At 43.5% G+C, this 72,089-nt stretch overlaps 1 protein-coding gene and 1 pseudogene across 1 annotated transcript; both read right to left on the bottom strand.

Moving 5' to 3' along the window:
- Nucleotides 1-1,530: 1,530 nt before the first annotated feature.
- LOC129352714 (caveolae-associated protein 4a-like) lies at nt 1,531-11,150 on the bottom strand. Its single transcript, XM_055021826.1, has 2 exons — nt 10,602-11,150; nt 1,531-2,992 (listed from the first exon to the last, which is right to left on the bottom strand). The coding sequence occupies exons 1-2, from the start codon at nt 11,007-11,009 to the stop codon at nt 2,447-2,449; spliced, it is 954 nt and encodes a 317-aa protein (XP_054877801.1). The 5' UTR covers nt 11,010-11,150; the 3' UTR covers nt 1,531-2,446.
- Nucleotides 11,151-16,600: 5,450 nt separating this feature from the next.
- On the bottom strand, nt 16,601-54,206 carry LOC129352706 (tomoregulin-1-like; annotated as a pseudogene).
- Nucleotides 54,207-72,089: the final 17,883 nt, after the last annotated feature.

Here is a 72,089-nt window from a genome sequence, read left to right on the forward strand (position 1 = left end):
TCCTCCAGCTCTTGTTGCAGGTTTGCGTCTCTTTGTGGAGCAGAAATGGGTTTTTATATTTCTGTATCTGTCAGAGGAGACAAAGCAGCAACGTTTTACTTTATGAAAAGCTTCTGCTCCGGCTTTACCTGTGAACAAATTCAATCTCAGACAGACTCCTCGAGTGTTTGTGACACAGAAGGAGTGTTCACACTGAGAGAGGGAAAATGAAAACGTCTTAATGGAGCTCCGCTCTCCTGTCTTCACCCAAGGCTGTTCAGCAGATTGCTTCAAGAGTTCAATTGTGCTCGGCTAATGCATAACAAACAGATGAAGCAGAAGCAATCAGTCCGCCGCTGCATCCCCCACTCTTTCTCTCTGAAGTGCTGAAATAAATCAGAATTATGTTTTTTTGGTGGATTTGGCTCTGAGGAGGAATTCATTACAGACGTTTCTTCTGCCGCTTTGATGTCTGTCAAGCTGCAACAGGTGAAACATGGTAATATCTGCTTATAAAGGCAAAACTGGAGCTGGAATTAGAGCTGCAGAGCAGATCGCATGTAAAGCAGCGACTGCAGCACATTTACATGCACAAAGCTTCAGACCAGGGCCGGAGCTACAGGGGGCCGTCGGGGGGGTTAATACCAAACAATGACGTCAGACAGAAAAAGGTAGAAAGTTATGAGTAAATTCTGGTTTTAAAGATGAAAATCTGAAAATAAAATAAATTACAATGACAAAAGACATTTACACCTAAGCTAACATTTCTCCCAAGAGAAAACAGACAAGTTTAATGTTTTGTTGGCTTTTAATGGTCTCTGTTTGGTGTTTCATTCCTGCAGACGCGGCGCAGCGCCGACCAGCAGACTCACTCAGACAGACGGCGAGATGAAGACATGAACCAGCCTGATTCATGTCTTCATCTCTCCACTGCTCTGGACTGAATCTCTGCTGCTGGAAAACAGATTTTACTGACAAATCCTCAAATCTGGAGAAAAAACTTTGAGTCAGGAAGACAGAAAATGTTTTTTCACAGATAAAATCTATTTCCTTTAATTGTGAATAAATAAAAACTGAACAGAATGAGCTGAAGAGGACAAAGCAGAAAGAACAATGAATAAATGCTTTAATGGATAAAAATCAAACGTCAGACACAGAGATGAGTTTGAATGGAACCAGTCAAACCAGTTAACCACCTGAAGAAGCTCCTAACTAACTAACCAAACCCTACCGACCAATCAAAACAAATAAATCAAATTAAATAACCCATGAAAACAATCAATCACTACATGAATAAATCCATAACCAACTATCCTCTGGTATCGGGCAGCAAGGCAAAACACTAATTAACCAATTAAAGAACCTTATCAACCAATTAACTTGTTAAAAAACAACATAAACCCAACTAAATAACCAAATCAAAAATTATGAAAACATGTAACAGGAAGCCAACCAATTACCAGCTTCCTTTACCAGGTGAAGCTGAACGCAGACCAATTATCATTATTTTAATTTTCATTGTCCAAATAAATGATGACAGTAAAAATGAAACTGTTTCCGTAACAAATGTTTTATTGTTCGATTCAGGTTTTGTTACACAAACATTGAGAGAAACTGACAGTTTGGTTTTTATTCCTGTTTCAGCATTTAGGATTTTCTGAGTAACTGTAAAAAAAATGGATTTCAGACCCAAAATAAACCTAAATAACTTTCTCTACTGCAGTAAATGAAGAGCAGCAATACAAAAATAATAAAACAATATGACACAGAAAGATGCACTCCTAAACAAACTAATGAATTTCCTTTAAAAGCCAAATTTCTACTGGATTAATTCAGAGCCTCTGATGGTTGAAGAGCAGAAAGTTAAAAGTCCAATCAAAGCAGCGACTTCAGAAATGCTCTCAGGTGAATCAGGAAAAGCAGCAAAGGTTTGAAATCATGTTGGAGAGATTTCATCCTGCTGCAGCTCTTCAGTCGCTGTTTATAAAAACTCTCCATGAAACGGCAGATTTCTCCGTTTCTCAGGCCAAACGGGCAGAAATGTTGATTTTGTTGTTTTAAAACAGTTTGGTGTCAGAATGCTGAACTTTTCTAGAGTTAAATAAAAGTAACCTGTGTGGCGTTCAGGTGTGAGGGCGGCGTTCAGCGTCCAGCCACATGTTGTCTCTGAGCTCAGACAGAAACCAGTCTGACCCGCTGGAGGCAGTTTCACCTCCTCAAACTGGACGTTTGTACGGGATTATATGTACATTTAGTGTCAACATTCAGAATCCTTCCTGTCATCCTCCATCGGCTCTCCGACCCGCCTGGACTCACATGTTCTACAACCTGATCACGTCTCACCCTTCACATCGATACCTTTCATTTCACAGATTTTATCAATAATTGTCTAGATTTATTAATTGAGACAATCCTCTCACATCTCAGACCTGGTTCCTCCAGTGTCCACTTCCTGGTTCTCAGGACGTTATTCTGCCACCCGGGTGGCGCCGGCCTCCTCCACTGGCCCCTCCCTCTTGGTTTCTGCGGCGCTCTCCGGTTTCTCCTCCTTGGCCGGCTCGCCCTCCCCCTCCGCGCCCTCCTGGCCCTCGGCGACGGCCCGCTCTTTCTTCAGCTTGATGCGGAAGGTCTCTTTGGTGGGAGCTTTCTTGGCGATGTTCTCCTTCAGCCGCTCGCCGGACTGCTTCAGCCGTTCCCCCGCCTGCTGCATCTTCTCCCTCCTCTCCGGCGGCATCACCTTCTCCCCCAGGCTGTGGAACTTGGTGCCCAGGTTGTCTTTGGTTTTGCTCATGTTCTCCTTGGAGAAGGCCGCCTTCAGGGTCTCCGTGCTCTTCACCATGGACTTCTTGAGTCGAGCGGCTCGAGACGGGTCCGGCTCCTCGTCTCTCAGGTACTCTTCGTCGGAGGAGAGGTCCGCGGGGATGTCGTAGGCATCGGGCTCGATATCCAGGCCTTCCAGTCCAAGTCCTTTGGGAGATTTGGTGACAGCCACGGATGGGACCTCCGTCTCACCCTGAAGGACGCAGAGAAACCTGAGATTAACTGAGAAACCCGAGATTAACTGAGAAACCTGAGATTAACTGAGAAACCTGAGATTAACTGAGATTAACTGAGAAACCCGAGATTAACAGAGACCCGAGATTAACTCAGAAACCTGAGATTGACTGAGAAACCTCAGATTAACTGAGATTAATTGAGAAACCTGAGATTAACTGAGAAACCTGAGATTAACTGAGAAACCCGAGATTAACTGAGAAACCTGAGATTAATTGAGATTACCTGAGATTAATTGAGAGATGTGAAACTGGTCTCACAACAACTTAAAAACAACATTATTTTAAAGTTACATTTTTGTAATGACATTCTTGAGTAATTCTTTCAGTGGTGGAAAAGTGCTGTGAATTTTTCTCAAGGATTGTGTCAAATATGCATCTACAGGCTGAATGAAACTATAATAAAATGAAACTGTGTTTTCTCACCTGATATTCCAGTGAAATCAGTTTAATTTGGGATCAAACCTCCATCATCTGCTCCTCCTCCAGCTGCTGTGGCTGAGTCAAACCAGCCTGTTCCCCTCCTGACCTGTGGGGGCGCTGCACCAACAATCATTGAAGGAAACGACACACAAACCTCTGAAGACACTGAGAGCAACTTCCTGCTTCACCAGATGGAAACAAGATGGAGGCGTCAGAGTTTAGTGCTGCAGGATTTCTGTTTAGTCTTTGGCTGAAGACCAGGAGCTAGCGCTAGGCTAGCATGTTAGCTTTGGTCGTATTTACCCAGAATGCCTTGCGCTGAAGACGCGTTCACACCGCCCCAAAGGAACCGGACTTTCCAGGCAAACGGACTGCAGCTGGATGAACTGAACAGAGCTGGTGTGAATGCACCTTAACAAACATCAACTGCTGAAATACAACATTTCCAAAAGAATTAGTTTCTGATTAAAAATGTAACAAGCATTTGTCAAAAGGTAATAAAATACATTTTTTAATTATTATTAGTTTAGTTTTCATTTGATTGGGGGTGTAAATACTTTTGGACACAACAATAAATGGATAAAGAATCTTTGAAATAAATGTCAGAATTTTTAAGTTTTAGTGTCTGATTAATAATAATAAAACATTTTCCACCTGAACGTGTGTCTATTTAATCAAACAGTTTTTAGTGTTAGGAAGGGTTACCCTGAAGAAAGTGGCATTTTTTGGTGCTGTTGGCAGAGATTTCAACCTGTGTTAGAAATATTATAATTAACTGGATTAGCAGAAATAACCAGCTGAGGTCATTTCAATGAGATGGTTTATTTTACAGCTTCATGCTGCAAAGGAATTAAATTAAAGTCAAAACCTGGAGTTCATAGTAACTTCAAACATCTCCATTAGCTGATTAAGATGAATTTCTCTGAAATATTCCTGTTTCTTGACTCCTTCCCGTTTAGCGCAGATCCATCTCGGCGGACGGCTCAGTTGTCCAAGAGCAGATGAAACCGATCTGTTCTCTCCATTATGGATACATTTATTAAACCGAAGCAGCTCAGATAGAAACATTATATTCCTCAGAGACGCTGTCAGGCCTGCAGCCCCTTGTTTCTGTCTGATAACACAGCCGTCATCATGAGATCACGTTTCCCTATTTTTACAGAAGGTCACAGAGAGAAGGTCAAAAAGTGTAATAACAACCTCCCATCTGCTGCTCCTCTCAGGATTAATGGCTCAGGTATTTATAATTCCCTCAGAAATAATCTGACTGCAGAGACGCGCTAACAGTGCACATTAACCTCAGCAGGTATTCATCCTTTCATTTAAACATCATGTTTTCCTGGGCGAACAGAAAATTCCCCCGCTGCGCCTTTAGCTGTGGGAGCGAGTTAATCAGGCTGAAGCTGCGGCCACCTGCAATGATCACACTCATTAATCACAGAGGCGTTGTCAGAACGAGCTGAAAACGACACAATAATTACACCGGCTGGGAATGTGGGTTAGAGAATGTATTAATAACCCGAGAGGTGATGAAGGAAAGAGAGGAAGTTCAGAGGAGGCGATTATCTGAGCACAGAGAGCTGCTGGACAAAAACACGACGTTACAGGGCAAATTTACAGAGAGACGTTACAGAGAGACGTTACAGAGACTTTACAGAGAGACGTTACACAGACGTTACAGAGAGACGTTACACAGACGTTACAGAGACGTTACAGAGAGACGTTACACAGACTTTACAGAGAGACGTTACACAGACGTTACAGAGAGACGTTACAGAGCAACGTTACAGAGAGACGTTACAGAGCAACGTTACAGAGAGACGTTACAGAGCGACGTTACAGAGAGACGTTACAGAGAGACGTTACAGAGACGTTACAGAGAGACGTTACACAGACTTTACAGAGAGACGTTACACAGACGTTACAGAGAGACGTTACAGAGAGACGTTACACAGACGTTACACAGACGTTACAGAGAGACGTTACAGAGCAACGTTACAGAGAGACGTTACAGAGCAACGTTACAGAGAGACGTTACAGAGAGACGTTACAGAGAGACGTTACACAGACGTTACAGAGAGACATTACAGAGCAACGTTACAGAGAGACATTACAGAGCAACGTTACAGAGAGACGTTACAGAGAGACGTTACACAGACGTTACAGAGAGACGTTACACAGACGTTACAGAGAGACGTTACACAGACGTTACAGAGAGACGTTACACAGACGTTACAGAGAGACCTTACACAGACATTACAGAGAGACGTTACACAGACGTTACAGAGAGACGTTACACAGATGTTACAGAGAGACGTTACAGAGAGATGTTACAGAGACGTTACAGAGAGACGTTACACAGATGTTACAGAGAGACGTTACAGAGAGATGTTACAGAGACGTTACAGAGAGACGTTAGAGAGAGATGTTACAAAGAGACGTTAGAGAGACGTCACAGAGAGACGTTACACAGACGTTACAGAGACATTACAGAGAGACATTACAGAGACGTTACAGAGACATTACAGAGAGACTTTACAGAGACGTTACAGAGCAACGTTACAAGGCGAATATTGAGCATTTTGTTAGGTTTTGCTTTAGTATCAATTTTACAAATGAAGAAATATTTAGTCTGTTATAGCATCAAAATCTAATTATTATCTGTAGGACTTAAGATAAATGAAACTATTCAGAATGAATCAGATTCAGTTTCTGATCTGGTCACATATTGATAAATCAATCCAAGCTTTTCTCTCATAAAACAACTTTGTCTCATAATTTTACAACTTTATTTTGATCATTCTTAACTTTATTCTAGTAATTAAGAATTCTCTTATTCTGGCCCTAATATTCATCCAGAAATTAAAGCAAATAAATAAACTCTACTACTGAAGGTTTAAAAAGTCACAAAATGAGAATTAATATTTTCTACTCAATTATAACTCAGAGGAGTGTGGTGTTCTTTTGAATTTGACTAGGCCATTCAAACACATGAAAAGGTTTCGATCCAGTTTCTCTGGATGGATGTTTACAAATGCACACCACACTTTTCAGATTCAAATTGTTAAAAACTTTTGAAAAAACATCATTAGAGTTGGTCTGTTTTATAAAATCCCAATAAAATACCATTACAAGGTTCTCTATTTTAAAAGTGCTGCCAAAAACTGACAATGAAAAGATCTGCAAAGAGCAAAACAACATGAAAATTTAAGGGCTTAAAGATCAGAAGGACTCCTTAAAACACCAGCGATGTGCAGAGACTCACCGAACTAGAGACAAAACGTCAAACAGGCCTCAAAGAAACACAAACATCTCCAGAAATGATCTGCACTAAATGGTAAATGGACTGAACTTATATTGAGCTTTTCCAGTCATTTTGACCACTCAAAGCGCTTTACACTAGAGTCACATTCACACACACATTCATACATCGATACGCAGACCGGTAGGCAATTTGGGGTTAAGTGCCTTGCCCAGAGTCACATTGACATATGGCAGGAGGAAGCTGGAATCGAACCTACAACCTTCCGATTGCAAGACGACAACTCTGCCACACAACCACTAAAACCTCATTTCCAAAAATTATAAAAATATTTTAAAAAAACCCACTAAACCCTCAGATTAGCAGAAACTGGATCATAAATTAAATAAGAGAATCAGTAATTGATGAGATTAATATTTTACCCAGCATGCAGCAGGACCTCAGTCTAAACCATAACCTCTGAAATGAAACATTTTAGCAACGCGTGGCGAACGGCGGCAGCCATCGATCTCCGCCTGATTACCGGCCGCCGCCATCTTTCTTCCTCCAGTGGCTGCAGGAGGAACAACGCATCAGCTAAACGACAACAGATCCCTCAGGAGGAAACCCAACACCAGGTCGGACCGCCGGACTCAAACCGGCTGGACCGGGACCGGGCCGGACCGGGACCAGGCCGGACCGGGACCAGGCCGGACGGGACCAGGCCGGACCGGGACCAGGCCGGACCGGGACCAGGCCGGACCGGGACCAGGGGCTCAGGCCGTGGAGCCACAGGGAGAAAACGTTTATTCATGCTGATGTTCAGCTGAGGCTGCAGATAAAAACAGATTCATTCCTCAGCTACCAAAAAACGAGAACAAACTGCTGGCTTTAAAAATGTCCTGAAAATGGATTCAAAGGGAAAATAAATGCAGCTTTATGTGCTATGTTGACTTCAACTGTTATAAAAATACTACATATGTGACAAAAGCAATTTGTCTTTGTAATTTGTCACCTTGAAATTGTGTCTCTGTCTCTTTAAAAACGTCCTGAAGCTCCGCCTCCAGGACGTCGTCCCAACATGGCTCCTCTATTAAACCGTTATCGTTGTTACCAGCGTTCCTACAGTGAGCTCAGCAGCTCCACCAGATGTTTGCTAATTGCTGCTGGCTAGTCTGAAGGAGCAGTCAGCAGCTGTGCACAGTGGATTCACGTACTGCTGATGCAGAACATGAATAAAGCTAAAAATGAAAACTGAACTCAACACCTGAAGATGATTATAGTTAGTTTAGTTTGATGTTTTTGTTTTAATGAAATCCAGACTGCATCCATCATCAAAGTAGGCCACGCTGATGTCACAGCTACCAGTGTTTTATACGCTAAGGACTATTATTTCTCTGCTGCCCCCTGGTGGCCACAGAGCCCTGCAGGTCTTTTCTAAATATTTTCCATGATATAAATCTCCTTCTTGCTGCCCTGTAAAGCTCCAGCTGTCCTGCGTATGGATCCCCGGGTGGCGCTGCGCCCCAGACTGCGGGCGGCAGCAGTTTCTGGCCTGTCCCTCCTGGCAGCGGGAGAATGCTGCCATCCCAGAATAGGCCCCTCTGTCACAGATCCACAGCAGCTGTTCGCTGCACACTGAGCTCCGGTTTCCATTCTGCACACAGCCCAGATTTACTCAGCCTGCGCACAATCAAGATACTCCCAGAAAAAATAGGTTAGAAGATGCTAAATGTGCAAATGAAACGTTTAGTATGAAGAAGAGCTAAAAGAGGCAAAGCAGCCAGACAAGCAACTTGTCAACGATTTTAGGCAACTAAATCTTAAAAACCTGATTTCTTTGCTCTTATTGCTTCTTAATGTGTCCTGATGGTGGCGCTCAGCACAATGACGAGATAAGCTTCAGCTGAATGAAACAGTAGAAGAAGAAATGTTGGCGGCGGAACCTGAGATTTCAGATAAAATATTCAAAAGGATGGATGTTAGCATCACGGCTATTAGCATCACGGCTATTAGCATCACGACTGTTAGCATCACGGCGGTTAGCATCACGACTGTTGGCATCACGGCGGTTAGCATCACGACTGTTGGCATCACGGCGGTTAGCATCACGGCTGTTAGCATCATGGTGGTTAGCATCACAGCGGTTAGCATCACGGCGGTTAGCATCACAGCGGTTAGCCTCTGCGTGTTCAGAGAGGAGCTGCATGTCAGCAGATTTCAATAATTCACTAAGCTGATGAAGCTTCATAATCAGATCATCAATATTCCACCAGCACCAAAAACATAATTGCAGTATTTCCATAAAATAAGAAACAACAAAATCACGTGAATAAGTTTGTTCACACGATAAGTCATCATCCTCCAACCACTTCCTGTCTTCTTCTTCTTGGTGGTTTTCGCCTGGATGATGTATCCTAGTTAATGTTTATATTATTCTGTTTAAACTCACTGGGCTGAAACCCTCAGTAAAAAACGTCCAGGATGAATTTATATTAAAAATGATCTCCAGTGAAACCCCAACCCGACCCCATCCTCTCTGCAGCTCCACCTGCAGCACCGACCAGGAAACCCAGCAACAGGAACCAGCAGCAGCCCTGATTAATCCACTCTGGAAACCAGTTGGAAACCAGTTCATCCTCATGGACGACTGGTTTCCAATAATCCCAGTTCTCCCACAGCTTCCTCCACTGAATGCATAGTTACCTCTTCAGATGCATTCGATCCTCCCTGAGAGAAATTCATTCATTTATAAATGTCAGTTTCAAACGGAATATTTAGTTAGTAAGTTAAATATTTACTAAAAATCTAAATACTCAGAGCGAAATATTTAACTTTATGCTGCCTAAATATGTAGATCAACTCTGCTGTTGGACCGAAGCCGACAGAACCTGATCAGACAGAACCTCAGACAGAACCTGATCAGACAGAACCTGATCAGCAGCCATTATGAAGGTTCCTGCTGATTTGGACTTTTACGGGTCAGAACATGTTCCTGCATGTGGTTCATATCCAAGCTTTCATGCTGGCAGCTCCAACCTGCAGAGTCTCTCCTGCTTTCATCCGACCTGATCAGGGTTTGCTGCCCTCTCTCTGTAATGATGAAGCTTTTCCTATGAATTACCGCGTTAGAGTCGAGGGCTCTTATGAGTCTGAACTTCATTTCACAGCCCTGATGCTGCTGCTGCAGCTGCTCCTGCTGCAGCTGGTGCAGCTGCTCCTGCTGCAGCTGCTACTGCTGCAGCTGGTGCAGCAGTTCATCAGTTATCATCTGGTTCAGTTTTCCTTTATTACTTAATGACTCCATGGTTCCTCTTTTCTTTGCCTTCTTCACTGACTGAACTCAGATTTGAGCTTGAATGTTTTCAGTTTAGATGAGGTGCTGAGATCGATCAGGCTGATTGATTTTAAAATGTCGGCCTGAAGATGGAGAATCCCCTCAGCCACTTCAGTCCACTTTGATCAGTTGGTGTGCAAAAGTCTGAATGCATCAACCAAATTTTGGCCATTTCTTTCTCTGGTTGAAGTGAACCCAGGGAATGGACGAGAGCACAAGGCATTCTGGATAAATTCAACCAAAACAAATGTACCAGACTAAAGATAAATCCTCCAACCGCTAAACTCTGACGCCTCCATTTCTGTTTCCATCTGGTGAAGAAGGAAGCTGCGCTCAGAGTCGTTGTGTCGTTTCCTTCAGTGGTTCTTGGAGCAGCGCCCCCACAGGCCAGGAGGGGAACAGGTTGGTTCACTCAGAACCACAGCAGCTGGAGGTGGAGCAGATGGTGAAGTTCTGGTTCCAGATCAAACCATGCCTGTCGGACCTTCAGGTGGAAAACACCCTGGAACTGAACCCGGCCGTCTGGGTTCAGTCCCGGCGCTGGCAGCTGAACGGCGTCTCGTCTTACCTGGTAGATGACCACTCTGAACTTGTTGCGGGTCAGCAGCTCGTCCTGCGTCGTTTCCACCTTCTTGACTCGGATGTTCTGCTTCTCCACGCGCGTGCGGACCTCCTTGACGTTGGCGCTCACCTTGCGGGTCTTCTGCAGGAGCTTCTCCACGGTGCCGCTGGTGTCGCTGTGGTCTTTGGCCAGCTTCAGGACGTCGCCCTGGATGGTCTTGATGTTGTTCTCCAGCTCCAGCTGACGCTCCTCCATTCGCTGTTGGCAGGACTGGACGTTGTCGATGATGCCGGCCACGCGCTCCAGCAGCGACAGGATGGTGAGGGCGCTGATGGGGTTGCCGGCCTCGTCCTCCACCCCGACGATCTCCAGCTTCTCCTGGACGCCTGCCGAGCGCAGCTTGTGCTGATCCATTGGGGATGTTTTGGACAACGGAGTGAATTTGCAGGTTCGGTCTGAGGAGCGTTGGGGACCAGCAGGAGACCAGAGAGAGGCAACACCCAACCGCTGTGACCCAAACTCAGGTCTGGGCGCAAGAGAGACGGGAAACTCCACCTACCCCCCTTTAAAAATAGGTGTGAGGACACCGAAGGATCCTGATTCAGATCTCCATGGGACGTGGGCCAGGCACTAAACTCTGAGCCTGCAGAACCAAGCTAAAAATATGAGCTCCCTGTAAGGCGACACGTTGACATTTCAGGCGATGCAAGCAGCCCTCTGAGTCCTGCGCCGCTTTGTTACCCGCCATGTGCAGTGATTCATAATTTCCAATAATTTCCACTTCTGTTCCTGTAAGCAGCTGTGAAACATGTACATCATCAGCAGGAGTCATCCTGGGTTTCTGAGCGACAGTTGCAGCCATTCCTGCTCTGATGGCTCAGAGCAGCTCTGGCCTTTAGGCAGCAGAGTCCAAACATTGAGATCTGAAGCCGTTTATAGAGCTGAAGGCTCCAGAGTTCAGCTCTACAAGCAAATCGCCTCGTTTTCATTTATTTCAATGAAAATGTGCTGTGAAGCATTCAAATTAAGATCTGCTCCAATGCTAGAAATGACACTAAAGTGCTTTTATAGATCAGAATTAATTTTTAAAGTTGATCAGGAATTCTAGGACCCTTTAATTTGAAGTGATCACTTCCTGTTTTCCTGGGGTGCAGATATATCGTTACACAGGCGCCATTTTGATTTTTCTCCAAATGTTCCCGTCTTCTCCCAGATTGGATGTTTATTTCTCAGCTCATCTTATCCCAAGATGCATTGCTGGCTGAACGGGTGATTATTGTTCTTGAGAAGTTTTTAATGTTGATTCATTAATTAATTAGGTAACTTGTTCCATTTCTTCCTTTTGTTTATATAAAAAGCTCCAAATGGAACCTTTGTATTTGCATGTTTCTGGTACATCTGTATATCTGATGCACAAGCTACATCCGCTAACAGCAGCAATGGAAACTGATGAAATTGTCAACATTTAGCAATGCAGTTAGTTTCAATTTAATGCAAAAATACTTTATTTATTCAAGGTTCGGTCCAGGGAAGCAGAAGCCAAAATATTCAACATGTTGCACAAAACCTGCAGAAAGTTTGTGACCTGCAGAGAAGATCACAGAGAGTGGAGATGAAACAGTTCAGCCAAACAGCTAAAGCTGGCATGTGATAAAAACACACTAATCTTAAGAATTTAATGTAACTGGATCTTAATCTTGAGTGTTGGAGGGTCTTCAGGTCCCATGTGGCCCCGGAGCCGCCGGTTCCAGACCAACATGGCGTCCAAACGTTTCGTCACTGCGCTCAGCAATAACATGCTAAAAACTGTTTATAGTGATTTTCTTAGTTTCACCTGGTTGATCAGTGAAATTTTACGAAACCTATAAATCCTTAAAGATGGAGAACATGAAAATAATTTTGACCTGCTGTCTTGTTAAAAAAACACACAATTGAAACGTTTTTGGGATAAACTGTTGATTTCTGGTTTATTGGTCAAATTTTTTATCGTTCTTGATTTGCAGTCAGGGGGCCGATCAAAGTCGTTTCAAGGGCCACAAATGGCCCCCAGGCCAGACTTTGGACACCCTGATCTAGAGGAAAACGGTCAAAGATTCGTCTCAGACTGACGCCTGTAGGGTTCGTCCATCATGGTGACCATTTATCTGGTGATGTTGGATGTTTTCATCAAATCTTTGGGAGAGGAAACGCCGTCCTGCTGCCTGAGGTTTGGTGGAGAACCAGAGGCAAAAATTCCTGAACAATGGAGTCATGAGAAGCTGCTGAATGCAGCGGAGAGAACCGAGCAGCTGCTGCTGCCCCAACACACACACACACACACACACACACACACACAACCACACACACACACAACCTCACACACACGCACACACACAACCACACACACACACACACACACACAACCACACACACACACATGCACGCACGCACACACACACACGCACACACACACACACACACAACCACACACACACACACACACAACCACACACACACACACAACCACATACACACACACAACCACACACACACACACAACACACACACACACACACGCACACACACACACATACATACACACACACACCACACACACACACAACCACACACACACACACAACCACACACACACACAACCACATACACACACACATGCAAGCACGCACACACACACACACACACAACCCCACACACGCGCACACACACACACGCACACACACACACACAACCACACACACGCGCACACACACACACGCACACACACACAACCACACACACACACACACACAACCGCGCACACGCACACACACACACAACCACAACCACACACGCACACACACAACCACACACGCACACACACACACACGCACACACACACACAACCACACACACGCGCACACACACACACACACACACACACAGCCTTTAGCCTTTAAATATACATTTACAGGGTCTCAGACCCCCCTATTTGCCTCTAACCCCCCATTTGCCTCCATTCCCTCCCCTTTTGCCCTGTTTGCCTCTCGCTGCTGTGGTTTATTCGGCTTGTTCACATAAGCAGTTTTTAATTAGACAGTTAATGATGTTCTGGCTCGGCTGGCAGGTGGGTGGAGATTTATAATAATGGCCGAAGGCCATAAACAACCTCATCTGTCCCCTGTTTCCATCCACAAAACCCAGAGTTTCTGTAATTGGCTGATATGAGCCTGATGCTCCGGACCGAACCGTCTGCTTGTTACAGCAGCAGAATCACTGCAGGACGTTAATCAGAGCTCAGGTTGAGGCTCAGCACCAAACATCATGACATCTGGTCCAATAAACTGAAGGTCACCAGCAATATAAGATAACATGCAAACCAGAGTTTATTTTTCTGTGTGCTTCTCCATAACTGATTCAATAATGAGGTAAACATGACCGGCTACTTCCAAATCTAAAACATGTCAATTCAAACTTTTCACCTGTTGTTCTAACGATCAGTTTAATTAAAAACAGCAACAGATTTTTTCTTGCATTGAACAAACTGACCATCATGAAACTGTTTGTCAATTTGTGGATCCATTTGGTTTTAAAACTGATTATTGGACAAAACTTAAGAAAAAAACAAGGGTTTGAAATTAAGTTAGCGCATTAGCGTTAGCTTCCGCTACACAACATGTCTGCACAGCACTTTAGCGTTAGCGCAGCTAGCGTTGTGGTTAGTGGTGAAATGTGGCTGTTTGACATAAAAAATTAATTTACTGCTCATGTTTCAGGAGTCAGATGGTTCAGAAGGATAATCAGTGAAGGGAGAAATTTTAATATTTCTCTCTGTTGTTCTTTTAAAATGATTTAACTACAGAGAGAAATAATAACATGTAGAAAATGGAAAACAATCAGGATAAAACAAGTCAACCGAGCCGGAGCCTTTATAACAGCCTGACAAACTTTAATAATAATGATTTACGTCTCGCTCATTTAATGACCTATAAAAACTGGAATAAAACATAAAGAACAGACTAACAATGAAACCAGGGGAGCAATTATGTCTTTGTGGCGCTTTAATAACTCGAGCCGATTAAACTGCCAGGAAAATTGTGGCTCAAAGACTTTTTAAAGCAGCTCTGTTATTGTTTTCCAGGTATATGGAGGGGCTGAAATGAACAATAATATGAATATTATGCACAAAAAAACTGACAAGTCAAACACAAGATCACAGAGAAGCTATAAATCATCAACACAGCAGCAGTTTGATGTGAATAAAAACTGGTTTTATTTTAAAACAGCCTCTCAGGGTCTCCATGCACAACGACAACATGTCAAACACGCTTTATTCACAATGAGAGAAACGGTGGAAGAACCTGGAGACGCCCAGAAAACCCGACTCAAACAGAACAGAACCTCTGGAGAAACGATCCGGACCGCGGCACAAAAATCCAGTTTTAACGTCTGAATTCTTCACAAACAGAACCTTCAGTTCAAAGACACAAAAACCGATGAAGACCACATGCTGAGTCCTGATCAGTTTGGGTTTTTGGATGTTTTTCTCTGGTTTTATGTTAATTAGTGTAATAAATATGCAAATGAGCGTCTGTAAAGCTGAATAAATAAAGAAGAGTCGTGGACCAGGTTCCAGCCAACATGTCCTGCTGTCTGTCTGGGTTTCACACAGGAAGCCAAACAGATCACAAGTTAAAGTACTGAAATAAATCATTCAGCTGCTATAAATGTTCCTGAATGTCAGTTTTGTTTCCACTTGGAAGGTTTTTTTGTCAGATTTTTCATATTTAAATGATCTCAGTCACTCTGCTAGTTTTCACAGTAAGTGGTTCATATTCATGACTGGAGCTGCTAAAACTGAGCAGGTGTTTACAGACAGGGAACAGCGCCACCAGGTGTCGCTACAACCAGAACAATAATGTGTAATAATATGAAAACCTGGATTTCAGTTTCTCTGACCAGATTACATGAAGCCGTTCTGGTCAGACAAACCGCATTCAAAATAAAAAAGCTGAAAGCAGAAACATCAAAGAGGTTAAAATCATTTTATTAAAACTGCTTTTTTCCCTCCAGTCCCTGAGGAGAAATGTTAGACGTTTCATCCTGGGGATTTGTTTCATACAGGAAGATTATTGGTGACGCGCCACCTCCATGTTGTATTTATGGAGCAAATAATCGTTAAATCTTTGCTATTAATGGTCCAATATGATAACATTTAAATGTTAATATAACAATGTTTGCTGCTGTTTAATCACTTGGCTGTTTTTTGAACAGGATTTGCTTTAATGGTAGTTTATGGTAGTTTAATGGTGAAAGGCGTTTCGTTTGACATGGTTATTATACGTTTGGTCCAGAAAATGAGATAATTTAAAATGACTAATTTAAATTTTCCAATTGTAGGAACATTTTTGCTAAACCGCAAATGTGAGGCTAATGTTTCAAATGGTTAGCATACTTAGCTTCCCCTGAATTTTTCCATCTAACTTCTAAAATGTTAATTTATTTGCCTGTTTTTTTTAAGTGAATAAAGTTTGACATCTGTGTTGATGTTTATTGACTCTTAAACTGTTAAATATTTTCTTTTATGTCTTTTTTCATCATTTTATTCTGCTGATCGTAGCTTTTAATCGACTGGTCCTGCTAGCGATGGATGTTGTGAATTAGCTGCTGCTATAAACTCTGAGGCTCATCAGATCGTCTTCATCTGTTTCTTGTTTCTGTCAAATAAGCAAACAAATAAAAAAATACCGTGTTGATGTAGCAGTTTAAGGTTAGCTGAGCTAATGGTTATGATTAGTGCTTTAGTTTTAGCGCTAATCATAAACACAAGTTAGCGCTGCTCACCGCTGGGATCTACTGTGATGATTCCACATTGAATGAAATGTTTTCAGTTTTGCATGTTGAGAATCACTTGTATAAACGCATTATTATTATTCATAAACCACCAACATTTAATCACAAAGAAAAGCTGCAGACGTTGTTTCTGTATTTACATGATGATCTCTGCTGGAGAAAACATGACGATGATCTGACATGTCTGACTTTATTGGGAACAACATGAAAAAGGACAATGATTTACATCAGACTGACCCGTTTGGGTCGTTACATACATACCGACACAGAACCAAGAACTGGGCTCAAGACTTCAAAACGTTAATACGACAAAACAATGTAATTAAATTAAAAATTAAAAGGCAGTAATTACCTGCACACCACTAACACCTTAAAGACACGTTTCTATTCCTGTTTGTAGGAAACGGCAGAGCGGGCTTCACACATTCCCAAAGGGAATTTCTCAGTGGGTTTCCATGTGCTTGGAATGTGTCACAGAGAAGAAAATGCAAAATGAAAATAATATAAAACCTTTACACAACATTCAAAGACCCCAGACTTCCTCCATGTCAAAAAGTCCTTTGTTATGATCTTCAACTCCCTGTTAATACGAACAAGATGCAGAAAACATTCCAGCCTCTGAGCCGATCAGGAAACGTCCTCCAGAGGTCCTCGCCTTCCCACAAACCCACATTCATCGTTTCAACACCGGCGGGTCGGAGCGACCCAGACGGGTCCAAACATTTCCTGGTAAAAAGTTTCAACTACACCACAGTACACAGTTTTCACAAGTCATGCTAATTTACATGAACTACAAGTCAGAACCAAAACCAACGTAAAAACTATCGGCATTCCCGCCTTATTTAAAAAGATTGTAGGCTAAACAAAAACAATCCTTATAAATTATTAGCTTATTTAAACTGAAGCCTAAAAAAGAAAATTTCAAACCAAACAAAAAGAGCAAAAGAATCTATTGGAGCCTCAAAACCCAACTACGTTTGGTGATCAGCTGGACGTTATTAGTAAGGAGCAGAACAGGCGGGAAAGATTTCATGGATAAAAATCAATAGATATCACATTCCAGAGGGGCAGACGCTGCTTCGTGAGCCAGCTGACCGAAAGGATTTCAACAAAATGCCGGCGCTTGTGTCAATTCAGCTGCTTGGAAAAGAAAAATGAAAATCCACCAGGAAAGATAAGGCCTCTTAAATAAATATTTTGATTTTTCTTTTATTGTTTTTTTTTCCCCAGGAGAAAAAAAAATGTCCCGCTTACTGTTTAAAAAATCGGCATTCCTGCCTTATAAGAAAAATACTTATCAAAGAGAAGCGTCCGGAAACGAGGCTATACCATCCGGGAGTTCGTGTCCGAGGAAAAGTGGCCGAGGTTTTGTTTCTGCCGCCGGCCGCGGTTGTTTTTCGGACATTTCCTGGAAACAAATGGAGAAAAAAAAAACAACGTTTCTTATGTTTATCGTCACAAAAATTCAGTAAATAAGATTTTAATGCATCTTTATTTAAAAAGATTGCAGGCTAAGAATTTCTTATTTTTTAGTTTGAGGATAAAGTCATTATTACTATGGAGGAAATCTCATTTCATGTGATTTTAAATAAAACATTAAATGAGTTTTACAAATAAAGAAATACTTCAACTCTTTTGACTGCATCAAACCTTTGCTCTCATTAAAACATGTTTCCTTTTGTCAAACAGACAGTCCTGATGATGTGCTGTAATCTGATGATAAACCGGCGTTTCGGTGAAATCAGCCGCTCACCTGGTGATGCACATCACCACAGCAACGATGATGGCGATCTGCACGGCTCCGATGATGGCGGCGATCAGGACGTAGTGCAGCTTCTGTCCACTGGGGACCACGTACAGGATGTTGAAGTCCTGCGGCTCGTCGCACTGCGTGCCTTTGTACCCGGCGTCACACCTGCACCCGGAAACACGCTACGTTAGCAACATGCTAACAGGCCAGCAGCAAAAAGCAGCAAATTACTGCAGCAAAGCAGCAACAAAATCAGGAAATGCAGAAAAACATGTGCAAATTATTCCCATCGTTTTGTGACAGATAATTAATTACTGAGCAAACGAGCTGAAACATGACGAAACAATCCCAAAAACTCACAGCTTCAGTGCACAAAGCAACACGTTTGGTCCAGATTGGAGCTAAAAGCTGCGTTTTCATGTTACATCAGCTGTAACTCAGGCTGACCTGCAGGTGGCCATGTTGTACTTGATCTCACATTTCCCATGGACGCAGAATCCGGCATAGCTGTCGGCGCAGGGGATCGGCATGCCGGCGTAGAAACCCTCGCCCTGGTCCAGACCCGTGGTTTCTGCAGGACGGAGGAGCAAATACACCAGCATGATTTTCACCATCACAGTTATGGGAATGAGGAAGGCAAGAAGTTAGAAAGCTAGTTAGCATAGCCTGTTAGCATCAGAAAAAATGTCCAGAATAAAATGACATCACATCTTTGTGTTTGTTTCCAGTTCACACATTTGAATATTTTACATGTTTGTGTTAAATATAATCATTTTTACTTATTTTTCAAAAAGACAGAATACAGTTTTCTTTTTTTATCTGCACCTTCAAGTGGGAGGAAACATGAAACTAAATCCAGAACTTCCAGGATTTTTGGTGTTTAACTTGCAGAGGATTTTATAAAAGCTGAGTTGTTTGTCAGGAGACTCCACTCTTCACCCTGAGGGTCTAAAACACTTTCAAATAAAACACTGGTTACGGTTAGACAGTCAGTGAAGGTCAGTGAAGGTCAGCAGAGAAGGTCACTCTTCTCTGCAGTGAGCGTTAGAGATGTTTTATTTCGTCTGTTTAATGATTTTCTGACTGTAGACGTGGACACTGAGAAAATGTTTGCTGTTTTTTCCCATTTCAGGAGAAACTAAAACTACGTTCGGACCTGATGCTCAGCTCAGGTTTTCGTCTCGCTTCCTACAAATTAAATGTGACTGAATCAGACCTCAGTGTGAAGGTTTACGACCCCAAAGCGACGTAAACCACAGAAGAAGAAGGCAGCAGCTTCTGACCCGGTTTTGTGTGGCTGTGAAGTCGGACCAGGAGTTTATTTATTTAATCTGAACTGTTTGGATTAGAGGTTTATTTCCACAGAGGTTTGTGTTTGTTCGGTCCAACGGTCCTGAACAGAACCGAGCGGGCGGCTGACGGGAACCTGCAGCGGTCCAGGTCAGTGCGGCGTGGCGGCCTCACCCAACACGTTGACTTTGAAGGGGTTGCTGTCGTCCTTCTTCCCAGCTTTTCTTTATCTGCTGTGGGAAACAGAGAGAATCACATCAGACACAAACGCTTCGCAAACATCCAGCGCCGTTACATCACGCTCAGGCTCTTCCAGGCGGATCCTGCTGTCATCGTCTGACCGCGCGACTTCCTGTCTAAGAATCTGTGTGTGTGTGTGTGTGTGTGTGTGTGTCAGAGAGTGATGGGTGAAAACAAAGCTGCTGCAGCTGCTGCTGCCAGCGGGTGTAATGCTCTCTCGCCGCCTGCAGGAGGAGCTGTTCTGATTCTTAACCAGCCTCCATGTTGCTTCTGCTGTTTCTCTGTCAGCTTTGACAGGAAGTTGAAGCCTAAACACACACATGAAAGTCTGGGATCATTTCTTGGAACCTGATCAGATCTGGAACTGAAACTTCAAGGCCTTTGGATAAAATCTGGATTTACAGATTTTTTTGTACTTTGGATGTTTCTGCTGCAGCTGGTTTCTGGGTTTTCAACCTAAACTGGGTTAAAACCAGTTTTGCTCATTTTCTGAGGACATAATTACATTTATTTGATGAATATTTCTCTGTTTGTGATTTCTAATCTAAAATGTCAAACATTCAGTAAAATGAATTTATTTATGTTGCAGATTTCAGCAACCAGGCAGTAAAAACACAAAAATAAAAAGTTATACATCTGGTTTTTACTCTGCATCATTGTTTGTCATCAAGCCAAACCTGAAACTGCTGCTGCGCAAGTTACAAGGCAGGTTGTTGCTAGGTAACCAGAGTTACCTAGCGGTGAGAGAGTTAATAGTTTCCACTTCTATTGCCTCTCATAGCTAGCTTGCTAACTAGCAACCGAGCTTGTTAAGCTAGCTATGAGAGGCTTAGCTGCTAATGTCTTTCCTCTGCCTACATCTCCCAGAATGCTGCGCGTTTCTGGATCAGAATTCATTTTATTGCAGATTCTATCCAATGGATTTTCTACTGAAACTGATCACATATTTTTTGCAATAAATATTATTGATTGGACGCGTCTAAAGATGCTGAAACTTCCTTTAAATCAAACCTGAACACGACCCGTTTGGATGGACCTCTGATTAAAATAACTTTGATCAACGTCTCTGATGTGAGATTTGATTTGTTGCTCGTTTCATGGCTGGATCCTCAGATGTTTTTATGGAGTGAAACACGCTGATCCGCCTTGCTGCTGAAATGTGCGACACTAATAAACACTGTGTGTGTGTGTGTGTGTGTGTGTGTGTGTGTGTGTGTGTGTCTTTGGTGGATTCGAAGCTCGTTTAAACGCTCGACTCCGATCTGCATTAAAAATACATGAGCGGCAGAAACTGGTGAAACTCAATGAGATCCGCCGCACTTTTCAGGAATCCCAGCTCTGCCGCCTCACACTTCAGTTTTCTCAGTGCAACACCAACCCAGAAACACTCGGCTTCTGTTAGCGGTTCTGTTTTCTGCTTGCTTTAGAGGTGAGAGGGTGAAAGAAAAGACGAGTGACACGATGGGAGGTCGGTGAGGATGAAGGGATGAAGGAGGAGACACAAAGCAGGCTGAGATATTGTCAATATTTCCTCCTGATCGATGCAGCATTAAAAATGGATGAGTGGGTTTGGTTTCACTCTGCAGCTCTGGAAAGAGTCGATCTGCAAACCAAGGAGAAAATCTGGTTTTGTTTCTCCCAGTTAAACCGGGACGTCGTCTGGTTTTATTTCTGTTTAGGTAGGTGTTGCACCTACAGAGCAACACATTCACAGCAAGCAGACATGTTGGTTTCTACATGAATGGATGAATATTGAAGCTGCAGCGTTTCAGGATAAACTACCTGAAGCTGCTCTTCCGTTATTAATGTGAACAAAACTGTTGATATTCCACTAATGAGGAAAAAAACACAATTTCATTAAACAAGAAACAACATTAAAGTCACACGTGAACAATCAGTTTGGTCACATGACAAGTCATTAAAAAACATGGCTGCCCCGTCATCCTCCACCACTTCCTGTTGTCTCTTTTCTCTTTGTCGTTTCCAGCAGTAGCAACATCCTGTTGTTGATCATGTGACTCGGGATGCAAAAACTGTTCCCATTGCAGTTTTGCTGAAAACCACAAGCAGCAAAACTTCCCATCAAAAACGTGAAAGTTGTTTTTTTCCTGTGAGCAAATTTAGTTTTGTAATTCCAGTTTGCACAAATTGAAGGTCGATGGAAACGCTGCTGTTTGGTGTTTTTATTCTTAATATCTGATGTTTTAATTGTCTTTCTTTTTGAATTTTCCGCGTCTGAAAGGTAAATAGACTTGAAAGTAACCTGTAACCACGGTAACCAGGGTTCGCTGCTCTGAATTTTGCTTTATAAGAAAATAAATTAGTTTGCTAATTTATTTTTTGGTCAGACGTGACCCAAAGTGGCTCCTGCAGCTCTGGATCAGATCTATAAATGTCTCTATTATTTCTCCATTATCTGTTTCCTGTGTTTAGGAAGTGACAGCCGATCAGAGGGAGGGGGGGGGGCAGGTTCATCACCTCAGGGCGTCACACACCCACACAGCCCCCCTCCCCTCCAACTGGCACCGTCCAATCAGGCTCCTGCTCACGGCCGCCTTAAAGCCACAAACGCTGACAGGAAATCCATAAATCTCTGCGTTTTGCGATTCGCCGCCAGCAGCTCGGAGGGACGGCGCGGCGGCCCACACTTTGGGATTCAAGGTGAGTCTAAAGCATAAATCTGATGTGAGCTGCGGCGGGCCGGAGCGATGCTGGGCGTTGGCTCCGGCTTTGAACAACATCAGACATCAAGCTGCGACTGCAAATCAGGTTTGTATGCAACACTCAGAGCATCAAAGCCGCTCTGACTCATTCTTCTGCATATTTTAAAACCTGACATCAGAGAGCGGCTGGAAGTGTAAAAACTGCTGAAGTAACTGCAGATTTAATCCACCGGAGTCGTTTCTCTTGTTAATGGTGAGGTTAATGAAAAAGCCAAAGGGTATCTCTGTTCCACAGCGATTCAACAGACACTCAATCCGTCTTAAAGCCTCTAAATATTCCTGCACTCTAAAAACCTGACACTCAGGAAGACCTGTAATCCCTCCATCGTGTCTGGGATCACAGCCACTTCATTCATCCTTCTGTCAGCAGAAGGACTGAGACAGACAGAAAGGAAGGAAGGAAGGCCGGGTTTGCATTCATGTCATAATGTTCATTGACTCTCAGTTTGCTCGTTTTATCCCTCAGATTGAGAGCAGTCGTCCTCTACAGGAAACTCATTTCATATCTGCAGTTTCTCAGGTCGTTAGTCGCCGTTAACGACCTGAAGTGGAAACATTGGCATGAATGTAAAATCCTTTAAACCTTTATTGTTTTGTTTTTTAATTATCTTTTTGATATGCAACATTATCATGCATTTTCAGCTGAGGTTTAGCTTGGAAAGCACTTTGTGCCGCATGAGTTATTAGAAACAGAATAAATGAAGTAGACCTTCATTTAAACAAACTGGACTGAAATGGACCAAACATTCAGGAGGATTCAGGGTTTGGTTCCGTTAATCCACTAATAACGAGATAATATGTTATTTAGCGCTTTAGCTAACTATGCGAACACTTAGCACACTAGCTTCGGTCAAATAAAAGCTAATTCATTTGGCCATAAACATTCATGGTGGTTTCTGCAGCTGCATTTAATTTGACCATAAAACTGCAGAAATTAGAATTACAAAAATCTATTTGCTTAATAGCAACATTAAATACATAAAAGTGTCAACATCTGTTGGCATTTTTAACAAACACCAAAGTTTTTCTCCTCATTATGGAAAAGCTTCTGCACACATTTGAAATGGAAACAGTTAATGGTGGTTAGCAGCATGTTGTTTAGCGCTTTAGCTTTAGCAAAACTATGTTTATGATTAGCACTTTAGCTTTAGCACAGCTAGCCTTTTAGCTAGCAGTTCCCACCACTGAGTTTGACCATATGGTCAAAATTAAAATGAGAATTTTTTGACTCTAAGGTGAAATTTTAGAAGTTTGACTTAAAAAAACCTCCAAACATCTAAACAATGGCTCACTCTGTCCTTTTGTCTTTTCTCCAGTTTTTTTGTCCATACATCTTTGTTTGCATTTATCTTCATCATTTCATGCAGAGCGGTTAGCGACCTGCTCATTTTGGACGACAGTCTGCAGCTCTTAACGCTGCAGTCACAGCTTTACAGTACAGCAGCTCATCAGCTTCACCACTTTTATTTGGCAGAAGCTGGAAAAGCAGATAAATGGGAGCAAATGTTGGAGCTAATTATGTGGACATCCTGCTGCAAGTGAACAATTAAGTTCCTCTTTATCTGCTGGATCAGAAAATAAACATTTTTGTTTGCACCAACATGGAAATATGCAAATGTTTCCTTTCCAAGTTGTTCAAATAAATCCTGCATTTCTCAGCAAACCAAAGTGCCTGAATGTCAGACAAGATGTTAACGCTGCAGTCGGTTTTCCAGAACCTTCTGTCCGTATCACGTCGACAAGGTTTGCATTAATAACTCCGTATTACAGCCTGCATGCTCCGTTCGCTTCCTAATTGAAAACGTCGGCAATCAGACGCATTAATTTGACTGACATGGTTTCAGTAACGAGGCTGATTTATTAAACCGTCACGGTTCTGCAGCCAGCAGTGATCAGCAGGAGAGGAGCGCCATCCGTCCTGCATCTGTGAATCTGTGTGAAGTTAGAAAACATCTCAGCGAGAAGATGAAGGAATCTGGAAAATGATGAAATCCTGTTTGAAACGCAGCTCCTCTGTCCACAAACAAGCTTTAGCTCCTTCTTCAGGCTACAAAGCTTCCCCAGCCCAAACGCTCGTTAGCACAAACAGCAATCAGCCAATCACAACGCAGCAGCTCAACGGATTGAGACATCTGGACCTGAAGACGACAGCCTGTTCAGTTTGAAAATGGGCTTCAGGAGGCAGAATAAAGCAGATTTAAGGGACTTTGAATGTGGTTCGGTTGTTGGTGCCAGACTGTCTGATCTGATGGAATTTTCACCAACAACCAACAAACTTCTCAGGATGATAGATACAGATCCAAAGAAGAGAAAACATCCAGTGATCAGCAGATTTTTGATTCCTGATGATAAAAGGCATAAAAAGCTCAAAAACCACATTAGATGTGAGGCTGGAAACTGAGGCTGGAATAAACGACAACCCGCCTTTAATCAACACTTCAGGGCGGTGGAGGTGGCGTCATGCTGTGGGAGAATCGTTTTCTGGCACGTTTTGGTTCATTTATTACCAAATAAACATTGTTTCAACATAAAAGCCTCCTGTAAGATTGTTGCTCATCATCTGTGTCAAAGAGGCGACATCACAACTCGGCTGATCCAATAACAGAAACTATTGCGATAAATTATAATATTGTCATTTCAGACCAATCAAAAGATTGCTACAATATACTAATGTCAGTACGCCCTCTGAAAAATCAAAACAACATTCAACACTGAATCTTTGGCTATTGTAGTCGTCATGGAAATAATCAGTTTTACTTTAATTGATCATGCAGTTAATTGATTTATTGCTTATTGGGACATGTTTCACACAGATCAGATAAACTCAGCCTGATGTCACTGAAGTCCTTTCAGTCCCTGAAAGATTTGTCTCCTCTGGTTTTAAAATGTGTTTGGAGCCGTTAACGGCCTTGGACTAGACCACATGAGGTCAGAGATGGAGATAAACTCTGAGCAGAAGAGGTTTGGTGTTGAATCTGTGCCTGACATTAACCGCTTTTCACAAACGCTCATTTTCAGACGTGTTTTTGTGCCATACTTTACCGAGGCAGCGTCCCAGGTGTTTGACGTCGATCTGCTCCTGCTTCATGCACGAAGCCTCGCGGACCAGGCACGGGTTGTTGTACGAGTTTCCGTCTGTAGCGCAGACCGGGTTCTCATTGTGGCCGCTGCAGTCAATGTTGCATATGCACCTGAGGGCAAAGGTCATCCATCAGAACAATACCCCAGAAATGAAACTGAACCCATTTCTGACACACAGCTCCAAACATTCAGATTATTTTAACTTAACTCAACATTTCAGGGCAGATTTCATGTTTCTCTGCAGCTTAATGCAAAATTTTGATCCATTTTCTTTCTTCAAACATTAAGCTAACTCTCGAATATCGTAATATGTTTCATCTGCTCATTAATAGTTACCTGAATATGATTTTAGTGGTAGTAAACAGCAGAGACACTTGCTCATATCTGGTTTAGTGTTTTAGTTGACATGAAAATGTTTAGTGAACTTAATTTTCCCTGTTAAATTATTTAGGCTGCTTTAACTTTCATCTGAATAAAGTTCAACATCTGTGTTGAAGTTTTTGGTTTTAAACTTAAAATGCTTTAATCCTTTTACACACATGCTTTTATTTTGAAGGCTGTTTAAGCAGGAGTTCCATTTCCTCTCTTCATGTTCTTGTTGTTTCTCCAATAACTTTATTTAAAACAAAGACATTACAAAGTAAAAACATGGACAGCAAGAAATAAACACGAATACAATATCTAAGAGAAATATAAAATATAAACGTCAAAAATAAATTTGACTCTTTCAAGAGCAGATGTAATTTGAACTGAAGTTAGCGGCTTAGCATTAGCTTTGGCTAAATACCCATGTAGCATTTTAGCATTAGCAGAGCTAATGTTTATGATTAGCTTAACACCGCTAACCTGTTAGCCAGCAGTGGTGACATCACGCATCTGTGAACCAATGAAAGCTTTTTACTCGTTAGCTTCTGCTCACCAGACATCTTCGGAGTCTTCGTCACATTCGGCTCCATATTTACACGTGCTGCACTTGGTGAACTTCTTCCCGCCGTCGGAGGCTGAGCCCTCATCGTCTGTCGACGGGCAGAGAGGGAAAAACGCTTCAGCAACAGCAAACACTGAACTTCATCCTGAGCCTTGCAGAAATATCCACCCGTTTCTGTCACACCAAGCCTCAGGCTGTGTGTCTGTGTTCAGTCCAGACCCGTTTATCCTCTGGACTGGACCCGGTTCATCCCTCTAATCCCAAACTTAGACTGGCTGGTGACCTCTGGCATGGGGAGCATCCTTCACTGGGCTGTTCTGACCAGGAAGGCCCAGTCTGTGGAACCAGTTTTCTTCTTGCTGAGGACGATGTGATGAATCCAGCTGGTCGTTCAGGAAGTTGGGTCTCCAATGACTTCCTGTCCAGGAGTCCAAACCATCAGTTTTCAGAGGGAAGCTGATTATGGAGGTCGTTTCTCCACCAGCATGTCTACCAGAATGACTCGATGTTCACTGTGTTCATCACTCAATGTTTGGTTTATTAAACTCTGGATCTTTAAACCCTGATGCTCCATAAAAGCACCAGAGGAAAAACTTTCAGAAGTTTCATCTGTTTTCCTCAAAGTCAAACTAAAGCTGAAGGAAATCCATCATCATTCACCTGCGACTGTTTCTGTTAACTGCTGTTAATTTCTCCGCCTGTCGGATTCTGCTCCGCCTGTCGGATTCTGCTCCGCCTGCGCAGCTCTTCATGTTTTCAGATCTTCATCGCTGAACGTAATAATCAGTTTTTTATTTGTTCTGCCTCTTTTCCAGAAGAGTGGCTTCATTTCATTTTGAAAACAAGCTGCAGCTGGCGGCGGATTTGGTTCTGGTGGATTTAGTTCTGGTTAGCGGCGGCGGCGTCTCTTCCCGCCATCGACGGGCCACGGCTCAGGCGCTTCCCATCAGACACAGCTGAGCGTGTGGAGGCCGCTCAGGCTTATGAGCCAAATAAACCGAGGCGCCACATCATCATCTGATATTGTTATCATCATTACAGCGTTTAATGCCGCCTCGCATGGAGACGTCCATTCTCCAGCAGCGAAGCGCTAACAGTGCCAAAGAGCCGCAGGGATTATTCAGGGCTGCCTTTCATCAGCAGAGCCATTTTCATGATTCATCAGGTGCAATTTTGTTGTAAAACAGAAGAAAAGCTGAATCCTGCAGAGAGAAGGAAACTAATCCACAGCAAGATGGAGGAACCACAGAGGGAACCACAGAGGGAACCGAGGTTCAGAGGTTCGGACGGAAACCTGATGGAGGACTGAGATGTTTCAGGTCTCCTGGCTTCTAATTTCATTCATTCATTCATTTAAAAGTTTCAGCAGGAACTTTGTGTTTCTGGTGCAGATAATGATGAAAAACACAGTCACTGTTTTCAGGTTGTCCTGAAAGATGTTAGCAACTTAATGCTAACATGTTGCTAATGCTAATGTCAGCGTCCAGTTTCTAAAGAAGCTGCAGGAAAAACCAGGACTTCATAAAACAGATGAACTTTGCTCCAAACTGATGGTTGAAAAGATTAAAAATCTTTGTTTCTATTTTGTAGATTAAAATTTTTCCAGAAAAAAGGCTTTTTGAATTGAAAACGATGCTCATTTTGTTGACATATATTTCCAATAAAATCAGATTAATTACTTACTGACCCTAAATTAACTGCATAACATCTGAAGCGTGTTTTCCATCCACATTCTGGTAACAGAAAAGAATCAATTCCTGGAAATATGCAGCAGAAACTAACATTTAGTTCCTGAAGGTTGTGAAATCGTTCAGCGTTTTTTCCATTTAAATCCTGGATGAAACGTTTCAGTTACTGCATCTGAGAAATTAAAGCAAAACAAAATCAACACAAATCGATGCAGCTAAACTGCAGAGGCGTACGCATGGCTTTCTGCTGCTTTAAGAGCAGCAGCGAGAAGAAACTGTGTGTGTGTGTGTGTGTGTGTGTGTGTGTGTGTGTGTGTGTGTGGGGGTGTGTGTGTGTGTGTGTGTGTGTCTGACAGATTGGCCTGCTGTGTGTGTAGCTATTGAACATGGAGGGCTCAGTCGGCGCTCCATCGATTGACGTGGATCTGCAGCCGAGTGGCGTCTTTGTTTCTGCTGACAGCAGGACGCCGCTGCTTCCTCTCTGACTCCTGTTGTTGTTGTTTTCCTCTTTGCTCTCGCTGATATTTGCCTCACGGCTGAAAAAGGTTCCTCTGTTCAAGTGTTAAATCCCGGCCAAACACAGATTCTGCAGCCTGAAACAGATGCAGCCTGTTATCACCGCCGTTTGGGTCAGCAGCTCACAGACTTTCTGCAGCGAATGGAAATCAGCGGCATGAGGCTCTCGACCTAAACAACATTTTTTATTAATATCCAGCTCAGAAAACGGTTAACAGACTCAAACTGACGTTTACTTTATGCAAAGTATTCCTCTGACACAACTGGGAACCGCTGCTGCGCACAAATTTCAATAATTTAATAAATATCAGGAGATAAAAATAACCTGGGATGTTTAATGTGAGCCGCAGGAGCAGCAGGAAGTTCTGCTTTCTGCTACAAAGCAGAACCAAGTCAAACCGAGGAGAAAACGCTCTGATGGAGCTACAGACCTGCAGCCACGACTGAAAAAGATAAAAGTGTCACAAAAACAACAGAAAAGCTTCCATCACATTCACAGTGAAGCACGACGGAGGCAGCATGGTGATCTGGGGTCAGCTTTCTTTAGAAAGCTGAAGATGAATTTCAGTTTTTAGAAGATGTGACCAATGATTAGGCCAAATCGAGAAAAGATTAGAGGTTTGAACGTCCTAATCAAAGTCTAGAACTAAATCTGAGAGGATCTTATCATAACCTGACAGATTTATAAAAGTCATCCAGTCGGGAGAAACGATTTGCATATTTTTTAATCTGCTCTTCAAACATCCAGTTGGTGCAAAGTTTGTCTTTCCAGAGTTCCAGGAAGTCCTGATCCTTCATGGATCTTCTTTAGAAATGTGAACCGTAGACGCTAACATTAGCATTATTAGCTACATGTTTAGCACTGAGATGCTAATTTAGGTTAGCATTGATAGGCCATGGATAGGCTGACGCCGTATAGCACACCAATAACCTTTCCCAGCAACCAATGTTGCTTATTTTTCTAATGAACATGCAGTGGAAGCATTTCTGTCGTCCATCTTTGTTCATTTAAAATATTGCTTGTGCATCTTGAGTGCACCAGAAACAAGAATCCGCCTGGAACAATTATTTGTCCTGCATGCGGTTTGTGCAGCGCTGCTTTGAACTTTATGAAGGATGTAAAATATGTTTTCATTCCATGACCAGGCGCCACTGAGTTCCCGTTCTGGTTTTGAGCCGTTTATCCGCTGATTCTCCAGCAGCAGAGTTGGAGGCTGCTTCAGTAATTAGTCTCAGAGGTTTGACTGTTTCCTCGCAGCGGCTCGTCAACCCGCCGTGCAGATGGAGGAGGCGGGTTGAAACCAGCCAAATGAAACACCAAACCATGTGGCCGTCCTCACAGGTGGCTGCAAAATGTCTCTGTTGCCAAATTTGGCATCGACGTTTCTTCCATCTTGGCCCCCGCAGAACGGAGAGATTGGGCCTGCTCCTCTGGGACGACTTAGCGGCTCCTCGCAGGATTCACTGCTGCAGTTAATATGCATCGGAGGAGGAACACTCAGCAATCCCTCCTCAGAGCGGCAGCAGCTACTGTGTGCAGAGCTGATGAAGCTGGAATTGATTTCTGTTTGACTTTCAGTCACAGCAGAAGTGAAGCAGGAAATGAAATCTTTAAATAGCCCAAAGCAAAAACAACAACAGAGACTCACCGTCTCCGTCTCCAGAACCAGAACCGGGATCTGTGGGACAGAAGAGAGAGGGCAGAGGTCAGAGGTCAGACTGAAGCGCTGACAGGATAGCTCATTTTAGCTTAGCATTTCTGGTAACTTTTAGGATATTTAGCGAGTTTAGCTCCCTTCAATGTTTCTGCTTCAAACAATCAGACGATGAGCAAAATGTGACGTCATTTGTAAAAATACAGTCAATAAAATTACAGCAATAACTTTGATATTTAGTTGACAACAAAAAAATCCCCTAAGACTTCATTTTAAAAGTCATATTTTCATCATAATTGATCAGTAAACTATAAATGTCAGTTTCAAGCTAAATATTTAGTTTGAAACCAGATATTTAGTTTGCTAACAGCAAATCACAGATTTATTGTTTTAGCATTAGCTTCTGCTGAATAGCATGTGGGTGTGCAGCTCAGATTCTTCCAACGTCAACTCAAATCAGCAGGAAGACGGTTAAACCACAGCGAGGCGTCCCGAATGGACCAGAACCGGTTCTGGATGTCTGTCGTCTGGTTGGCTCAGACCTGCAGCTCCATCAGGAAATGGAGCGCCGGCTCCACACTTGGCTCTGATGCACTGAATTAAAGAAATGCAGGTCTGGGAGTTTCTGGCGCGGCGCTGTCGCATTAAGAAATGGACTCCAGCTGCTTCCTTCCATTAAGCTTCACCTTTTTCCTCACAGAGGCAACAGGAAGCTGCTTTTCATCCGAGAAGGACAGAACCAGCGCTCGCATCACTTTGCCAAATTATTGATCAAATGTGAAAATTTGGATTAAAACTTGCAGGTGAAACTCGGCTCCAGCCTTTAGAAAGTTAAATATCCAAGAGTGAAAAATGTCTGAGCTGTTATTGATTCCCTGCAGGATTTACTGATGAAGCAGCAAAAGCAGCGACTGCAGAGTCTGGAGGGAAAAACACGGAGAAGACCGCAGAAAAACTGAATGAAACTAACAAGTCTATATGTATTTGAAATAGAGGAGGCTGACATCCTGCAGCTTCAGTTCACATTAATCGGTTTCCACTTCAGGACTGAACTGAAAGAGCTGCAGAATAAAAACTGAAAACAGTGAATGTTGAGACAATCAGCTGTTTCACTCAGACAGTCAATAAAACAGATGGAAACATCTGAGCAAACATGGTTGTAAAGAATCTGGGTCCAAACTGAACCAATCAGACGACGGATGTGGACTCTGTCAACATGGCAGAATTTCAATTTGAATCAGGTTGTTTTGTAACATCTGCAATGTTCTGGTTTCTAATGTGTGTTTGGCCTGAAACTGGAAACTGAAAAGAAAAAAGACAAATCACTGTGGCATAACAGACATAAAAAGTATTTTTTATTTCGACTTGGACTGGTTTTCCAAATATTCCCAGGGATTTGATGGACAAAGACATTTAATACTTTAGTTTCCTAAAGTATTAAAGTGGATAAATGTGGAACATCTGCAGGTTGAACTCAAACTGCCTGCAGAGGCAACATTAAAAATGTCAAATCAAACTCTGGTGTGTTGTGACCAGAACCGGCAGCGACCCGTTTGGACCGCGGCCGGGTCAGCTTCCTGTTCTCCAGAGAATCGCAGACGGAGGAAAACTGAGACGTTTGTTAGCAGCAGCTGCTGTGGAAATTAATTGATCACATTTGATCAATAAGGAGATCCGTCCTGATCTGGAAACACTCCACAACCTGCCACCCATGACCTTTAACCTTTGCTCTCTGAACCCGGTTGCTGGGAAGATCAGAGCTGCCCAAGGATCCTTACATTCCTCCTTCCTTCCTATTTCCTCTTTTCCTTCCTTCTTCAGTCTATTTCCTTCTTTCCTTCACTCCTTTTCTCCTTCCTTCCTTTCTTAACTCCTCCCTTCTGTCCTTCCTTAGTCTTTCATTTCTCTTCCTGTTTCCTTAGTTTGTTGCTTCCCTTCTTCTTCCTTTCCTTCTTCAACGCCTTCATCCTTCCTTAGTCCTTTCCTTTCCTCCTTCTGGACTAAAGCGTCTCCTTCCTTGCTGTCTTCCTGCCCGGCGTTGTGCTAACGCGAAGCATTGAAGAGTTTTTGAACCGATCTTTTGAGCAGCGCCAACGTCTCTGCTGCAGCCATAACTCTTCCTCCTCCTCCTCTTCCTCCTGCTGCAGCTCTGTAGTTATATTTCATCAGAGAGAAAAATTAAACCTGCTTGTCCTTCAACTCCAGAGTCGATTCTGAAAGCCCAAACCCAAAGAAGTGAAGCGGATGAAGCTTTTCCTGGCCTTTCTGAAGTCCAGAGTTTTTTCTTCACACTTCGGCGCCGACTGGAACTGGATTAAATTCAGGCGGATGGAAACCACACAGCAGCCTCTGCATCCCGTCATGAAACGTCTGATCACAACCTGTTGCATCAGAACCAGCCGCTAAAACGAGGAGCGTTCAGCGTTTTACTGCAAACCAGCCTGAACGCTGCGGAAGCGACGCCTCGGTTCCGGTCCAGACCCGCGTCTGAAACAGTCTGAGGTCGGATCCTACAGACCAACACTTTGTTTTTTCCAGTAAATGTGAGAAACAGGAACCAGCAGGGAGGTGAGGAAGAGGAGGCTGAAGAGCGCCTCCGGGGAAACCAGGCCGCTGGCGGCAGCATCGCCTCTTCCTGTTCGCTGAGGGGAACAGTGACCCGACCTGCAGTCAGCTGACCGTCCACAGCTGATCGTCCACAGCTGACCGTCCACAGTCAGCTGATCGTCCAGTCAGCTGATCGTCCAGTCAGCTGACCGTCCACAGCTGACCGTCCACAGTCAGCTGACCGTCCACAGCTGATCGTCCACAGTCAGCTGATCGTCCACAGTCAGCTGATCGTCCACAGTCAGCTGATCGTCCAGTCAGCTGATCGTCCAGTCAGCTGATCGTCCACAGTCAGCTGATCGTCCAGTCAGCTGACCGTCCAGTCAGCTGATCGTCCAGTCAGCTGATCGTCCACAGTCAGCTGATCGTCCAGTCAGCTGATCGTCCAGTCAGCTGACCGTCCACAGCTGACCGTCCACAGTCAGCTGACCGTCCAGTCAGCTGACCGTCCACAGCTGATCGTCCACAGTCAGCTGATCGTCCAGTCAGCTGACCGTCCACAGCTGATCGTCCACAGTCAGCTGACCGTCCAGTCAGCTGATCGTCCAGAAACATTCAGGACATTTAAAAACTGTTACATTAGTGAGTTTTATGGTTATTATCAGCAGAAACAAACAGCAGCACAGCAGTGGTGGTTTTTATGCTGATGCTAACGCCAGTTAGCATGCTAACATAAGTTAGCATTAGCATCTGAACGCTGTCTCTGCTTTAGGCAAGTTGATCAACTTTGTTGTTTAACATTAACTGCTTTTAGAAACTACTCAAATGTTAAATCTATAAACTGATAATAATGTTACTTAATTTATGCAGACGCTCCATCTGCACTGACGAAGATTCTTTGTTAGTTGTTGGGATTTCAGCTCCAGGTCTGTTTGCTGCGTCCTTTAAGGTTTGATCCGTTTTGTTGCATCGTCAACAAACAATCAATAAAACGACTTATTTTATTCAACTCCCCTCAGCGCTGCAGTGACTCTTTTCTCATGCTTAGAATGTTCTCATACTTAGAATGTTCTCATGCTTAGAATGTTCTCATGCTTGGAATGTTCTCATGCTTGGAATGAGAAACAGATTCAAAACTGGAACAAAACTTTGGTACGAATAAGAATCAGCTCAACTCCAAAGTTTCTAGAGCCGGTCCAGCATAGCAACGTTCTGCATGAACAAATAAAACATAAAACCGCTGAGCGGATTCCAGTTCAGAGGCTCTGAGCTTCAGGAGCTTTTAATGACTTTCATCAGAAGCTCCTAATTAAAATTGATCAGCTGATTAACCGACTCGTCCTCAGAAATCAATGAGTCTGATGATGATCTGCTCAGTTCAGAGCAACAAGCGGTCTGCTAAAACACAACAACGGCAGCACACTTTAAAACTAAATGTTTAGCTCGAAGCTTCAGTTTAAACAAAATATTAGTTTACCAACTAAATGTTTTTACTGAAATATCTAAATATTTAGTACTGAATTAAATATTTGGATATTTAATATTTAGCTTCAAACCAAAGCTAAACTTTTAGCTTATTTGGAAACTAAATATTAAGCCTACTAAATATTTAGTTAAGTCAAATATTTATCTTCACACTTAACATTGAGTCAACAACATTTATATTTAGTTTGAAACTGCAACAATTATTAAAGAATTGATAAAAAAGTAACCATAAATCATTTTAACCCAAATTATTGGTGTTAATTTCTGACCATATGAATTCATAAATCGAGGCTTTGAGATTTCACATTTATTTTACGTTGATTGTTGACTGAATGAGTCAAAGTCCATTAAATCCTGACGATGTGGATTTATGGAGCAGCAGCTAAAACCTTGAAGCGCCTCCTAGTGTTCATGGTTAAAACTGCTGCTAGCCATGATTTCATCACTATCTGTCCAGGACTACACTGGGCTCGGTGTATTTGCTGGACTCAGTGTCTGTCCTGGGCTCGGTGTATTTGCTGGACTCAGTGTCTGTCCTGGGCTCGGTGTATTTGCTGGACTCAGTGTCTGTCCTGGGCTCGGTGTATTTGCTGGACTCAGTGTCTGTCCTGGGCTCGGTGTATTTGCTGGACTCAATGTTTCCTGGGCTCGGTGTATTTGCTGGACTCAGTGTCTGTCCTGGGCTCGGTGTATTTACTGGACTCAGTGTCTGTCCTGGGCTCGGTGTATTTGCTGGACTCAGTGTCTGTCCTGGGCTCGGTGTATTTGCTGGACTCACCAGCAGAGCACGGCCCGTCATGGACTGGAGATGGATCTCTGCTGCTTGCAGGACGCCAGCCGTCGGTAGCACTCGTTCTGGTAGGTGTCTCCATTAGAGCCGCACACCGGGATGTAGTTTTTGTTGCACTGCGGATCAAAGGTTAAACTGGTCAGAAAGACTCAACAATCCAGCTGAGGTTCTGATTAAAGAGAGGAAAACAGGGCAGAAAATAACAGTGGACAATAAAAGGTAAATAACTGCTGAGCTCTTTGAATTTCATGTCATTAGAAAATAATCTGATCAGATTCTGTTGCCCAACATGGCAACGTCGCCCAGCCTTAATGAAACATGTCAGGATGTTTGGATCTGCGGATCCATATCCAATCAGAACCGGACGGCCTGCAGGCCTGAACGATGAGTTCTGATCGGTCTGGAGGTCCAGAGTGTTTGGGTTTGTTACCAGCTGAAACTAAAACTCATTGGAAGACGACAGGATGAAGCAGAAAAAGTTTCCTTCAAGGAAATCACTGAAATCACATTTGGAAAATAAATTCTTAATAATTTGAACCAAATGAGGAACCGTCTGCAAAGTTATATAAAAATTATCAGCACTTCTTTGGGTTGTTTATTCTGTCATGAGAAACAAAGAGGCTTCATCTTTTAAAGTTTCATCATGAAACTAAATAGTTAGTATTTTTAACTTCAAATTAAATATTTAGTTTGCAGCAGCAACATTCATCAATGTGACATAATAAGTAACATGATAAAATTTGACTGAATAAAAATTCATTTTTTCTCTTTTTAAAAACTAAATTAACCAAATTATTGCTGTTATTTTTTATGCTCCTTCTTTACAAACAAATTCCTCTGAGTGGAGACAGAATCAGGTAAAAGGTTTTCGTTCTTCTACCTGGTGCTGGCAGACGCATTTGAGCTGCCCGCCGTCGTCTTTGCATTCGCCGCCGTATCGGCAGGTGGAGACGTCGCAGACTCGCAGGTCGCTCTTCTTCTCTGACAGATCTGCAGCAGAGGAGGGAAATCACTGAAATCATTCAAACTTGATGAAAACATCGAGATTTTACTCATTTAAAGAATCCAAGTGGTTTAACGGAGCTTACACAAAATATACATTCAATATATAATGACTTCAATAAGATCTAGTGGGAAAGGATGATGCGGTCATCAAGCCTGATACTCAGAGCGTCGCTAACGAGGAACATTTCCCAAAATGTCAGCGTGTTTGAGGTCGCAGCCAAACGCAGAGAAGTTTCTGCTGCTTATCCTGAATCAGTTCTGCCCTTTACAGCTTTTTATGAGCAATCAGTTAATAAAATGTCACAACGTGACTCGATGGTCGCTTCCTTATCTGGCAGAGCTGAAGAGCAGATTAACCCACATACACACACACACACACACACACACACACACACACACACACACACACACACACACCCCCACACACACACACACACACACACACACACACACACACACAGGATCTGATAATAACAGGCCTCCATGTGTCAGAAAGCAGAGCCTCGCTCAGATCTCAGCCTGCAGCAGGACTGGCTCTCAACAGTCATGTAATGGTTCATAATTACACTGAGCAGCTCCTAAAATGGCCGCCGAAGAGGAAAACGCCGAAGAGGAAAACGCCGTGCGGACGAACAGATTCCTCCAGAAAACGTCACACAGAAACTGTTCATATGTTTAATGTCCAGAAATATTTACCTGCCAGAGTTTGAAGTAAAATCAGGATCAGAATCCAGTTTAAACCAGAAAACCTCCTTATTAAAACAAGATATAAAATACTGACTGATAACAAGTTAAAGACGTCGAGCGTTTCGTTGATTCTTCTCTCCTGTTTCTTGTAGACAAAGTTTTCCTGATTTAATTCTAAATCTCATAACAACATATAAAAATTGTTATCTTGCTATGATAAGAAAGTTTCTCATTGTGAGTTTTGAATAAAGAGGAATCGATTCATTAAAACTGGATCAGTTCTTCTGTTTGTTTTTGTCTCATACTGAGCCAGGTTCTGGTTCTGGTTCTGGTTCTGCTGGAGGTTTCTTCCTGTTGAAGGGGAGTTTTTCCTCCCACTGTCGCCTCATGCATGCCCAGTATGAGGGTTGCAGTAAAGCTTCGTTCACCTCAACGACTCCATCTGCTGGTTTCCAGCAGATTTTGAACTTTTTAAAAGGTTTAATTTTTTAAACTAATCTAAATAAACTGAACTTTAATAAACTGAACTGAAAGCCAGGATCATCTGGATGTGATTGATATTTTTAAAGAGCCTCAAACGACGTTTGAGTTTCTGGAAATAAACTGAATTAAATTGAATTTTCCTTTCAGTTTTAATCTGTTGAACTTTATTTTAATTTACGTCCCTAAACGTGTTTCATCTTGGACCTGGTTCTGCTGATTCTGTTGGTTCTGTTGGATCTGCTGGTTCTGTTGGTTCTGTTGGTTCTGTTGGTTCTGTTGGTTCTGCTGGTTCTGTTGGTTCTGCTGGTTCTGTTGGTTCTGTTGGTTCTGCTGGTTCTGTTGGTTCTGTTGGTTCTGCTGGTTCTGTTGGTTCTGCTGGTTCTGCTGGTTCTGTTGTCTCCACACAGGAAAACATTTTCACAGCTTCGTTTAAACACAACGTTGACATTTTGGTGGACAAGAAGAAACAAAAACGTGTTTCTGAAGTGCTGAAGTCTTTACATGCAGCTCCCATGAAAACCTTTAATGGTTTAAAACCAGTTTAGGCCAAAGCTGTGAGACTGGGAGCTTTTCTCTCTGCTGTTAACAGCAACAGCAGGCCTGGAGCTGCAGCTCTGCAGGCGTTCGCAGCTAATTAAGTCCATGCAGCGGCTGCATCCATCAGCACCTAAACACACACACACACACACACCACACACACACACACACACACACACACACACACACACACACACACACACACACACACACACACACACACACACACGCTTGGAGCCAGCTGTGTGTGAGGAGAGCTGGGAGGCAGAACGGTTTCCTGTTTCCAGGTTCTTCACACTGAAACAATCAACCAGCAGCAGTTGGTTAAAGGTCCAACTGGAGCCAAACTGGACCAGAGAGAAACTCCCAGTCAGGCTGCAGCAGCTGCTGCTGCAGGAGCTGCTGCAGCTCCTCTGAGGTTCTTCACTCTCATGCATTTTACAGCAGAAGATCAGAAATGCACATTTCTAATCTGCTTCATGCCTTCACATGACATTTTATCAGTAAAGAGGCATTTTTCTGGTACTTATTAATTTTTGCCTCTTATTTTCTCATTAATCAAAATAAAAAATATTAATTCTGATATTTGTATTTATTGAAGATGTTTTTGTTTGATTTTTGTTCAAATTGTTGAACATTTACCTGGTTATTGACTGAATGTTTCTTCATTTTATAATTTTTTTCTTGCATTTATTTTAATTTTTTTGTCTATAAAATAATTTTCCTGAATTTATTGAAGGATTTTCTGTCTTTGGTTTGTTTCTGTTTGCAGACGTCAGGAATCAGAAACTAAAGAAAACTGATTATATTCAGTATATTCAGTTTTCCTCATCCCAGTCTTTGTTCTTTAATCTATTATATAGATAAACAAATGTTTAGTCTATCTATCGTATATTTCACATGAACGTTATGGAAACATTTAATCTTTTCTTTGGTCCAAACCGAAGAACCAAACATCCCATCAAACGTGTCGGATCTTAAACTCGACCTTCATCTGTTGTTTCTGTTTCCATGCAGAAAACCCAGATTTAGTTCTTCCTTCATCCTGAAAGACAAACTTATAGAAAACATTTTCCCGTCATCCTGACTCCCAACGGCTCGTTTCAGAGAAGCCGAATCTTTTCAGTCGGGCATCAAACTAAAAGTAAAAGAACAAAAACAGGTTTTTCTCTCCTGAGTTTCTTTTTTCGTTTCATCACAGAGAAGAGAATCTTCTGAAGGTCTGCCGCTTTATCCTCGGTGGATGTGAAGCATCACTGATGCATGATGGGACGTGAAATCCCGTCACGCTCCTGCAGTCGGAGCGTTGTGAAAGGATTAAAGAAGAAACTGTTCATGACGCTTTAGAGAAACTCATAAATCCTAATCAGACCAACAGCTGAAACCAGATACAGCGCGTCGGGTCCGAGGCCCCCAGGAGCCTCCAGGGAGCCAGCAGGGGCCACCAGGGGGCCAGCAGGGGCCACCAGGGGGCCACCAGGGGCCACCAGGGCCAGCAGGGGCCACCAGGGGTCCCCAGGGGCCGGGGGCCACCAGGGGGCCTCCAGGGGCCACCAGGGGGCCTCCAGGGGGCCTCCAGGGGCCACCAGGGGGCCTCCAGGGGCCACCAGGGGGCCTCCAGGGGGCCACCAGGGGCCTCCAGGGGGCCTCCAGGGGCCACCAGGGGGCCAGCAGGGGGCCTCCAGGGGCCACCAGGGGGCCAGCAGGGGGCCTCCAGGGGCCACCAGGGGGCCAGCAGGGGGACCACCGGGAGGCACCAGAGGCCCCAATACTGATAAATTAAACCACAGTCACTACGCACTGATCAGAAAACAGGAGCTCAATTTGTTTGGAATAAGCAGCAGAAACCACCAGATTTTCATTCAACACTCAGAAACACTGCAGGAAAGAAGCCACTCTGCATGACCTTTGACCTGAACCCAGGCAGTGAAGCCAGATGTTTACAAACGCTGAATAAAAATACAGATATCAGTTTTTCTCCCAGTCTGGTGAGAAATTGGACAAAAAGTTTCCTGATTCAAATCAACATGTAGAATCAGAGTTAGCTTAGCGTTCACAGCTCACCAACCAGACCGGACCGGATCGTACTGGATCGGACCGGACCGGACTCAGTACCAAACATTGATCAGTTTGTTTCCTGACCTCTGTCACGTTTCTCTCCTGAACTGATTCCTGCTTGTTTCAAAATGCTGCCGTTTCTCAGTCGGTGTTTAAGCCTCGGCTCGGGTTCATTAAATGGATTCACTCTAATTCACTTTCATTTAAAACATTTGCCAGAAAGCAGTTAATACGGCGGCGGCGGCCGGGTTTGGAGCGCTGAGGTGGGAAGCGCAGACCGCCGCTGATTGACGGCGCTCTCTGTGTTCCTTGGTTCTCTTAATGGAAAAGCTATTTGCAGACATGAAGCCCTTTCAGCTGTAAATCTAGTCTGGGTTTTATTTGCAGGCAGCGTTCATGTTCTGCATGAATGACGGAGCCATTATGCAGCTTCGCATTACGAGCAGTAAGAGCTCCGACCAAAGAGTCATAAAATTACCAGAATAAACTCATTTCACAAAAAATCCTGATGTTAGAAGAATGACGACGGAGTAATAACAGGAAAAATATATAACAATAAACGCAAAATATTACAGAATACAAATTTGTCAAAGAATAAAAATCTTAATCTGATTTGATTGAAATAATTTTATATAAAAAATTAAAGAGCAGCTGCTTCGCCCTCCTCTTCCTCCTCTTCCTCCCCCAGCGTCTCATTTGCATAAGCTCCGCCCTGTAACTGCGTCGCTTCAGCCTGGTAGCTGCTGGGAGGAGCGGCTCTGGTTTAACTGGTTTCAGACGAATCTGAGCTGAAAACAGCCTGAAGTTCAAACACAAACATGTTTACATCGATCAACGCAGCATAATCAGATTAAAAACCCAAAACACTTTAAATATGAAAATATTTTTATATTTAGAACAAAAGGAGTTAAAGTAGGAAACTGGATCCATGTGTTTCAGCCTCAGAACCAGACGGGCCAATGAAACGGCTCCAAAGGTCCGGTTCTGAAAAACTACAGAACGAAAACTAAAATTATATTGTCATCTTACTATGCATCATTTATGAATGTTAGTTATAAACTAAATATTTAGCTTTCAAATGAAATCTTTCGTTAGCATGCTAGCCTGCTAAATGTTTATACCCAAGGTAAATATTTACTTCTAAACTAAACATGTATTTTACAAACTAAATGTGGAACTTAGAACTAAATATTTAACAGGCTAACAGTATTTAGCAAGTCAGCTAGTTTTATAAATATTTGGCTTAATTGCAAAATATTTAGTTTTCATACTGAGCAATATTTGCTAGGTATGTTTTTAGCTTGCCAACTAGCAACCATGCTAATTATTTAGCAAAAACTAAACTAAATATTTAGTTTACAATCTGAATGTTTACTTGCAAAAGCTGATGCTGCCCTCTGATCTGGTTCTAAACAGAACCAGAACCAAAACAAGGAACTGGATCCAAAAAAGCCCAATACAGTAGAACCTCAGTTCACGTGTTTCTGAACAGAAATGGATGAGAGTTAAACAGATGAGAGTTAATTAGATGAGAGTTAAATAGATGAGACTTAAACAGATGAGAGTTAATTAGATGAGAGTTAAATAGATGAGAGTAAAATAGATGAGAGTTAAATAGATGAGACTTAAACAGATGAGAGTTAATTAGATGAGAGTTAATTAGATGAGTTTTTCTGCAGAACCTTTTAGCTGCAGGTTGATGTGAAACTCAGAGTCTCAGTTTTTCCTCCTGAAGTCAGTTTAGTTTTAGTTTTACTTTAAGTGATGAAATGAGTTTTTGCCCCTGAGGGGTTTTTGTTTCTTGCAGCCTGTTTACGGCACCTCTGCTCCAAACCCGGCCCAAACCCTCCTGGACCCGACCCAGACTCCCGCTGCTCCGCTCCAGCATGAAGGCCCAACAAAGAGGCTTTCAGCCCACAAAACAGTTAAAACCTTGATTATAAAACAGCTTCATTTGAAGTAGCTGTCAGCAGGTCAAAGCGTGTTGACAGGCAAACACAGAGCCACACAGGGCCACACAGAGCCACACAGGGCCACACAGGGCCACACAGGGCCACACAGGGCCACACAGAGCCACACAGGGCCACACAGGGCCACACAGAGCCACACAGAGCCACACAGAGCCACACAGGGCCACAGGGCCACACAGGGCCACACAGGGCCACACAGGGCCACACAGGGCCACACAGAGCCACACAGAGCCACACAGAGCCACACAGAGCCACACAGAGCCACACAGGGCCACACAGAGCCACACAGAGCCACACAGGGCCACACAGGGCCACACAGGGCCACACAGGGCCACACAGAGCCACACAGAGCCACACAGGGCCACACAGGGCCACACAGGGCCACACAGGGCCACACAGGGCCACACAGAGCCACACAGGGCCACACAGGGCCACACAGAGCCACACAGGGCCACACAGGGCCACACAGAGCCACACAGGGCCACACAGGGCCACACAGGGCCACACAGGGCCACACAGGGCCACACAGAGCCACACAGAGCCACACAGAGCCACACAGGGCCACACAGAGCCACACAGAGCCACACAGGGCCACACAAAGCCACACAGGGCCACACAGGGCCACACAGGGCCACACAGGGCCACACAGGGCCACACAGGGCCACACAGGGCCACACAGGGCCACACAGAGCCACACAGAGCCACACAGGGCCACACAGGGCCACACAGGGCCACACAGGGCCACACAGGGCCACACAGGGCCACACAGGGCCACACAGGGCCACACAGAGCCACACAGAGCCACACAGGGCCACACAGGGCCACACAGGGCCACACAGAGCCACACAGGGCCACACAGGGCCACACAGGGCCACACAGGGCCACACAGAGCCACACAGGGCCACACAGGGCCACACAGGGCCACACAGGGCCACACAGGGCCACACAGGGCCGCCTCGCCGCGACGAGGAGAGGAGAGGCGGCGCCATTTGCATTTTAATTTCCAGCCCTGAGCCGGTTTCTGCCCTTTAGCTCCTCTGTCAGGATCCGTCTTCCTCTCTGCCTCGCGATCGTCAACCTCTCACAGCCAACCAATCACATAAATCTCCCCGACGGCGTCCTGACGGCCACCGAGACGGAAAATCTGTCCCCTGGTATTGATTCAGAGGCAGCGTCGCGTCGCAGCCGCGATGGGATTTTAGTTTTCCTTCTCCATCCTGGAGAGGAACAAACCGGTTCCAGGTCAAAAACAAACCGTTTCTCTGAACATTCCTGGAGCGTCGATGATGTCAACATCAGTAAAGATGGCGGACAGAGATTCAGATTAAACCGTTTTCTGGGTCATAAAAAGTTTCTCACCTCCCAGTCGACTAAAAATAATCTGCAGGAACTGAGACGAGTGTTTGTTAAATCAGAGACAACAAAGAGATCATCTTCACATTCATTCTAGAGAAATAACCTGCAGCTGTTTCAGAAACGTCTGGATTATTCCCAGAACGTCTGGATTATTCCTAAAACGTCTGGATTATTCCTAAAACGTCTGGATTATTCCCAAAACGTCTGGATTATTCCTAAAACGTCTGGATTATTCCCAAAACGTCTGGATTATTCCCAAAACGTCTGGATTATTCCCAAAACGTCTGGATTATTCCTAAAACGTCTGGATTATTCCTAAAACGTCTGGATTATTCCCAAAACGTCCAACAGGATTCTGTTTCTGTATGAACCTTTAAATCTTTCTTCTTCTGCTGATTTTAAGGAAGTGATGAACCAGAATCAGAGGACATGAAACCATTTATGTTTTTTAGATTTGTCATGTATAAATATTTATGAGACTCTTTCTGTTAATAAAAAAACGTTTTAATAAAGTTTGGTTCAGTAAGAAATGTTTTCAGTCTTAGGAGCAGATCTTCAGCTGGTTTTGTTTCTGCTGTCATCAGGATGCCGCAGAGTGAGCCAACACACACACACACACACACACACACACACACACACACACACACACACACACACACACACACACACACACACACACACACACACACACACACACACACAGATTTATAGAGGTTCTGCTTCCTGAATGAATCGGCCCAGAGACTCGCTGAGGCGAGACTAATCTGGCCTATTCCAATCCCGGTCCCAGCGGTGGACGCCCGGCCCCCCCAGCAGGTCGCCTGCTGCACTTCATGCATTTTAATTGGGGCAACGTAGAGCTGCGGACATAGATATGCAAGCCGACCAGCAGGCTGGTTTGTTACACGCAGAATAAAAAACAAAAAGATGAATTATGAACGACCCGGTCCCAGAACTGGAACATCTAACTGTGTTTTCTGTATCAACGTACTTTGTTACAGATCTAAATATACGTTTTGCATGAAGATAAAAAAAAGTCTTGAAAAAACCTTAGCTTCAAGTTATGGTTCAAATTCTCTACAACAAAAATCACTTCAGTGTTTAAGGTTATTAACGGGTTAATAAAATCATCAGATCAGCCGTAAACTTTACTTAAAACAAGCAGAATGATTTTCAGCTGCAGAAAATCAAATGTTCACCAGAGAAATGATTTATTCTTACATTTTAGACAAGAAGATTAAATTCTGTCTTTAGAGTAACATCGTTAGCATTGTGTTCGGTAACGAGCTAGCAGCAGCCCTCATGCTAGCATGAACATTTCCATATAAAAGATAAAATAAACATCCTGAACTGAAGAGGTCACTGTTGGTCAACATGCTAATAATTATTCACATGTTTTATTGTATTACAGAAAAAATATTCCAATAAAAAATCTGCATAATCTGTCAATTTTCTATTAAATGAATCGTCTGAATAATCCCAACTGTGAGCCACAAACAGCTCATGTTTGGCTGCACAGAAAACAGTCACTGGATCTCCAACATGAAAAAACCTTCAACCTTTTCTTTTGGAGGGAAATCTGGAAATATGAGTAAATATCTCAGGAAAGTAAAGATCAGGAGGCTGAATGAAGAATTCACACAGAGACGATCATCACCAGTCGGTCACCAGTAGGTCACCAGTCAGTCACCAGTCAGTCACCAGTAGGTCACCAGTCAGTCACCAGTCAGTCACCAGTCAGTCACCAGTCAGTCACCAGTATGTCACCAGTCAGTCACCAGTCAGTCACCAGTAGGTCACCAGTCAGTCACCAGTCAGTCACCAGTCAGTCACCAGTCAGTCACCAGTCAGTCACCAGTCGGTCACCAGTCAGTCACCAGTCGGTCACCAGTAGGTCACCAGTAGGTCACCAGTCAGTCACCAGTAGGTCACCAGTAGGTCACCAGTAGGTCACCAGTAGGTCACCAGTCAGTCACCAGTAGGTCACCAGTAGGTCACCAGTCAGTCACCAGTCAGTCACCAGTCAGTCACCAGTAGGTCACCAGTCAGTCACCAGTAGGTCACCAGTAGGTCACCAGTCAGTCACCAGTCAGTCACCAGTAGGTCACCAGTCAGTCACCAGTAGGTCACCAGTCAGTCACCAGTCAGTCACCAGTAGGTCACCAGTAGGTCACCAGTAGGTCACCAGTCAGTCACCAGTAGGTCACCAGTAGGTCACCAGTCAGTCACCAGTCGGTCACCAGTAGGTCACCAGTAGGTCACCAGTAGGTCACCAGTCAGTCACCAGTCAGTCACCAGTAGGTCACCAGTCAGTCACCAGTAGGTCACCAGTAGGTCACCAGTCAGTCACCAGTCGGTCACCAGTAGGTCACCAGTAGGTCACCAGTCAGTCACCAGTAGGTCACCAGTAGGTCACCAGTTCCCATCTCATTAAACTGGTCCTGCTTTAATTAGAACATTTCAGTTGATCCAGACGTCCAGAAAAGCTCTAAAACTCCCAAATATGTTGAACGTCACTGAGCTGAAAGATAAAATCAAATCTGTGAGTTGAAGTGAGTGACTTCAGGTTTTGTTGAATAATTCAGAGGCTTTGAATCTTCCTGAGTTCAGTAATGGGGATGACAGCAGGAGGACAGAAGTTTGTTGAGACGGCTGATTTATTCCAAAGACATCAGTTTTAATCGTGTCTTCTGGGTTTTCTGCTCAGACTCTTATTGACGTTCACAAGCAGCTTTTAAAGTGTTCCCTGAAAGAAGCGCAGCAGCACCGAGTTTTTCCAAACTCTGAGAGAAACTCGGTCTGGAACATTTACCTCAGGCCAACCTGCAGAGGTTACTGAAACTTTAACAGGACACTTACATCACAAGTCGACTCACAACCAGGCCAGTGAAGTTTGGTGCAACGATCAGAACCTGAGCAACTTCAGGTCAGTCGACACAATCAGGACAAAATGTTGATGTTCACAGCTGAACACAATGAATGTTGGAGGAATGTTTGAAAAACGTACAGCAAGGCGGCCATTTTGGGTCGATTTTTGATATCCACACAGCTTTGATCTTAACAAAACTCCAACGGATCTGAAGCCACCGGCTTCATGTTTGGTCTGTATGCAGTTAAAGGATGGGGGTTAAATGTTATCAAAACATATTCACCAAGCAAACTCTAGAACACTGACAGACAAAGGTCAAAGTGCACTGAGCCTAAAATGAATCTTACACTGATGTATTTTTAACTACTTAGTGGCCTGTCGACTCCATGAGGTCACAGACTGACATCAACCTAACCAGCATCGGGTCAGAGGTCAAGTACTGAGCTGCTGTCATTTCCATTAAAGCAGAAACAGTTTCGCAGTAGGGCGTTGCCATGGCGTTGCCAAACTTTTGGCTGTAAATATTTCAGCCAATCCGAACCGACCTGGATGTGAACGAGTCGCCATGTTTCTGTTTCTCGGTCCAAACCTCGGCTGATGCTCCAACCAGCAGTCTTGTGGTTTTACCTCCACAATAAACTTTATTAATCTGCAAGGATTTCACAGTCAGTTTGACTCTGCAGAGCCAGGAGGAGTCTGACCTCTGACTGCAGCTCTTAGGGTTCATCCGGTTCTGTTTGGTTCGGTTCTGTTTGGTTTGATTCTGTTCGGTTCTGCTCGGTTCTGTCCAGTTCCGTTCGGTTATCCAGGTGACTGACAGCCGGATCGCCTGCCTCAGAACCTCAAACGGTTCTGCTGTGAGTCCATGCAGACACTCCTGACCCGGCCGCTGAATGACTCTGAGTGTTTGGAGTTTAACGTGTTTCCTTCAGTTAAAGACGATCAGTAAAGAAGGAGAAACCAGTGAAGCTCTGCAGGAAGAACCACATCAGGAAACCAAACCATCTGCAGCCTCCATCCCGACTTTAAGGAGTTTCTTTAATTAAACTAAAGTTTGGAAAGTTGATCTCCAGCGGCTGACGAACTGCCCGTTACCTCATGAAAGACCATTAAAAGTGTCTGTCAGCCGTTAACGCTGCAGCTAATTGGTTTGAGCTAAACTAATAAAAGAATTATTTCCAGGCTGCAGGAGATCAATGAGAGGAGGTGAGCTAATTTAACCCGGAAAGCTTTTATTTTGGCGAGCCGGCGGTCCAGTTTGTCTCCAGGAGAAACGAGACAGGAAGTTTTATGAGACCAGGAGGAAGTTAAATAAACCTGAATCATCAGAAACTCTTCAAACAGAAACAACCAGACAGCATCAGTTCAGGAAAGAAAACATTACAGCTGCAGTTAGATTAAAAAATACAAATTATGAAAGAAACTGAAGAACTTGCCATCAATCAGAAATATTAAAAATAATAGGTTTAATAATTTATCATCAAAAATATTTTTGAATTGAAAATGTTGCTATTTTGATGCTATGTATGAAAAGTACAAAACATTTTCATGTGTAATTTGCTCTAAAACACAATAAATGAGTGAATGAAGGTTTTCTAAAGCAGGATGAACCGAGACATGACATCACTGCCTCACTGCTTCCTGATTGGACAGCTTGTTCCGGTCAGAACACGCTGGTGCTGCCGCGGTCTGGAACCAACATGGCTGCTGCAGACGTTGCAACGATAGCAGTGTTTTGTTTCCGTTTGCTGTTCTCTAGAAACTTGATATTTTTGGAGTTAAAATGCAGCCAAGAAGGAAAACAGCCGGAGTACAAAAGGCTGTGAAGAGCAGGACGTGCAAAACGAAGCTCTGAAATCTGCAGGCCTCCCTCTGGACTCGGTTATGTAACGTACACAAAGAGCTTCAAAGTGTGAAAGTAAGCTCACACTTTAAAAAAGAAATAAAAAATTCTCCCAGAAAGCTTCAGGAGTTAAAGTTTCAGATCTGAGACAGGAAACAAACCGTCAATTATTTAAAACCTTGATTAAGATTCAAGACCTGAAGTTATAAATGCAGAGTGAAGATTAAAAGTTTGGTTTTCTTATTTCATGATGTGCAGCTTCTGGACACAAACACAGAAACAGCTGGAGGACAAGAAGGAGAAGAAGAAGAAAACTCAGACGGAAACTCTTTGTAGTTTTCTAATATTCTGTTTATAACTGAACTAAAGTAAAACCAGGAATCATTTTCTAACGCCAACATGGCGTCTGATCACCATCTGGACGTGTTTATGGTTCAAACTGTTTAAAATGTTACGTTTGATGCTGACGGAGAAATAATTACATCTGATATTAACCGACGACGTTCTGATTCTGTCAGAGCTGCAACTAAAGATTTCGTCTCGGAAAACAATCTGCTCTCCGACTGGCTGAAAATAGTTTTCATTTCAGATGAACGAGTGAGAAACGTTATGAAAAATTGTGTCGAGGGAGTTTGTCTGAAATGTTTCAGGTCAATAAAATGTAAAAAACAAAAACTGTTTTTAAATTCTGATTTTATTTAGCAAAGAAAGAAAAGCAGCCTCATGGCCGATCGATGCAAAATGTGACCAATTTTTATTCAATTAATCAATTAAATGATTTTTTTTAATTGCACATTCTGCAGATTTTTATGCAACGTTAGAAATATATCGAAAAGGTAAAAACATAAATAACTAAATAACTTTTAAAATAAACATTTGATGAACTAGAATGAAATGATATTTGGAGGAAACGATGATCTGCTGCTTAAAATCCCAACATTTCCAAACAGTGAAGCAATGAGCAAAGATTTTACTTCTGTCAAAGTGGAGAAATAAATTGTTCTCAGTCAAAATGTCCAACAAAACTAAAATAACCAAAGTTACATTTTTAATTTCTTCAATTAAGGATTAATTAATTTTTCAGAAATCTGCAAACTGAAACTCCAAAAGCAGCAAAGTCCTGAGTAGAACCCGGTCAGAACCTCCCGCTGTTTGTGTGACCAATCAGAGCGATTCGCTGGGAAACCCTGAAACTGAGCCGATATGTGAAGCCGATATGTGAAGCCGACATGTGCAGCCGACGTGTGAAGCCGACATGTGAAGCCGACATGTGAAGCCGAGCGGCTCGCTGCCTCTGCTCAGGATTCATCCACATTCAGGCCGTTTGCAGACAGAAAGCAGCAGGAACCGATTATCCTGTTTGCATCTTTTGAGCAATAAAACGCTCACAAACAGAATCCAGCCATAAAACGTCTGATGCTGAAAACGGTTTGATCCCAGCAGGAAGTGATGAAGGCAGGAAGCAGCTGAGGTTTTAGTTTGATGTGAAGCAGCAGCAGCAACCCAAACAAACACGACATAAACTATGGAAACCGACTGCTGAGTCCACCATGGCATGGAGACCAGATTATAGATCCATGGATTCTGTGAACCAGTCGGGCACCAAACTATCAGCTCCTTCTGGGTCCAAATCACAACAAGTTTCAAATAAACGTAAAAGTTAAAAACATCTTTCATAAAGAACTTGAACAAGAACTTTATGCAGTTTTGAAGATCAAATCCAGATGCATTAAGAATCATCTAATGATGATTTTCAGAATCAAAACTTGGAAAATAAAAATCGGTGCTAAGAGAGCTAACAAATTTAACAGAGCTAACCACTAACCTAGCCAGCAGCGCTAACAGAGCTAACCACTAACCTAGCCAGCAGCGTTAGCAGAGCTAACAGAGTTAACCACTAACCTAGCCAGCAGTGCTAGCAGAGCTAACAGAGCTAACCACTAACCTAGCCAGCAGCGCTAGCAGAGCTAACCACTAACCTAGCCAGCAGCGCTAGCAGAGCTAACAGAGCTAACCACTAACCTAGCCAGCAGCGCTAGCAGAGCTAACAGAGCTAACCACTAACCTAGCCAGCAGCGTTAGCAGAGCTAACAGAGCTAACCACTAACCTAGCCAGCAGCGCTAGCAGAGCTAACAGAGCTAACCACTAACCTAGCCAGCAGCGTTAGCAGAGCTAACAGAGCTAACCACTAACCTAGCCAGCAGTGCTAGCAGAGCTAACTGCTCTCAGCTCCAGAGGCAGAATGATTGTGGTGGAAAAACCTCCTCAACTGGTTTCATTGCAGAGCATCGGGGTTGTTGATGTTCTGACCCCGTGAACAGCAGTGAATATTTTCTCCAGATGAGCGCTCCGGCTAAACGGCGCGGCTGTAAACCGTAAACAACACGGACAGGACATCAATATTCATCCGCGGTCCTGTTAATGTCGGAGCGGCTGCTGAAAATTTAATCAGGCCCGTTTCTCCCGCTGAGTTCATCCGTCATGTCGGCGTCGCCGGACCGAGCCGAGCGATCCGTGAGGCACCGACAGCTTCCCAGGAGGAAGCAGCTTAAAATTACCAGCATGATTTCATTTGTGGTGCAGAGGGAGAACCAAACCCGGCTGGGTCGGGTCGGACCGGGTCAGACCGGGTCGGACCGGGTCAAATCGGCGACAGAAAACAACGCACCGCCGTGACTTTGTAAAGTTTGTAGAGTCAAAAATGAACAGCAATCAGTTGGAATAATGAAATTAATTTACAAACTAAATGTTTATCTTTGGTCTGAATATTAAAACTATATTATTACTTAGTCAACTAAATATTTAAAACCAAACATCCATAAATTCTAACACTGTAGACATGAAGGACCTCCAATCTATCGTATCTTCCAGGATGAATGTATCACAAACTGATTAGTTTGCACAGCATGAAGAACCATCTGGAGATCAATAACTGATAATCAGCTGATCATCTCTGGACTCAGAACATTTGATAACGTTTGTTTCTTAATGCATCATAAAGCTGATAAAGACGTTTCATCAGATGTTTCAGACACAAACGATAAAAAGTTTCATTCTGGACTGAAGCCAAAGCAGAACAACAGCAACGTTTTTTATTTTATTTTATTTTATTTTATTTTATTTTATTTGTTATTCACAAATATTATCTCAGGTTTTCCTGATATTCAGCCCTGATGATCCGGTTTCACCTCCTTAGCAGAAGGAAAGCAGAGATGATGATGATGATGATGATGATGATTATGTCACAGTACAATTAGAAATCCAGGAAGATCAGCAGAAAAACTCAACAGCAAAATAAAGAATCGAAACCAAAACGAAACGTGAATAAAGCGAGCTGCACAGCTCCAGAGGACGGTAAAACTGAATTTTGATATCTGTCGGGAACGGGTGATTCCTGGTGATGGTCTTACTTTTTACTCCCAAAGTTCATTTGGGAGAATTTAAGGCAACAAAGGATCACCTGTGATTATCATTCAGTCCAGGACACACAACCTGCGTCCCGCTGTCTCTCTGTCCTCATCCACTAGGCTGAACTGCTTCAGTCTGATGGACGGAAATCGAAGCTCAAAATTCGATGGTTTCATTGGTGATTAAAGTCATTTTGGAGCATTAAAAACCAGCAGCAGGATGTTTTTAACTCCAGTTCCATGGAAAACAGCAGAAATGTTTCAAACCTATCAAATCATCAAAGGGAATTTTGTTCTCATTGTTTGATTTTTCTGATTTTCATGAACATGTTGGAAAAACTTTGAAGCCAAAGAGTCGACGCTCCGAGTCGAACATCTGGTTCCTGCAGCTGCAGATAATTTAACCCTGGAGGTGTGAGGGAAACCTCTAAAATCTCTAAAACCTCTGACGCTTTGGGTTCATAAAAACCAGCATGAGACGAACCACATCCTCTCACCCTCTCACCCTCTCATCCTCTCATATTCAGGACAGGCTGCAGAGCAGATGTGGCTCCTCAGCGACCAGCAGCCACATGAGAGGAAACCACAAACATCCACGAAGCAGCAGCCAAACAGAACCACATGCCGTGCAGCTGACCCGCTGGCTCTGGATGAACACATGAATTCATGTTTGGATCTGAACCGGATGGAGACACATTTTGCTGCTGCTGTTCACCAACAGGGACGACATTCTGAAAACGCCGTTTGTTCTGGACACAAACAGTTTTTCAGCTGATGAAATGAAAGTTTTTCAGCTGATGAAATGAAAGTTTTTCAGCTGATGAAATGAAAGTTTTTCAGCTGATGAAATGAAACTCCATCGATTCCTCCGGATGAAAGGGTGAGGTTTCCATGGCTACGCCTGCAGAGGCGCTCCTCAGGTTTCTGAGGATGATGATGATGATCTGTGATCAGAAACCCTGAAAGCCAAACTCAGAATCTGCAGGTCAGACGCTGAACCGTCATCCACAGTGGATGCTTGGTGCTTCACCAACGCTGAGTTTTCCCAGCAGACCTTGAACTCAGCACCCAAAAGCCATGTTGACACACTTCCTGTTGGAAACGTCTGGAGACTCATGTGACTCTGAATGCTTCACCTGCAGAAGGTGAGAATCCTCCCATATGAAATATTTACCTGAAATATCTATTAAAACAGGAAGGAGCAGAAACACAGTTGGTGAATATTAAATTGTGATGCTGCAGATTCATATTAACCTCGTCACTTTACATGAAGTTAAAATGCAAAAATCCTTAAAATGAGCTCAGAAGCATCTGCAGTTTGTTTCACATCATTTTAATAAACTGACATTAAATTTATCCTGTTTCTGTTTAAAATGCTGAATGTCTAAAACCACAGAAAATGAATGAAATGGTTTTCTAAGAGTTTTCAGCTTTAACAATCAGTAAAGAGTGAAAAAACCTGCTGATGGTTTCAAATTCAGTCCTAACTTACGGAGGGATTTCTGATTTTTAGAGTCGTTTTATTTTGAAATCTCAGGTTTGCCCAACATGTTTGAGGTGAAAATTAGAAAAATATCCATAAAGAATCAGATGATTTATGGCAGGAAATCCAAATAACTGGATTATAAACCGTATTATTTTCTAAACATCAGACTGAACAGAGTCAGGGATTGATGGATCCATAACGGATCAGCCTGATGAACGGATGAAACTTTGATGTTTGCAGCAACAGCAGCTGCAGCAACAGCAGAAGCAGCTGCAGCAGCAACGGCAGCTGCAGCAACAACAACAGCAGCGGAAACAACAGCTGATGCATCAGCAACAACAGCAGCACCAGCAGCAGCAACAGCAACAGCAGCAGCAACAACAGCAGCAGCAACAGCAGAAGATGCTGCAGCAGCAGCAACAGCGGCAGATGCTGCAGCAGCAGCAACAGCAGAAGATGCTGCAGCAGCAGCAACAGCGGAAGATGCTGCAGCAGCAGCAACAGTAGAAGATGCTGCAGCAGCAGCAACAGCGGAAGATGCTGCAGCAGCAGCAACAGCGGCAGATGCTGCAGCAGCAGCAACAGCGGAAGATGCTGCAGCAGCAGCCCTTTGTGCCTCTGCTGCCTAGTCAAAGCAAACAGATTCATCTCCCATAAAGGCTGAAGAAGCTCTAATGAAAAACATCCCATTACTGAAGCCCAATTCGGTTTAAAGGCTTTAATCCAATAAAAGGCCCTAAAGATGAAGAAGTGACTCTGATCCCTGCAGACGTGGATCAGGAGCATCTGGAGCCGCAGGAACACAGACTGCAGGAGCTGCAACGCAGCACCAGAAAAACTTCAGGACAAGTCCTGCTGTCCCAGGAAGCAGCTGCAGCATCAGGACAGTCGGTCCGTGTTGCTGCAGCAAGAACCCAGACCACCTCACCCGCCCAACCTGGCAACCCGCAGCCTTACCTGAGCACTCCTTGCCTCTGCCTTTGCACTCTCCGCTCTGCGGCTGGTATGAAGCCCGAACCTCCGGTCCGGCCAGCAGCAGCGCCAGCAGCCAGGCGGCCGCCAGGCACCGGGCCGCTCCGCCCGGGTTCCGGCGGCACCTCCCAGGGCCCGTCAGCATCATGGAGGAGACCCGAAGCCCGCAGTCCGCTCGGCTCGGCTCGGTTCGGCTGCCGCACACGCTTCGGTGTAATTCCTGAAAAAACGCGGCTGTCCGGACGGCGCGTCCCGCAAAGAAGGAGCTCCAAATGCGGGAGAGAGGCAGCGGTGCAGGAGCGATGATTCCTGCGGGATTCCTGCGGGATTCCGGGTTCAGGAAGCTTCAGAGGCGGTCCGGTCCGGCAGCAGCATCCTCAGTCGAGCCTCCGCCGCTCAAACTCCGAGTCTCTCACAGCGGATCTGATGTCACCCCCGCACAGAACCCGCAAACCACCGGAGCGCTCCGGCTGCGCGTCCGCCGCGCGGCAAGGAGGCGTGAGGGGCGGGACGCGGCGCGCAGAGCGAAGCGGCAGCTGCGACCACAACAAAGAGACCCGGACTGAGGAAGAGGAGGAGGAGGAAGAGCAGGGGGGGCGGGATGGTCACGTGAGAGGATGCAACACTCCCACACACCTCCACGCCTCTTCACGCACACGCACGCGCGCACACCTTACACACACAGCCAACACGCTGCTGCAACAGAGAAGAAACCGCAGAAGGTCAAAGTTCAACAAGTTCAACATTCATTTACTGGTTTTAGAAATATACAATAAAAAATAAAAATAAACAGGTAAACAGTCAGAACAAGATTCAAATGATTAATTAATTATTTATCAGCCAATTTAGTGAAAACGACTGATGATAAAAATGATTCATTTTTCCTCATTTCTGTTGTTTCTTTTTGGATTTTGACATTTTTTCCTGTAAGAACTCAAATATTTTCCAACTTCAATTTGAGTTTTGTTTTTTTCTTTTGCAGTTTTTATATTTAGTCTGTTGTGACATAATGATGCATCATTTTAACAGAAGTTTTCTTTTCAAAGCAACATGTGAGGAACTTTTTTGACCTCAAAGGGAAATGAAACGAACTCAAAGTCTCTTCAGCAGAAAACGTGAAACGTTCTGAGTTTTCATGATCCTGGAAGCAACCAGGACAAAAAGTTCTGAACGAAACTTCATACAGGAAGATGCTCCAGTTAGGGTTAGGGTTACCCAGTTCAGTCTGACTGGAAACTAAAATGAAGCAACTGGAGAAAATCCCAGTGAAGATCAAACCTCAGTGCAGCAGGGGAAAACGTTTCCAATGGATTTCATTTCCTTTTCACTGCAAAAACACAAAATCCTAGCAAATATTTTTATGTAGTTTCTAGTGAAAATAAAACCAAACTAACTCAAAAGTAGAAAGAGCTTGTTTTAAGTAAATACTTTATTAATATTGATTAAAAAGTTCTTTACATTATTTTACTTCTAACATGGGAAAATGTTTTATAAGTAAAATAATCTCCAAATGAAACTAGAACAAAAAGTTACTGATAAATGATTTTGTCTGGTTTCAGGTGCAGTCAGACGTTTTCACTGGAAACTGGACCATAAATTCTTGGTGTTTTTGGGATCAATAAAGTATTTTTGACATTTTTAACGGAAGGCGATGGAATGAAGGATCCTCGCTGAGCTTCTCCTCTCTTCCTGTCCTAATGAATAATTTGAAGCTGGTTGGTTGCTGCAGTCAGAAGTGGGTCACTGCTCAGACTGCAGGTCCTGCTGGACCCGGCGCTCCCAGGGAACCGCGTCCTGCTGGACCCGGCGCCGCTCTGACTCCTCCGCTCGTTAGCTCACTCATGACTGGAAATCAGAAAAGTTCACGTCTTCAGAAACCTGCAGATTCCTGAGATGTCAAAAAGTCCAGTCTGCATCTTTCTGCAGGGAAAAACCTGAAGTTCTTCATAAATGACATAAATTCACAGAAGGGAAAACAGAGAAAATGCCAAAGTGGCCTCAGAGTAAAGGATGAGTTTAATGTGAACGATCGCTGCAGACAGTGCAGCGTTTAGTGCAACATTTCTCCACACAACCAGGCAGGAAAGAAACAAACAACTGGAAGGCTGTTTGTTGCTGTCAGTAAAAACCAGATGACAGATGAATCCCAGGCAGCCGGAGCCAAACCTTCCTGTTTCTGATCATGTGCTTCATTAAAGGACGTCTTCCCGCCAGATCAATTCCAGGCTGGAATAATCTCTAAAAGTTCTCAGTATTTCTCTCTCAGCTTCTGATCGTCTGTTTTATTCTCCCCGTATGCAGGCGATCAGCTGCACATCATTTCACACCCAGACAAGATTTAACTGCTAACTTTTACTCATCACTGGATTTTATTCAGTTTTTTGACGACTGCTGGAGTAAAAGTAGGTTAAAGCACTGAGGAGCCGTGGTGCAGCAGGTTCTGCAGATTCTGATACCATAAATGCTTCAAACCTCCTAGAAGAGGCTGATCACTGCCTGTTAATGGTCCAAACACTAACTAGACCAAATATCCTTCACTACGCAGTGGAAACATCTCCAGCCTTCAACCAGCAGCTTGTTCACAAGCTTTGCTCCAATAAAACAATTTTTATGCAATAATTTAAACAAAAATCTACAGACAGGTGAAATTTGTGTGAGTTTCCACTATAATGATGTTCTTGAGTTAAATTTTTGTCCTTGACTGAAAATATTTATCTGCACAGATTTTGCTAATTTTCACATCCAGGTTTTAATTCAAACATCATTCAGTCATTAACCGTCTGGTGACTAAATACAGAAATGCAAATAGAGAATGTCTTGATGAAATGATGAAGCTGAGGACTGGAGAAAATCAACATGTTTATTTTAAACATGAAGATCCTGAGACTCAGAGGGAGGCGAGTCTGCAGGAATAAACCAGAACCAGAGGATTTTTATCAGAGCACAACTGAAGCAGAATGTGGCTAAAAACAAAGTGAACCAGATAAAACTGAACAGTTTTATCAGGATGATGGTCAAAACGACAGACAGACAGACAGACAGACAGACAGACAGAGACAGATGGACAGACAGACAGTGGAGGCGCTGGAGCGATGCTCTGCAGAGAGACGAACAAACGCAGCGAGTTTTAAAGTTCAGGTTCTTAAACTAATTTAGTTTCTCTTTCAGGGACAATAAAAACTGTAAACCCTCAGAAACGTTGAGTCTGTCCTCAGCCAGACCCGACCCGACCAGACCAGACCCGGATTGGCCCGACGGTCTGAATTCTGAGGCTCTGGGTGTCTCAGGGTCTGGGGGTTTTGGGGTTTTGGGGCTCTGGGTGTTTCAGGGTTTGTCGTCCTTCACTGCTGAGATTCTTCATCAAGATTAAAGCAGGAAACTCTGCAAACCTCAACGTCTCCTGCTTCTTCTCCTGCTCTAATCAAATGAAACAAATGGCCGAGCCCCTGCTGCCCGTCCTCCCAGCGCTGCAGGAGCTGAATCCTGCCTGGTTCTGGTTCTGGTCGTAGCGTGCAGCCTTTAATTTCCTCCACCATCTGTGGCGGCAGCTCGCCGCTCTGCTGCGGGTTCCAGGATAATCCGACGCGTCCTGCCGGGCCGAGCCGGCCGCCGGGGTTAACGCTGCTAATCGCCACAAAACCATCTGAATGCAGGAATTAGGTTTAATCTGAAGGAAGCGGGTCGGGCTGTCAGAACCTCTGAGGTTTGGGTCAGAACCTGCTTCTTTCCGGTTCCTCTCAGCATCATAGATGTTTCGGTCTGGAACCTCTGAACGTTTGGATCCTCCAGGTTTCCAGTCCAGAACCGGAACACGTTCAGAGGAAACGTTCCTTCGATCCGACCTGAGAATCATGAAGGTTCCTAAACTTTAACAGTTTAACAGAGCGACGTTCTGGTAACATGTCAGCAACAGAGGAATTAGTTTATTTGGAGATCTGGTCCAAAAGATGGAGGGAAACAGAGACGATCAGAGACAGGATCCAGTTTCAGCCTGGTGCCAGGAGGCCGTACTGGTCCAGGAGTACTGGTTCAGGAGTACTGGTTCAGGAGTACTGGTTCAGGAGTACTGGTTCAGGAGTACTGGTTCAGGAGTACTGGTCCAGGAGTACTGGTTCAGGAGTACTGGTTCAGGAGTACTGGTTCAGGAGTACTGGTCCAGGAGTACTGGTCCAGGAGTACTGGTCCAGGAGTACTGGTCCAGGAGTACTGGTTCAGGAGTACTGGTCCAGGAGTACTGGTTCAGGAGTACTGGTCCAGGAGTACTGGTCCAGGAGGTGAAGCGCTGCTTCCTGGTCGGTTGTGTCTTGTTCACACTGGGTGACAAATTGTAATATTTCCTGCATGACGTTTTCTGATGTCAGTAAATGACCTGGACTGGAAGGTTTGCTGCAGCCGGAGGCGAGTCGGTCGGTCAGGAGCTTCACTTTCAAGCTTCTGGATTTTGAGACGATTTCACTGAAGATCTGAAACGAGTCTCTGCGCTCGCTGAGCTCTGCCTGGGAGACGGGAAGCTTCATCCACCGGGACAGCCGGGAGCTGCTCTCCACCAAACCCAACGATGTCTGATCAGATCCTGGATCCGAGCGGGAGGAGAGCGTCCGGGTTTCAGGTCCGGATGATCTGATCCTGACCCGAGGTTCATGATGTCCAGGCCGTCTCTCCTGTCCTCCACCAGCTCCACGTTCATTTTGCATGAAGCTCAGAAAAGCAACAGATTTTCATTTCTCCAACAATCGAGCTTCAGACCATCTCAGTAGTTTAGTTTTGCATAATTAAAGATCGTCATAATGTTTTAATAAGCCGACCCGTCCGCAGTGAAAAGATCATAAACGGAGTCCCTTCATAAAATCTGTCATGAAAAGATAAACGGCGCATAAAGAATCAGTTTTTATGTCGGCTCTGTCAGTCACATCAAGGTGATTTATAAAGGCTGTAAAGATAAAATAAGAGCCGTGACTCTGCAGTCTGGAAAACTTTGACGGTTCCGGTCGGGTCAGCAGAGCGGGTTTGTTGGTGATGCAGAAACGCTGCAGAGTTTCCAGAATATTGGTGTCTGGACTGGTTGCTCAGCCGGCGACCCAGACTGGTTCTGGTCTGGGGTTCAAAGGGCGAGCCGTTCTTTCTCTGGCCAAACGGAGAGGAAACCATCGGGTCTCTAAACGCGTCTGAAGCTTCAGTTTCATTTGCTGGTTTAGTTTAATAAAACGTCTCGAACACAAAAGCCACAAACCGCTGCGTCTGCAGGGAAAATAACTAAAATACCAAAACAGCAGCAAATATAAAGAGCTGAAAACTTTTTCTACTCGAGAATTTATATTAAAATGCTGCTGTTTAATAATACGATGAAAGATACAGCAAACTGTTTGAATTGTGTATTTTAGTCAATCATGTGGAACTGACTGCAGACTCAGATTATTAGCTGATTATGTTTTGAAACATGGATATAAAACCCAGGAGATTTGAATATGTGGGTATTTGTGGAAAAGCTGAGCTGCTTCCATTAGAGAAACTGATCTCAGGATTTCCCAGATTATCCATTTCCTGCCTGGATTCATTCGCCTCCAGCCTGAGGAGGAAATCGCTTCTCCCTCCACCTGCTGCAGAGACGCAGCGCTAATTGAAAACTGGAAGCATGAATCCTTGAAAACATTTCATCTCCATGAAACCTGTCTGATCACAAAACGCTGATAAACTCAATCAGAGCTTCAGCCTGAACTGCTGCTGGCGATGAACGGCTGAGGATGAACACATGAGGCTTCCTGGTACAATCAGCCTCTAATGATGATGATGATGATGATGATGATGATGATGATGATGATGATGATGATGACTGTCAGCTCTGGATGAATTGTGGAAAAGTGAAGGAGATTTTTTGGTTTTCATGAAGCTCCAGGTGTTTGCAGATCAGTTTGACATCCATGCTGATGGTTCTGATGTCGACCAGAGAAAAACTCCTCAGAGTTTCCACTGCGGCTTTCAATACAAAAAGAAAATTAAAACTGCTAGCTTTAGCAGTTTGTCTTATGCAGTAACATGTACACTAACAGGAATCATTTTATGAAGCTACATGCGATGTCAACGTCGTTTTCTATTAACTTCGAATATTTAATTGGAGAAAATGCATCAAACCTGAAAACTAAACTTTATGAGTTTAACAATCTAAATAAATTCCAGTTTTAGGTCCAAACAGACCAGCTGTGGCTGCTGACATCAGTTTCACTGCAGACTGCAGTCTCCTTAAGACTCAGATTCCCGAGGGAGGCAATAACATAATAACACGACTGCAGCACAGAGAGGCTGGAGAGCAGAGAGGCTGCAGCACAGAGAGGCTGCAGCACGGTGATAACAGAAACACAACCAGATGGTTTTATTGACGGCCAGCTGTTGACTGTCTGAACCGAGTCCATTTGGACGAAACGGGCCTGTTCAGAACTTTATCAGAGATTTGTCACTGAATCCCAACAGAAACACGATTCAGACATTAAACTATAAACTGCAGGACAGTTAAAACAGTTTAAACAGGTAAAACAGTTTAAACAGGTAAAACAGTTTAAACAGGTAAAACAGTTTAAACAGTTTAAACAGTTTAAACAGTTTAAACAGGTAAAACAGTTTAAACAGGTAAAACAGTTTAAACAGGTAAAACAGTTTAAACAGGTAAAACAGTTTAAACAGTTTAAACAGGTAAAACAGTTTAAACAGTTTAAACAGTTTAAACAGTTTAAACAGGTAAAACAGGTAAAACAGTTTAAACAGGTAACAAATGTGCAGATTGACTGTTTTGTTGTTGTCATGACGACGTCATAAAGTCCAATAGGGACATAAATTTAGATCAGATGCAAACTGGCCTCAGTCTGCCTTGTATCTGCTGCATTATGTGACCCTTTGACCTTTCATGGTGTCAGAGGTTTTCTGTCGCTGATTGGCTGAATATGATGCCCTGAACAGGAAGTCTGTAAACGTCCCAATAAAAGCTTCACGTTGCTGCAGAAGCTGCAGCCTGGAGTAAAACGTCCAACTGACTGGATTTCAGATCCACATCAGTGAAATGAAATCACAAAACTTCATCCGTTTCCTTTTCACAGCAGTTTAATGATTCTGATTTGAGAAATCTTGATGGAAAAAAAGGAATCTCCATTTTTATTTAATGTGAACTGGTTCTGGTCTGGTAGAACCAGGTGGATTCGACCCAAATCCAGGCAGGAAAACAGCCTAAACTGAGCCAATGAATTCATGTCACTTTACATTAAATCCCATTTCTGTGGCGGCAAAGTGCTGCATAATAAATGTGAGGCTCAGAAGTGTCTCATTAAGGCCGAGTTTGACCCTGATTAAATGAGCGTCTGCTTTAAAAGCTTTCTAAACATCTCAGCCTCTGATGAGAATCTGTTGGGTTGGAGCCGCCTGGGAGTAAGTGATGCTGACAGCTGCAGCATCGACGCCGCAGCATCGCCGCCGCAGCATCGACGCCGCAGCATCGACGCTGCAGCATCGACGCCGCAGCATCGCCGCCGCCGCTCATCAGCTGCCCAAGGACGCGTCTGTCTCTCTGTCTGTCTGTCTGTCTGTCTGATACCAGAACCGAACGGAGGAGCAGAAACTGGAATCACGTCAGAATGAGGCTCTGCAGCCGAAGTTGATTCATTTAGATTCAAGCAAACAAACTTTTGATGTTCAGCTCATAACTTGAAATGATATTACATGTTATTGAGCAGCTGGATTAAGATTAAACATGTGATTTAATCTGATGGTTTAGTGAACCAGGAGTTTCTGTCATTAGGATGCAGCTGGATGACTCACTGTTAATGATGAAGATGATGAAGATGAATGAGCCACAGAACTGTCAGAGACATCGATCAGCGATCAATACAGCCGAGAAGAGTTTGCTCCAAAGCGGTGAAGACGAACCGGTTGATCCGTCTGAGAGGAGGAAGGAAGCGACGATGTTTGGACCCGTTTCCGTCTGCAGAGGATCAGAAATGACAGAAATACAACCGACATACAGAGAAACATGGAGAACGGACCTGAAACTGCTTCTCTCACACACATGAAGACAGAAGTGGACTTTGATACTCGGCTGATGAAGCCGCAGAAGCATTTGAATAAACCTGATCGAGACATTTAACCTCTGATATCTGAGTCCCTGATTCCAGTAACTGTTTGACAGTCAGAGCGGCTCACATGCCGAGAGCTTTTCCCAGGAAAGAGGAAAACCTGGGAGAAACGTCGGGCGTGGGAGGACAGTAGTTCCAGCCGGCGCCGTTGTTCTGAAGCATAATGAGAGCAGCTGCTTTTAAAGCCTGAACAAACTGGGGGATCATGCAGAGCAACGTCTGAATGATGATGAGCTTCCTGCCAGAGAACATCCTGCATCCTGAGCTCAGAGAGGCTCATGTTCATCCAACAGGAGGCAGAAAGACACGAACAACCAAACCTACAACGTCTGATTCCTGCTCAACAGGCAGCCGAGCGTCTCCAGCAAATGTTGGTTTCTCTGCATGAAACGCAACAAGTAGAAAAACTACCAGCTTCAGACCCATCAGCCTGAACTCAATTATTTATTCATGATTTATCTGAATAAATCATTTATTTGTTCTGCAGTTGATCTGCAGAACGATTGTTTCTGTTGCCTCTAATGTGAGTCCAAACTTTAACTTATTGGTTTTATTCACATTTCAGCCACTGAGATCCCAGCTGTGATAACGAAAGCAGAGCAGAGACCTAGTCTCTATTGTCTCTATTCTGCATAAATAAAATAGGCTTTAATATTCTTAATTTTTAACTGTATCAATTGTTTTAAGTCTGTTAAAACAATTGATACAAACTGAAGAAGTAAAATGTTCCTTGTTGTTGCATCTCTTAACTAATCTTCAGATGCAGAACATCAGAACAATATGGTTTCTCTGGTTTTATCAATAATCCATAGAGATATGCATGCTACAAATAAAGAGACCAAAACAAACAGCTGAGTGTGAGAACCGTTTGGAAAAGTGCAAAATACAATAAGTTGAAAGTCAACAGTTACATTAACACAGCTAGCATTAGCATTAGTTAGCCTTCAGAAACCAGCATCACGTGACTCTCCATTCAATGACCTCTTCACCTCTTCAAGGTCAACAATATTTATGCATCAAATACATTTTTACTGACCTGAAATACAGAAAAGATGAGACACATGTTTAGCTTTCATTAGCATCCAACAGGAAGGTTTATTCTTCTTCTGTGTCCAACTTTTTCTATGCGACAGGCGCCCCCTTGCGGCTATATGTGGAATTCGCACAGAATAACTGAAATAACCGAAAAACTTATTACAATGAGAAAAGAAGGATATAAAAAGAAAAATAATCTATCTATCTATCTATCTATCTATCTATCTATCTATCTATCTATCTATCTATCTATCTATCTATCTATCTATCTCTATCTATCTATCTATCTATCTATCTATCTATCTATCTATCTATCTATCTATCAGGTAACCAGCAGGAGGCGCTGTTTGTTTGCTCTTTGAGCTCATAACGTGATTCCAGCAGAAAACCATTTTCAGACTTTGTGAAGCAGCTTAGAGAAGAATCTGATGAAGTCCAGAGAACCACAGAGTTATGATTGATTACAGAGGAATTATTACACATTATCATGCAGATGTCAGGATATTTTACCTTTGTGCTGCTGTCAGGTTTTCTTTTTGCAGCTGTCAGAATATTGGAGCTTTTCTTCCATTAATTCGCTCAGAGCTGCAGGAGGTGAAAGACATTTTCAACCCACTCATGTCTTTTCTTTTCTCTAAGTCAGGAGTTCCTGAAAGCTGCAGGAAGCTGAGCATAAACCCAAAAACATTCTCAGAACCAGGAGCTGGAGGAGGGAAGGTGACAGGAGATGTGCAGCTTATCTGGAGAGCAAACAAACAGCAGAAGGTGGATTTGTTCTGAATCAGCTCAGTAAAATCTGCTTTAAGTTTCTTTGTGTTTCGGTGAGCTGAAAGGTGCGTCGTGCCGGGCTTACTGGTTTGATCCCTCCTTTAAAATGGTCCCAGCAGGTCGGGTTCAACCGCTAATTAAAGAGTCAAAAATCCATCAAATCAGCCAGAAGCCCTGGAAGCTGAACAGGGATTGCAGCAGCTGGTCTGAAGTTACTTCATCCATGTTCAGACGGAGAATCCAGCAGCAGCAGGTTGGGATTCCTGCAGAACTTTCTGACAGAATGAGCATCCAAATAAATCTGCACAGAAACATCTTGCACCAAATATTCCAGTCTGCAGCCACATGAACATCTGAGCTGAGAGCTGGAAGCGAAGCCAGACGACTAACAGGAAGTTGGTGCTGAAGCCTTTTCCTGCCTGGATGATTCACAGGTCAGAGGTCAGCTTCTCAGAATGAACTGAAAGGGAGAAATCAGCCAAAAAGAAAACTCTGCGAGTGTGGAGAAATGTTACATAACCTGCAGATTTTGAAGTAAATTAGATTAATTCTGCTATCGACATTTGGTGACAAAGAAAAGATTTCCTCTCCTTTCTGCTCCGACTGCAGATTTTATAACAAAACTTTACATTTCTGGATGTTTTGTTGAGCAGATTTAATGCTGTGAAAGTAAGAAAAATAGTTATATTGAATTTCTATTACAGTTTCATAAGATCTACAGTTTGAGACCTAAAGATAAAAACTGTATAGTTAATTTAACCTGAAGGTTAATGAAGGTTAAGACATAAAGCAGGTCAGCCTTCATTTAAACTTTATTTTTCCAGTAATTTGAAGCTGGTTCATAATTAGTTTGAATAATTTTTCATGATAATCTGTATTTTTCTGCAGACTGAGGTGAAGCAGACACAGACAGAATCATCACATATTGACTGAATCTTTGAGTTGATCATTAAATCTTATTATTCTGCTGAGGCTCAGTGAAAAGCCCGTCTCTGGTTCCTCTGATCGGAGCAGCAAGATGGCCGTCATGTTCAGCAGCAAACATGGAGGACGCTCAGACAGGAAATGATGAAACTGCAGCTTCATCACTTCCTGTCAGGTAGATTTCATCACATTCATGGGAGTAAAGAGGAGAAAGTTGAGGAAGCTGTGAGGCAGGAAGGAAAAGTTCTGCCTGCGGTAAACTGGGTCAAGCTGAAGCGTCATCTGGTTCTCTAATTATTCCCTGTTTTCCCTCGGTTGGTGAAATAAGTCGCCTCCAGGTGGCTTTAAAGGCTGTTTCCTCAGTTCCCTTCATCAGACGTTCCAGTGACAGATCAGTGAATCGTTTGAACAGATCAAACTGGTTTCCATGTTGGGTTTCCCTCAGCGGGCCGAACCGAGCCGACGTTTCAGAGCGTCTGACAGCTAAAGAAAACATCTGACAGAACTGATCACAAATCAGATTAGGAAGTTATAATGTTTCAATCCGTTTTTAGCTGCATCGCAGTAAAAACTACAAACAGAGTCTGATTTCTATCAGTTCATATTTCTGTCAAAAAAACACCAAAAGCTTTTTGTTTTTTCCACAGCAGGGATCCTCAGATCATTTAATCTGATTAATATTAATAAATAAATGGGTCAATAACTGGACTCCAGCCTGATCTGAAGCTTCCTCTGGTCACAGATGTCTTTACTAGGAAGGAAACAGAAGAGTTTCAGTTTAGCCGGATGTGCTGTTAGGTGGCGCCACCTTGTGGAAAATCACTCTGGTCATCTCAGGACCAAAACTCACAAACCATTTTCACAACAGATCTGGTCTGGAGGGATTTTACAGACAGCAAATAACGCAAATGAAGAGAAGCAGAAAAAAAAGTGAGGAAAAGTGATGAGTTTGTTGTCCAGCAGCGTAACCCTAACCTGAACCCTGTACCAGATAAACTACACAGATCATTACAGGTCAGGAGCTTCACTGTTTCCCCACACGGCGGCTGAATCTTCATCCCAAAGGCCTGAGGCAGCCGGTTTGGTTTAACTTGGTTTCTATACAACAGAACTGGTTTCTGGAGCTTTTAGTTTGAAATTAAAGACCCTGCTGAACCCAGAAAACAATCATTAAAACTTTTTCTGTGTTTCTCCTTCATCTGCTGCTTCCAGAGTTGGATCCCGAGATCTGGACTGTTTGATGGTTTCAGGTCCATCTAGAATCACAGCTGTTCATGCACCAATCAGAGTGAAACAGGAAATGTTTGTTTCCAACATGACAAATGTATGCCTAGTTTTCACTCAGCGGTTCGACATGGATCAGTCTGGATCAGTTCGGTTCGGTTCGGTTCAGTTTGGTCCAGATCGGTTCGGATCGGTTTGGTTCGAACATATTTTAGAACTTAAGGAAAATCTCCTAAAATTTCATTTTCTCATTGTGCTCATAATCAAAAACCTGTTTTTTTGGTTTGTGAGAGCAGAGGTGCAGGCTGCAGACTGGAAACATGACAAATGTCTCTGACTGAAGCTTCAGTCCAGGAGCTTCGTCGGCACCAGAGAGGTTTCATGCCTAGTAGACGGATAGAACCGGCTCCTCCGCCTCTCAGGTTTTGAGTTTCAGATGAATAAAAGCCGCCTGCTCCAGTCAGGATCTGGTTTTGGCTCCAGTCAGGATCTGGTTCTGGCTCCAGTCAGGATCTGGTTTTGGCTCCAGTCAGGATCTGAAGCTTCTTGGTTTCCTGTTGATGGTGGAAGGGAAGGAGAGATGGACAGAGACTCAGATACAAACATCTGCTGGTTCATGTTTGTGTAACCCACATAAAGTGGGGATGGCCTTTTGGGAAAAAAGATTGGGTAGGCGGGGTAGTCTGCCTGGCCAATGGGAAGTTTGATTCCCATGAATGTTTAGACCAATCAGAGAGCGGAATGCCACAGAGGCTCCACCTTCTTTCCCGTGCTGGCAGCATTGATTGTGAGCGGGAGATCCGACCCTGATCAGACAGCTGAGCTAGATGCCCTCCGTGTCTGGAATGAGAGTCCCTGTCTAGTTGTTTTAAACGTGCCGCACTGAGATCGATCAGGTTTTTTTTTTTGTTGTGTTGTTTTTGTTTTTTTGCTTTTTCTTCTCTTCTCCTGGATTGTTCCTGGAGTGGATTCCTCTACTGACTTTGATGGCGAGCCTTCCCACCTGGACTTAGAAAGATCTGGATTTCCTCCCATGTTGAGTGAGACCTGAACCAGGATTTAATTTGATTCATTTGTCATCTAAAAGAGATTAGAGCGCAAACTACCAGGGTGCACCCAATAGATTTAAATTTGATATTTAGCACTTGGCCAAGTATTGTTGTTTTTCTTTTATGTATTTATTGTGTGTAGTTTTATTTTCTTAATTGTATGTCTTGTCAACTTGTGAGTTTATGATTCACGTTACTAAAGCTAATTGTTTTTTTAAAATTCACTCAACTGTGTATGTGTGTTATTTAAACACCCATCGTGCTCCGACAGCCGAACCTATTGGCCCATCTACCTAAAATATATTGTACCCTTCTCAACTGTGTTACAGGAGAAGCTTTGGTGAGCCAGCCAGGAGCACGAGTGTGTGTTTAAGTGTCAGACATCTTTCATGTATTGCTAGAACTTGCTATGTACTTCTCAAAAAAAAAAAAATGGATGTGGTACTCCGGGAGTCCATCCAAATTCCCCATTCTTTGGTTGTTAGTGGCTTGACAGGGTCAGAAATAGATGAGGAAGTATCAATATTTCTCCAGAAGTATGGTTCCATTAACCGTTACATTCACTTAGATGATCCTAAATCAGGTTTCCATAAAAACATGATTATTGAGTTTGCACATGAAACTGCCATGAAGACATTGGAACCACTGTTGCCTCTTCAGCTTCCAAGCACGACTCAAGCAGGGATTGTGTATGAGTCAAAAGCTTTAGGAAGTGTCTACACCGTAGAAGCCAGAAGCAAAGCTACTAAAATGTACATGGAACAACTCTCTGAAATTGCCATGTTGAGTGGAAATTCACTAGGAGAAATGTTGAAGGAGGAACTTAAAAGTCTAGTTTCATCTGTCGAAAGTTCCTGTGCCCTATCACCTCAGACTGATCCAGAATCCTCAGCTCCACAGAGTCCTATCCCACAAAAAGACTCAACCAGCAAAAGAAATATCCCATCTTCTGAAAACCCTCAGTCAGTGACGGCTACAGATTCCCCGATTTTGACACCAGCAAGTAATCCAAGTAAGCCTCTCAACCCTTCCATTTTCAGTAAAAACCTGATTGATCTCAACCCCCCACAGACTTTGTCATTCTCATCTGAATCCACTACTACGCCAGTAATCGATGTTAATCCACATGCAGTTCAGCGAGTGGTGGTTGAGCATGTGATGCGCAGCAGTGATACCTCACCCCAGTTTGCTTCACCCAGTAGACTCAGAGCTTTTTCAGGCAAGAGTCCACGTCCAAGCCATGAAGCAGATTATGATACATGGCGTGCAAGTGTTGAAATTCTTATCAGAGATCCATCTGTGTCAGACTTGCATTGCACACATCGTATATTAGACATTCTTCTTCCTCCTGCTTCTGAAATGATTAAACATTTGAGCCCACAATCTAGTCCCTCAACTTATCTCAAGTTGCTTGACTCCGCCTACGGGACGGTTGAAGATGGTGACCAGCTTTATGCTAGGTTCATGAGCACGTTCCAGAATGACGGAGAGTTACCTTCTGTTTTCCTGCAGAGACTGCACACAGCCTTAAGCAAAACAATGAGACGTGGTGGTGTATCCGCTCCAGAGTTTGATCAACAGCTTTTAAAGCAGTTCTGTAGAGGCTGTTGGGAGAACGCTTTAATAGCCGATCTTCAGTTAGAACAAAAGAAAGATAAACCTCCTACTTTTGCAGAATTGTTGCTTCTTCTTAGGCAAAAGAAGATAAACAGGCTGCAAAAATGACTCGAATGCAACAGCATTTCAACTATGCCAAGTCTGGCCACATCCCCAGCAAGCAGCGTGCCATGTCACAAGTTCATCTTGCATATGACAAAAATGATTTGATAAATAAGACTGATCTTGAGATGCTCAAGCAACAAATTGCTGACCTCAGCTTTGTCAGCAATTTCAGGTGAAGAGCATTGGTCAGAGAGTCAAAAGTCAAAACAACTTAAGCAACGAAAGTCTGTTCCTCTAAGTGTCACACATGAAGTCCATGTGGTGAAACCAAAAACAAGCCGTCAGCATCCTTCCACAATTAAAGCAAATGGCAGACCACATCCCTGGTACTGTTTCCAGTGTGGAGAGGATGGCCATGTTGTGTCAGTCTGTGAAATTGCACCAAATCTTTCCCTTGTAGCAGCTAAGAAAAAACAGCTGAAAGAAAAGCAGGCTGCTTGGGAAGCCTCTAATGCTTCTCAAAGTGAGACACATTTAAACTAGTGTCTGCTCCCATAGAGGGACACATGGGAGCAGAGTTACAAAATTCCAGTCCCAAAACCATGAAAGCTGTTGTTAAGAGTGTTGGGGTAGAAAGGTCGAAATTGCCACATGGCCTGGTGGGAACTAAAACTACAGCTCAAGTGTCTATTGCAGGGAAAGACACAAACTGTGTTGGACACAGGTTCGCAAGTCACAACTGTGCCCAGTCCTTTTATGAAGAACACCTTTCTGATCTGACCATTCATTCTTTAAATGATTTGCTTGAAGTGGAGAGTGCTAATGGCCAGTTTGTTCCCTATTTAGGATATGTTGAGCTTACCATCACTTTTCCTAAAGAGTTTGTTGGCTCTGATTGAGATAACACTCTGGCTTGGTTATTCCTCACCTCCGCTCTGCAGCCCATGAACAGTTGCTTATAGGCACAAACGCACTTGACGTTCTTTATGCGGATTACCAGAAACTTTCATCTTTTCAGCCTTTGATGAATGGCTATCAGGCTGTTCTCAAAATACTTGAGATACGACAAAGGGAGCTTATCCACAGCAGCCTTGGTTGTGCAGAACTACCAGGCAAGCTGCCTAAAGTTGTTCCTGCAAGGCAGACCGCTGTTGTTGAAGCTTTTGTTCATTAATCGTTTGAACATTCAGAGAGATGTTATCTTGAGCAACCATCAGCTTCTTCTCTACCGAATGGTTTACTCGTTTCAGCGATTGCAGTAACTTTACCAAGCAAACACTCATGTCATATTCCTGTCGTACTGAGAAATGACACCAATCATGACATAGTCATTCCCCCCAAAACCATTGTGGCAGATGTTAATGCTATAGTACAGGTGTTGCACAAAGAACATACTGTCAACGAATCAGACTATCCTAAATTTCAAGCAAAGTCTTCCCCACCACTGAACTTGATTTTGGAGATTCACCTTTATCCACTGAATGGAAAGAGCGAATAACAAAAATGTTAAACACCATGCCAAACGTTTTCCTCAGAATGACCTTGATTTTGGCCATACTGATAAAGTGAAACACCGAATCAAGCTCAGTGATGAGACGCCTTTTAAGCAGAGAGCACGTCCGATACACCCCAACGATGTAGATGCTGTGAGACAACATCTACAGGAACTCCTAGATTCTGGAGTCATACGGGAATCTGAGTCTCCATTTGCTTCTCCAATTGTTGTGGTTCGCAAAAAGAATGGTTCTGTTCGTCTGTGTGTAGATTACAGAAAGCTGAATATGCAGACCATCAAAGATGCCTACGCTCTTCCAAAACTGGAAGATGCTTTCACTGCACTTGCTGGTTCTAAGCGGTTCTCCGTTCTAGACCTCAAGTCAGGCTACTATCAGGTCGAAATGCAAGAAGCAGACAAGCATAAGACTGCATTTGTGTGTCCAGTTGGATTCTGGGAATTCAACAGGATGCCACAAGGAATAACAAATGCTCCTTCAACCTTCCAAAGACTGATGGAAAAATGTTGGCGATATGAACCTAAAAGAAGTTTTAGTGTTCATTGATGACTTGATTATTTTCTCAGCCTCCCTGGAAGAACATGAACAGCGCTTGCAGCGTGTTCTTGAACGATTGATGACATATGGTTTGAAACTGGCACCAGAGAAGTGCAAATTTTTTCAAACGTCAGTAAAATACCTTGGTCACATGTTTCTGAGAGAGGAGTTGAAACAGACCCTGAAAAAGTTTCGGCCTTACAGACTTGGCTGATCCCCACAAATCTTAAACAGCTTCAATCTTTCTTAGGATTTGCTGGATACTACCGACGGTTCATTCAGGGGTACTCTACTATTGTAAAGCCACTTAATGAATTAACGTCTGGTTATCCACCACTCAGAGCTAAATAAGAGACAGAAAATAAATTCGAGCTCAGAGTATCGCAACCCAGGAGTCCTTTGGTGAGCGGTGGACACCTCAATGTCAGAAAGCTTTCGATGACATAATAAGTAAGCTAACATCAGCTCCAGTCTTGGGTTTTGCAGACCCCCAGCTTCCATATGTCTTACATACAGATGCCAGCACTGTTGGCCTTGGGGCTGCATTATATCAGGTTCAAGATGGTCAATCTCGAGTCATAGCTTTTGCGAGTCGAGGACTTTCAAAGAGCGAGAGGAAGTACCCGGCTCATAAGCTTGAATTTTTGGCTCTTAAATGGGCAGTCACAGAAAAATTCTCTGATTACCTATATGGTACAGACTTCACAGTAGTGACGGACAGCAATCCACTTACATATATTTTAACGTCTGCAAAGCTGGATGCGACAGGGTACAGGTGGTTGTCCAGTCTTTCTACTTACTCATTCAGTCTTCAGTACAGGGCGGGAAAGCAAAATCTTGATGCTGATGCACTGTCTCGCCGACCTCATGATCCACCAAAGGATGATTATGCATCCAAGAAGGAAAGTGAGAGAATCCGGCAGTTCACATTGTACCATCTGAGCAATCCTGACAGTCCAGAGACTGTTCCCCAGGAGGTGATTAAGGCTATTTGTGAACGTCATATGGTCACTTCATCTGTAGCTGGTGTTCAAGCCGCCACTCCTGGATTGACATTAGTTGAATCTCTCACTCACCAGTCCACAGCTATTCCTGACTGCTTCCAGCAGGAGCAAGTGGATGGGTCCCCTCTTGTTTATTCATTTTCAGAAGAAGAGTTGAGGGAAAAACAAACATTAGATCCTGCTATCAATGCAGTCATTGTACTCTTGGAAACTGGTGAAACTCCATGTCCCGGCCTCAGGTTAGAGCTACCAGAATTACCTTTGTTACTCAGACAGTTGTCTCGGTTGGAGATGCAGAATGGAGTGCTCTATCGTAAGCGACAAGATGGTCCAAACATCTCATATCAGCTTGTACTTCCTGAGGAGCTAAGAGCTACAGCACTCATGAGTCTTCATCATGATATGGGCCACCTTGGAGTTGAACGAACAGTAGATTTGGCAAGAACTAGATTTTACTGGCCAAAAAT

Source organism: Poeciliopsis prolifica, unplaced genomic scaffold, assembly GCF_027474105.1.
Source record: "Poeciliopsis prolifica strain line A6 unplaced genomic scaffold, Auburn_PproV2 SCAFFOLD079, whole genome shotgun sequence".
In the NCBI taxonomy this organism is placed as follows: domain Eukaryota; kingdom Metazoa; phylum Chordata; class Actinopteri; order Cyprinodontiformes; family Poeciliidae; genus Poeciliopsis; species Poeciliopsis prolifica.

What these genes read in the sequence shown, in the direction of transcription:
- LOC129352714 (XM_055021826.1), bottom strand. Translation starts at nt 11,009, where the DNA reads ATGGATCAGCACAAGCTGCGCTCGGCAGGCGTCCAGGAGAAGCTGGAG. An exon ending in TCAGAGTGGTCATCTACCAG is followed by an intron (nt 2,993 to 10,601) that starts GTAAGACGAGAC and finishes TGCGTCCTTCAG; the next exon opens with GGTGAGACGGAGGTCCCATC.